We start from the raw sequence: 72089 nt of genomic DNA on the forward strand, positions 1-72089 counted from the left end.
AAGAGGGGATTTTTAAAACACAGCCTGTCACGTCACTTTTTGGAGGAGCATAATTGTGAATCGAGATTTATGAAAGTCACTCCTCTGGAACAAGTTCAGAATAAATCAACCAGTCATCTCCGACAAAAGGAGATGTACTGGATTTACTAATTGAAGACTTTGGTACCTGGGGGTTTAAATGAGATATTGGAGAAAATCTAGATTTATTAGGGAGGAAAATATGAATTTTGTATATCTATATATATATAGAAAAATATTTTTATAGATAAAATCAAAAAATTATATTTTTTTTTTTTTTTTTTTTTTTTTTTTTTTATTGTTTTTATTGGATTTATCATCGATAGAATAGTTGGGAGTCAATATATCTATTATATTTTTATTACATCAATTTTATAGAGCATTTTATATAATGATATATATCTATTATATTTATATTTATATTTATTGTATTAATTTTATAAAGCATTTTATATAATGATAACATATTCAATAATTTTTATAGGATATAACTAAAATATGATTGCTTAGATATATTTATATAATTAGATCTATTTATTTATTTTCCATATAGAGGGTCTATTTGAAAATACATTTTTTTTTTTTTTTTTTTATTTATGTATTCATATATAATAGTTTTAGGGTTTGAGTCTACAATTGTTTACAACTATATCATGACAGTATATTATGATAAGAAATTTTGAAATACAATAGAGATATTGATCTATTGATAATTATGATATGTGGTTTGATATATAACTTTACGGAGTAATATCAATTTTTGACCATGTGATTTGGTTTCAACAGAGATTATAATAGTGGTGAAAAGGTTTTGTTTTATAAATGAAATAGATGACGTGTTCATCATCACGTGGATTGTATACTGGATCACTCCACGTGGTTTCAAGATGGCGCCGGGACGCGGCGTCCGTCCGAGCCGGGTGTAGTGAGTAAGGTTTGATTAATTTATGTATATAAAGGTGTGTATTTTATTATGTATGTAATGCTTGAGAAAGACGGCTGTGTACCGTTGAAACGCGTCGCAATAAAAGTCATTTAATTTATGCCACGGAGTTCCTGATCTCGGAGCGCGGGGGTCTTTTTTCTTTTCACCGCTTTGGATATTGGAAGCCTGAAGGCTTTACACCCCGGGACGCTCTCCTGCAGTCACAGGATTGAAGACCAGGATCTTTCTGAAGGCGTACGTGGATATCGGGTGCCGGTGGCTCCTTTAATTAGGAGCGCACTGTGCACCAGGTGAGTTGTGACTCACCAATTTTTATATTTGTTATTTCCTTATATTCTTTGAGGCGCTGAGAATTTATTTTTTCTTTTTCTATATATTTCCCAGAGGAGCATTGATGGCCTTTTAAGTCTCCTCACACCTTTTAGGTGCTCTCCTTATTGAGAAGTGATACCCTTACCAACCTACATCTATAGGCCCTACACTAGCCAAGCCAGAAACCTACTGCACACTGGCAATCACCCCGAAACAGCTGTCTGTGCATGGTTATCTTTTTCTAGAGAAGATTTTGGCTTTGGCTCATAATTCCCAATCATTGTTACAAGGCTTGTTAAAAGCTCTGACTTTCAATTGTAGGAATTCCACCTTCCAATAGGTGGCGCTGTAGAGGCATTGCACCATTTTCCCACTTACAAGCAAGTTTTTATTAGGCAAACAGTCGTGGCAGCCCTGAGGACCTTTAGAAGTCCCTAGACTGCTATGGGACCTGGATGGTACCCCCATGATCTGGACATTCAAATGCAGCTGTCAGAACTGACAGCAAAATTTAAAGGTTTAACAGCTGGGATCAGAGTAATCTCTGATCACAGCTGTTGCCGATGGATGTCGGCTATCAAAGACAGTTGATATCCAACGTGCATGGAGTGGTTTTCGGCTCCCGACCCCGCGCCATACACAATATAGGCTGTGGATGAATATATATGTGCTAACTGCGTGCGGTATGTGCAGTTAGAACGAATATAGTCGTATGTGAGATGCAAAGGGGTTAAGGTAAATAAGAACACGTACTTGTTTTATCCAGCAGAGGACTTAGGGTACATGCACACAGGGTTTTTTTCCATCTGATTTTCAGACTGAAAACCCTGTCCAAAAATGGGACAGAAATAGGACCCATTAATTTGAATGGATGCATGCAGATGGGTTTTCTTTTGCTTGGACTGAGTAACTTGGAAATCGCCCGCGTGCATGGACCCTTAAACTGTTTAGTCTTGAAGAATATTGTATTTTTTCAAGTTATGTTCCACTGCCAAGAATCAGATGGGTACTCTGTGCTGATGCCAAATTACTGGCTCTGGGATCACTTAAAAGTGTATTTCATCTTCTCATTATGTCAAGTTAGAAGATTTTCACCAAACAACATTTTTAAAATTAGGATAAAAGCAAATTAAAGTCCGATACTGTACAGCCCCAGATGACTGTCAACAGCGAGGAAAGCAAAGTCTATTAAGTAGGGAATATATCTTCAGAAAATAACTAAGTGTTTAAATCACGTTTTTATATTAAATCTACTTTTTAATTTAGGAATATGGTTTTTTTTTTATTTTTCATAGCACTATCTATAAACAATAAATCCTGAAATCTTCCAGTTTTCACACTGACCACCAAGTCAGCAGTCATCTCATTATTAACACAGGCAGACAGTATGATCACAACTTACCTCCTTCCCTTCCCTGCACAATAAACTCTACACAGGTCACATGGCTTGCCCAGAAAACTATCCCATAAAAATCAAGGAGTCATCTCCAGACATCAGTTTCCATATAGTCCATATCCCTGCGTGCTATTGCGGCGATCGATGCACAAGGCACACCACTAAGGAGATGGTGGGATAGCTGTTTATGGTTGTCACGGTGGCGCTACCAACTCATTCCCTGAGGGACATGTGTGACACTTGGCCAAGGCCCTCACAGGTGTCTCCAGGCAACACTGGTGCAGTGGTTACCTGAATAAGTTGTGAAGTTGTGTCGTGGACTCATAGAGTTTTGTCATGGGTGACGCCATCGTTCCTTGCTCTGTGGGATATCCGATGGGAAATAAGGAACTCCACACACGGGTTAACTTGATAATACTCAGTTGCTAGGAACAGTCAATAACCGGAACTTTACTTGCAATTATTATCTTGACACAGCTTACAAGTTGTAGACAAATTCACACACCAGTGCAGGAAAACAATTCAAGAGGTCAGTGAGTGAACACAGAATGAAACCGGACCTACAGTCTAGTTATTTGTATGACTTCTCTCCTGGACACTCACAATCCACAGAAGGACAAGAACATTCCCCTGAACACACTTCTGTAGGATTCTAGGCACTGCACAGCAGACTCCTTGTTTCTCCTTCTTCTCTACTCTCATTCTTTCTTAGGATAGGGGTCCTGGGAATAGACCTTCCGAATACCTCTTTTCCGCTTCCCTACTTCACTACATGAGGGTTCAAGGCACCCCCATGTGGCCGGCACTCACTCCTTCTCTGGTTTTCAGGATCTCTGCTCCTCAGGTTCTCTCTCTCCTTTTCTTGCCTCCACATATATCAATCATACTCACGTGACATCACAAATTGTTACATTTTCAGACATAACCCAGATATTTATAAACATTGACCTCTTACATGCTGCAGCTCTGCAATACACATAACTAGTGACAAGACAATTTGCACAGAGCATCCACAGTGAAAACATGACATTTAATACAATTGTAAGACAGTTATGGAGGGGCCAGTTATAGGTATTTCGGGCCACTACACTATTAACTGCTCTGCTCAGGCAAGATGGCCGTTCCCATAATCATGTGTAGAAAATAGTGTAAAAATGTACAATCAGAAAATAAATAAAGATTAAAATTATTTGTGTCAATATCTGGTTTTAATAAAACAAAATATAGATAATAATAATTTGTATAGCGCCAACATATTCTGCAGCGCTTACATAGACAGGGGGAATACAGAAAGACAAAAGTACAAACATTACAGAACCACGGTTACATAGTAGTCAGTTGATGGAAACAATAGGGGTGCGGGTCCTGCTCCAACGAGTATACATACTACAAGTAATGGGGTGATACAGAAGGTAAAGGGCTGGAGATGTGCACGGTATGGCGGGCTGGAGATGTGCGCGGTATGGCGAGGTGGAGAGTGAGGGATGCTATACACATAGGCAATGATCACACATTTAGCCGTGTGACGGCAGAATCGGTGTGACTGCAAGGGCAGTTGATGGTGGCAAGGATTGCAATCAGTAGGTCAGGGAGACATATAGATCAGACATTTCCCTTAGAAGCGGTTGTCTGGTTGAGAAACCCTATTTTGAAATACTTCTGCCGAATTAAGAGACCTTCCAGTTCACTATAGTGTGCAGAGTCTATGAGATTCTGTATTGCTCACCCTTAACCCCTAAACGAGGAATGGACTTTCTTCTAAGGAATCCCCAGGTAGCTACCCCTAAAGTAGTGTTCGTTAGCAATGTCTGACACACAGAGAAGCAGGAGTTACCAAATCCTGGCGCCAACTTAAGGCCCTTTTACACGGGATGATTATCAACCTCGTCATTCAAGATCCCGCACTCCTGCAGAGTTTTGTCCGTTAATAATCCTGTGTAAAAGCATGCAGAAACTAAATGACTGGACAAGAGTCATCCAGTTGTTCGGCTTTAAGCATGCTTAAAATCGTGAACAACACATCGTTCAGCGTAAACTGCAGCCATTCAGTACTGACTGACCGCTGCTTACAGTGAATGGAGAGGGGCGGGTGAGAGCGGGGAGAGAACTCTCCTTCAGCCGCTCCTCCTCCCTGCTGGCCGCGTTGTATGTCGCAAAATGAGTAATGAGGCGGCGTGGGACTGGGGGCGAGGTTAAGTAAGTAAGTTTTTGAATAGCGAGCGGTTAGGAGGAAGGGGCGGAGTTATAGACAGGAAGAGAAGAGAGTGGGGAGCGGGAAAGTCAGTACGAGTGGAGCTAGCGAGAGAGAAGGAGTAAAAGAGAAGACGGATTAAAAGCAAAAGAAACTGTTAAAAGAGCGGTGGAGCGGATTGAGGAAGCGGCTGGTTAAAAGAGGAGGAAAGACCAGGAATATCGGGTGGAAGAAGAGGCCGGCGAAAGAGAAGAAGGAGCGGGACTATCGGGTGGAAGAAGTGTACAGCGGAGGAAGAGGATCGTTGAGAGCGCAAGCACAGAGGAAAAGGCATCGGAGGATTACAATTATGGAGGACTTACATGGGATGATAAGAGAAGCGGTGAAGAAGGACGGGACCCGTTGGCTCGAGGAGCTGCTGGCGACATGCAGGACACCCACGGAGCAGGCAACGACCACCGGGCAGGAGGAGCAACACCAAGCAGCGGGGGAGGACGTCGCTATCCAGGAAGAGGCTCCGCGGGGACGGCCGCGGCGAAGGAAGCAGCCTCCGGCAAGGCTCAGCCCGAGCCCAGCGAGAAAGAGAGGAGGACTAAGGGACAGCCGCGCCAGCGATTGCCCGAGAGGGTCCGGAAGCCCTAGCGGAGGAAGGGCGCCGGTACCTAGGCGCGCGGCGGGGAGACCGGCAGCACAGGCACTACGGTCAGCAATTTCCGGGGGTACGGAAAGCGGAGGACACTGTTCGGCAGCCAGGGCAGGCTCTGGACGTTTGCAGGAGCGCGCATCCAGGCGCAGGACTACAGCGGCAGCGAGAGGTGAGCTCAGGCAGAGCGGAGAGAGGCAGGGGAGCACGCGGTTAGGCCGCCCGTCCTCACAAGATGGCGGCACAGCACGTGGGGGGGAGGGCAGCGCTGGAGGTGCACAGCAGCTTAGCCATGTGCAGCAAGAGTATAGAAGGTAGGGGCAGCGAGAGGGGGAAAAGAAAAGTAGCTAGCAGGGCCACATACAACCCCCCATCACATAGCCCAGAGAGCTACAGCAGTGGGTCTGGCAGCAGCAGGGGGGGGGGGGGGAAGCAGTTTAGGGGAGCCCATAGGGGAACTAGCCAGTTCAGGAGAAGAAGGTCACATAGTCTTGGAAAGGGGGGCAAGGAGGCGACAGTACATTCCCGCCAGCAGGCCTATTAGTCGCACTCTGCAACAGCCCCCCCGACACGTATTAATCCCTCCGCAGAGTATGGCCGTAGCGGGGCCGCAGCAGTTGGGCCAGTCAACATACAATGACCCATATGAGCCACCAGGTTCTTACCGGCGATGTTATATTAACCCCCGATACATTGCCCCACCAGCTGAGTACTCAGACTACCCCCATTCACAAACCCAGGCCCCTCGCAGGAGTTCCAAGAGGCAGGGCCAGGGGGCTAGACAGAGGCAGAAGGCGCGAGCCAGGCAGGAGAGGCAGAGCGGTTAGAGCGTGAGCAAGCGCAGCAGCCAGGATTTGCACGCGGCAGCAGTGGTAGGGCGCGCGAGTCAAGTACCAGCAGCGGGCAAGAGGAACCACAGCGATTTGTGGAACAGCCACGGCGGTCGGACCCGCAGTCATCCCTCTATCGTGAGGACCGGGAACGTCGAAGTTGGCAGGACCACGCGCAGAGTCGGTCAAGACGGGACCAGCCTGGCATGTCGCAGTCTGAAAGTAGAGGAAGGGCTCTGTATCCAACATGTCAGCAGCCCACGCGCGAGTCGGTCAGGAGCCGCGGGAGCGGTACAGCGGGGACATCACCCTTGGCAACGCCGGAGGTCGGTCCAGCTGGTGAGTCCGAAATATATGATGTTTTAAAATGTGTGATGGATCCCGCAAAGGTTGCGGAGAAAAGTGATTTGGTAACGTTGTTGCGGTCGCTGCTGAGCAGGATTGAACCTAAAGAAGGGCTTTTAGTGTCCTGTGTGGCTCCAGGGGGTTCAGGCCCGCCTGTGGAAAATACCGGTGTTAGCTCAGCAGCCGGTGCAGATGTTGACCCGTCAGTTGGTTTGCAATATGGTGATTCTTTATATTGTGGTGTCGCCCCGCTGGGGGTTGGTTTGACGGATGACGTGGTGGAAAAAATTAAGAGTGGTGTTTATGTGGATATATGGTCCTTGCTTTCAGAGGACCACGTAATGGTTGATAAGGAACGGAGTTCAGAGCGTGGAACTGACAAAAAACCTAAAATTGCAAAGACCTTTGGTAACTGGCTGCAGGCATACATGGTAATGGTACACGTTACGTGCCAGCATCAGCCTGCGAAAGGTCCTGAGATGATGGTGTACTTAAACACCATCTATAGCGCTTATCGGCTACACGGGGGTGCGGCCTGGTGGCGCTACGACGAGGACTTCAGGCGTCGTATTTCGGGTAAAAGTCACATCAGTTGGGCCTCTAAGGCCACTGATGTGTGGATACAGTTGATTTTAGCGCAGCAGCCGGCTAAGGCGTCCTTTCCAGGGGCAGCCGCGGGGAGCACATCTCAGCAGCCCGCGGCCTCTCCTAGACCAAACGGCTCTTGTTGGTTATACAATGAGGGCCACTGCAGGTTTTACGCCACCTGCAAGTTCAGGCACGAGTGCTCTGTATGCAGGGGACAACATGCGGCGGTTCGCTGTTTCCGCAAGCAAAGAGCAACGCCCGCGGTGGGTGGTGCCGGCGGCCCAGCGAACGCCAGTGAAAAGCCGATACCTGGATCCGTGGTTAGACAGGTACCACAGGAAACAGGAAGCAAAAATCCTTAGAGCTGGATTTTTGGAGGGCTTCAGAATACCGTTCCTTGACCAGCCAATTACGACGCTATGCCCTAACTTAAAATCGGCAAGAGACGATATTGAGTTAGTAAAAGAGAAGGTTATGAAGGAGGTGGAGCTGGGCCGCATGGCTGGGCCATTTGATGTCCCTCCATTCGAAAACTTGCGGGTGTCCCCGTTGGGCCTGGTGCCCAAGAAGGAATCCGGAAAATTTCGACTCATCCATCATTTATCGTTCCCAAGCGGTGGATCGGTAAATGACGGCATTTCAAAGGAAGAGGCAGCAGTGGCTTACACTTCGTTCGACTGCGCGGTACGTTTAGTGAGGTCGGCGGGCAGGTTTGCCCAGTTAGCGAAAACTGACATAGAATCGGCGTTCCGGCTGCTGCCGGTCCACCCGGATTGCTTCCATTTGCTAGGGTGCAGAATCGAGGACAGGTTTTTCGTGGACATGTGTTTGCCGATGGGATGCTCCATTTCATGCTATTTTTTCGAGTTGTTTAGTTCGTTCTTAGAGTGGATGTTACGGTATGAGACGGGCATCACATCGGTAATACATTACCTGGATGATTTTTTGTTCGTCGGTTCAGAAACGTCAGGGGATTGCGGTTTTTTATTGACAAATTTCCAGAGACTCATGCGGTTAGCGGGAGTCCCGCTGTCGGCAGAAAAGACGACGGGCCCGGTCACGTGCTTAACTTTTTTGGGCATTGAAATTGATTCGGTAGACATGGTCTTCCGGCTACCAGAAGAAAAAGTGGCGAAGCTACGCCAAGTGGTTGGGGACGTGGCGCAATGCAAAAAAGCGACATTGCGGCAGATTCAGGTTCTGCTGGGTTTGTTGAATTTCGCTTGCAAGGTTATCCCAGTGGGTCGAGCCTTTTCAAGGAGATTATCATTGGCGACGGTGGGAGTTCGCGAACCGCATCATTTCGTACGGGTGACAGCAGGAATTAAAGCAGACCTGCACATATGGAGGGTTTTCCTCCATTCATTCAACGGGCAAGTGGTATGCCCTAAGGAGGATGTGGAAGGCCCGGTGATCAGTTTGTTCGCCGATGCGGCGGGATCGGGCGGTTTTGGCGTAATTTATAATAACCATTGGTGCAGGGAACCCTGGCCTAGGTTATGGAAAGAAAGAAGGTGGACAAAAAATATTACTTTGCTGGAATTTTTTCCGGTGGTAGTGGCAATTGAATTATGGGAATCAGAGTTACGGGATCGTAAAATCTGTTTCTGGTCTGACAATGCAGCGGTCGTGCAAACCATAAATAAGCAATCTTCTGCGTCCCCGACGGTTTTGGCTTTGTTGAGACACGTGGTATTGCGATGTTTGCAAAGTAATATATATTTGCGTGCGAAACATGTCCCAGGTTGTGACAACGGAGCGGCTGACGCACTCTCTCGTTCGCAGATGGAGCGGTTCAGGGAGCGGCACCCACGGGCGGATGCCGAGGGGGTACGCTGCCCGCCTTCCTTGTGGAATCTGGCCGAGGAGAGCTGCTGAGGCTGGTGGAGTCATCGGTTGCAGTGGCAACCTGGAGAAGTTATAACTCAGTCTGGGCAACATGGTTAAGATTGGTGGGAGGAATGGTGGTAGGGGGTGTAAGAGCGAGGGCGGCGACGCTGGACATGTTGGCGGAATTGCGGGATAAGAGGTTGTCCGTCGGTGTGGCGAAGAAACACCTTGCTGGGGTTGCTTTCCTCTTAAAATTACACGGTGTGGCAGATGTAACGAAAGAGTTTGTGTTCCAACAGATTATTCGGGGTTGGAAAAAAGAGAAGGTACTAGCGGACACACGGCGACCCATTACGTTAAAATTGTTAATAATGTTATTGTCGGTTTTGGAAAGAGTATGCTCGGATGCATTCGAGGCGTTATTGTTCAGATCAGCATTTTCACTCGCGTTTTTCGCGGCATTGCGCATCGGTGAGCTGGTGCCGGCAAGCAAAGTGAAACCCGGGGGTTTAGGACAAAATGATGTGATTGTCACGGAGTCATCTGTCAGAGTTTGCGTTAGGAAGTCAAAGACGGACTTGTATGGTAGAGGCGACTGGCTAACCATTAACAGTTCGGGCGACAGATGGTGCCCGGTGGGCCTGTTGAGACAGTTTATCGCCAGGCGCCCTGCAGTCAGCACATTTTTGGCCCATGCGTCGGGGGCACCGCTCACCCGTTTTCAGTTTTCGGCGGTTTTGCGTTCGGCTTTAAAAAAGTTGGGCCTGGATCCGACGGAATTTGGAACCCATTTCTTTAGGATTGGGGCGGCGACGACTGCGGAAGCACACGGTATGACAGAGGACGGTTTGAAAAAGTTGGGAAGATGGAAATCCCAAGCGTATAAGTCGTACGTTAGGCCAGATCGGATTGTGGAAGGAGCCTTGGTCATGGATTGAGTTGCAGTAATATAGTTTTGGTTTTTCGGGCAATTGGAACCCGGGAAAATTTTTGGGTATACCAGGGTTTTGTTTTCCTTTGTTGATTCTTTATTTCAGCGCGAACCATGGCATGTTTGGATTCTGGGACACTCGTTCATCTATTGGGCCGAGAGGAGAGCGGCAATGCGACCCATGGGAAGGAATCTGGGTCTGAGCGGAGCACTGGTTAATTGGATTGGAGTGCGGGGGCTTCAATGGCCCCGGTTGTTACAGTTGGTACTAAGGATAAGCAAGTGGACCCCCCGGAAAGTTATACTGGTCGTTCATGCCAGGGGGAACGACTTAGGCAACACAAAGATGAACGGTTTGTTGGTGCTCATGAAGCAGGACTTGCTTCGGTTCCGGGACTGTTTTAACGACTGCATCTTGGTCTGGTCAGATATAGTGGCTCGGAGATACTGGAGAGGTGCCAGGGATATGGACGCCATTGAGCGAGTAAGGAAATTAATAAACTTACGAATGTCCAGGTTCGTGCAATCACTGGGTGGAGTGGCAGTCCGCCACTGGGAGCTGGAGGATAAAGAAAAAGGAGCTTTGAGAATGGATGGCGTACACCTCAACGAGGTGGGATTGGACACTTTTTTGTCCGGACTGCAGGACGGGGTGGAGATGGCTTTGGAGAGGGTTGGCGGGGTGGGGCGGTATGCGCCGTAGGCATACGGCGCATGCCGTGTGGCCGGGAGCTTCCCATGCGGGCTACGGCGCAAAGGAAGGTTTTCAGGCCCATGGATACAGGGGCTTACGAACGTCCTATGGGCCGTTACGGTATTAAAATAGTTCAATTAGGCATGGGAGGTTTATAGTCAGAGAAAGTTAATAAAGTTAAATTAAATAAATAAAGTTAAAAGTATATGTTTGAAAATATTTAATAAAGCTGTGGCCAACCCACGTTTTCACCAAGAAGTTGTTGGTATGTTTTTGGTTATAGGTAAGTGAGCTAGAACTAAGGTAAGGTGCCCCCAGTCCTGAGGGACTTAGCCATACTCACTCCTGTGTAACAGCACGGGAGCGAGTATACAAGGGGACGAATGTCGGACATCGTTTACCCGAGACTCGTCTAGTGTAAAAGGGCCTTTAGGCAGGAATCGTAGTCAGATGCAGCAAGAGTGAAAGCAAGTGGAATTCAATTGCAAGTAAAGAATGGAGTAATTAACCAGAGCCAGCATGGGTTTGTAACAAACAATTCATGCCAGACATATCCAATTTCCTTCTATGACAGAATCACCGACTGGGTTGATCAGGAAGATGCCGTGGATAGAGTATATCTTGACCGTAGTAAAGCATTTGACAAAAGTATCTCATACCATTCTTATTGAAAAAATGACCAAACATGGGATTGACAAGGCAACTGTTAGGTGGATTCACAACTGGCTGAGTGATTGTACTTGTAGAGTGGTCATAAATGGCTGCACATCCAAGTGGAAGAATGTATCACGTGGGGTAAAACAAGTCTCTGTCCTAGGCCCAGTGTTGTTCAACATTTTTATAAATGATCTGTAGGAGAGAATTGATAGGAAACTGATCAAATTTGTAGACGAAACTAAGCTAGCAGGGAAAGCTAACACTAGGGAAGAGAGGGAGAGTATTCAAAAAGTCCTAGAAAAGCTTGCACAGTGGGCAGCAACTAACAGAATGGTATTTAACAAGAAGAAATGCAAAGACCTACATCTGGGCAAGGATAATACTAGGATGGTGAGCGGTCTGCAAATCATGTCCGATGAAGAACGGTTAAAGGATCTGGGAATGTTTAGTTTGGAAAAAAGAAGGCTGAGAGGAGACTTAATAGCGGTCTACAAATATCTGATGGGCTGTCACACTGCAGAGGGATCAGCCCTATTCTCATCTGTACAAGGAAAGACTAGAAGCAATGGGATGAAACTAAAAGGGAGGAGACACAGATTAGATATTAGACAGTGAGGGTGATCAATAAGTGGAATAGGTTACCACAGAAGGTGGTGAGTTCTCCTTCAATAGAAAGTGGTCAAACAAAGGCTGGACAGACATCTGTCTGGGTGATTTAGTGATCCTGCGTTAAGTAGGGGGTTGGACACGATGACCTTGGGGATCCCCTCTATGATTCTGTAATTGTTTGAACTCACTTAAAGAGTGTAAGAGGGGTCTGGACACCTTTCTTGAGTGTAACATTATTACATGTTATAGGAACTGATTACTTCAGAAGGGTTGTTGACCCAGGGATTTTTTTGATTGGCAGATTGGAAGGAATTGGATCAGCATTGAACTGGATGGACAGAGGTCTTTTTTGCAGCCTTACACCCTATGTTATATTTAGATTGCACAGTTCAATCAGATATAAGACATCATACAATCACACTCAGCTGCTCAGAAATGTAAAACATCATTTTGTAGAAATAGTTCATGCAACAAACGGAGGCCTATGTATAAGATCTATCAAGTCACAAGAAGGTCAAGACAAACAGAGAGCGTGTGTAGGAGCTGAGACGACTCGGTACATTCCTAGCTGAATGACTGCCAGCTTCCCTTGAGCAGCCAGCCAAGAAAGGAAGTCTGCTGCACCATTAGAGCCTTAAGGGGACTCACCTGGACTAAATAATTCATGCTATATCTTTTATCTTCATCAGTATTGAGCTACAGTAAAGTGCCCGATTTAGGGTTTAACTCTGTAATGCCAGTTCATTTTGTGTCCCAGGCTGCTGTGATGAATGTTATGAGGGTCACTTTTAATAAGAGCAGGATTTAGTGCCAAGGCACCCTGGTAACTATAGCATGTATTGTGAAGATACCGGGAAGATTTATTACACTTAATACGCCAGCATTCTAGTTTAACTATGTAAGTTCTGGGTGACCGGGGCTTGACCAGGGATCGAGAGTCAAACCTGGTGCCATCTGAATGTCATGGTGGAAGGTGGTCTCTTGAGGACCCACACCAGCCGTGTATGGAGCAGGTTCAACTCCCGATCCCTGAAACCTGCTCCACACACAGCTGGTTTCGGCTGTCCATGACAACTGGCATCCTCCCATAACAGCCACAATCACGGTTCACGCAATTCTGACAGTAGCACTTAAATTTCCCAATTAGCATTCAGGGACCTGAACATCCCCTCCCGAGATGAGATTGCAAGGTGCCATGCGAATGTCAGGGCAGCCGGTAGTCTCTTAAGGGCCCACAGGGCTGTAATGTATTTCTACCTATTAATACTATGCAGGAGCAGGCTCCATTCCTTCCCAGACATTGCTGGTGTCGGCTGTCTTTGACAGCTGATACCCACCCGTAACAGCCACAATCAGTGTTTATGTAATTGTGACAGTGGCACTTAAATTCCCCAATTTGCGTTCAGGGGTTCCGAATACCCCTCCCAAGATGAGAATGTGAGGTGCCTCCAGGTGTCATGGTAGCTGGGGAGATCTTGAAGGCCCCCAGGGCTGTCATGTATTTCTGCTAATTAATACAATGCGAGCAGAAATACTATGTACTGAAGTATTGCTGTACATGGTATAAGTGATCAAACAATCACAAGTTCAAGTCTCATTAGGAGTCTAAAAAATAAAAAAGTAAAAATAAGTGATTTTTTTTATAGTTGTAAACAATGTTTGTCAATGATGTCTATAAAGCCCTGCCACAAAGCCACAGGCAGGGCTTCATAAGCATATATGCATGGCTTCAGGCTACCATGCTAGCCCATCCAATCAACTTTTTTAACCTATTTTGGTATGGAGAGGTCATTATTATACCACATACTTTAATATGAAGTCATTACTAGATTGTAAAGCAGAAATTACTCCAAGCAAGTATACTGTGACATCATCCTAACACAAACTACAGTGGTGCCTTGGGTTAAGAGTTTAATTTGTGCTGTGACACAGCTCTTAACCCAAAACACTCGTAAGTCAAATCAATTTTCTCCATTGAAATGAATGAAAAAGCCATTAATCCGTTCCGGATCGTGACGCTCTCCCACTGATTTCAATGGAAATGGTGTTGCCCCATTAAAAGCAATAGGGCCCTGGCACCCCCGCAGTGATTTTTGGGGAAGGGCTTTAAATATAAGCCCTTCCCTGAAAATCATGCCTAGCTGTAGTAAAAAAATAAAAAATATATATACTTAACTGTCTGCTGGGGCTCATGTGCGTCTAGCCAACGCTTGTCCTCCCTGCACTGCTCTGAAGCTTTTCAGCAGGCGAGGATTAAAAATGCAGGGAGAACAAGTGGTGGCTAGACACGCCTGAGCCCCGGCAGCAGCGGACAAGTGAGCATATATTTTTTACTACAGCTAGGGAGGATTTTCAGGGAAGGGCTTATATTTAAAGTCCTTCCTCTAATACCACTGTGAGGTTGCCGGCAGGCCATTGCTTCCAATGGGGCCATCGGCAGCAGCAGCGGCCCCATTGAGAGCAAGGCTCTTAACCCAAGTTTTCCTCTTAAATCAGAGCAAAAATTCAGGAGAGAGCCTGCTCTCAAGTCAAAAAGCTTGTAAGCTGAGGCACTCTTAACCAAAGGTATCACTGTGTTATATTATGAGGTCATTATTACACCAACTATTATATTGTGTGGTCATCGTGACAACATTATAAAACAGTAATACTTTTTGTACCAACATCATTATTGTAAACACATTACTACAAAACGCTATAAAGGATCTACAGTATACGCACTAGAAGAATACAGTTTTCCCTTGTTTAGTGAGGTATCTGTCCAGAATGCTTCTAACACTTCATCATAAGTCTACAATGCCCACCTATAGCAGTGAGGGAATAGGCCTTTGGGCACTGGCGTAACTATAGGGGATGCGGTTGCACCCAGGCCCAGGACCCTTAGGGGGCTCATAAGACCTCTCTTCCCCAAATAGGGAGCCCAGTACTATGAATAAAGCATTATAGTTGGGGGCCCTGTTACAGGTTTTGCATTGGGGCCCAGAAGCTTCAAGTTACGCCTCTGCATTAAGGGGTTAAGAGAAGTTGGGGGGCCTCAGGATAAATTTTTGCACCCGGGCCCGTGAGCCTTTAGTTACACCCCTGCTTTGTGTGTATATGCCTAAGACCCAGGTTGTGATTGCTATGGATGCACTAACTATTGCTGTGATTTTGGACGTGTGCATTTACACATATACACGGATTCTCTATTAATATAATGGTGGGATAGAAAACTTTCTTCATTCAGCAAATGTAGTGGGATCAGTGGTGTCTGCACACGCACATACTATGTTACCATCCAACATCTCTGGATCCGTCCCAGCTCCTAATTGAGGTTTCATTGAGACTGTGCAATGTGCGTAACTGCACCTTCCATCAATGAGACTCTTGTATTCCGAATTTGGATCAAATGTACAGTCACTCTGTGCCATAAGAGGAGATGAATTCTCCAGCGGCCTCGCTGATAAATGCCTGGTGCACACATCATGATACAGTATATACTCCATTACCGCGGTTCCATTAGGTGTCTGTACAATTCCTCTTCTCACAGAACAACTTCCAGATGAAATGGATATTTTCCTTATCTTTCTTGTTAACAGCTGTGGATTTCCTGTATAGAAAACAGCCATTTCTCCGGTAGTCCTGGATCTCAGAGGCAAATAAATGGAAATGTCACCGGGACGGAGCCCTTCCACCCACTAAATGCATTAGTAATGAACTTCATGAATTTATCTAGAATAGCAATCATGAGATGTTTAGAAGCCGTTCCTTAAGCGACCTTTCACACAGGACAGAATTACGCTGCATGACGCGCCAAATCTGCAGGTCTAACTGCGGATATGGATGCAGAATTGCAGGCAGGTTTTCAACCATTTTCAATTCTGCTTCAATTCCTGCGGATTTTGATGCAATTTCTTGCGGGGCATCATGTTGCCTATTCCATCCCGCGTGAAAGGATACCTTACTAAGGCTCCCTTCACTCGGGCGACAAAACTGCGCGAGATTTGTGCATTGCGAGACACACAAATATGAACCCCATTTTTTTGAATGGGGTCATACACATGAGCGATGTTTTCCTGCATGGCACCACAATGAGATGCAGGAAACAAATCGCAGAGTGTTCTGTCTTGCTGTGTGTTTTCAATGTGGCCGGCGGCAGCATCGCCCCACATGCTAGGTGCATGCAATGCGATGCAAGATCTACCAATGAAAACAATAGGAGAAACTCCGCTATCCCCCACCACGGCTGATAGCTGCAGCGGGGGATTGCTTCTTCCTCGAAGTGGTGCAAGGCCGTTTTGCCATGAAAATGGAAACAATGAAACAATGTGTAAAAACATTGAAGAGAAATGGAAGGTGTTTCGGCTACAGATGTAGAAGATTTCCTGCGATGAGCATGGAGACGCTAAGAGCGGGTAAATTTGATGGACCATCAATCCGGGAACTCATGAAACAGCAGCATTTCCAAGATTCAGTGGACAACTTTGAGATGCGGCGCAGTCGTTGGTTTGTAGGGTTGTAAAGCATTTCCTTGGGAACTATAAGGCTGTAAACTCCGATGAACTAATGGAGAATACGCTCACTTCTGTTCCTGAACACTTGGGTGTAACATGAGCATCAGATGGCGGAACCTCCAGTCAATTCGGATGGATTTCCAGATTGTCTTGGTGATGTGAGTGATGAACAGAATGAAGGATTTCACCATGAAATAAGGACCGTGGAAGAACAGGACCATGAATGATGGGATATACATATGATGGCAGACTACTGGTGACCGTGGAAGAACAGGACTGCGGACAATGGGATACATACCGTATATGATGGCGGACTACTGGTGACCGTAGAAGAACAGGACTGCGGATGATGGGATACACATATGATGGCGGACTACTGGTGACCGTGGAAGAACAGGACTGCGGACGATGGGATACATACCGTATATGATGGCGGACTACTGGTGACTGTAGAAGATCAGGACTGCGATCGATGGGATACATACCGTATATGATGGCGGACTACTGGTGACCGTAGAAGAACAGGACTGCGGACGATGGGATACATACCGTATATGATGGCGGACTACTGGTGACCGTAGAAGAACAGGACTGCGGACGATGGGATACATACCGTATATGATGGCGGACTACTGGTGACCGTGGAAGAACAGAACTGCGGACGATGGGATACATACCGTATATGATGGCGGACTACTGGTGACTGTAGAAGATCAGGACTGCGGACGATGGGATACACATATGATGGCGGACTACTGGTGACCGTGGAAGAACAGGACTGCGGACGATGGGATACGCATATGATGGCGGACAACTGGTGAAACGTCCAGCGTGAATGTCCAGGAATATGCCATCGCAGGAAATCACAGAAATGTAGTTTCATCGACATGACTCGGTGAAGAAACATTTGTTTTATTTGTGTTCTAGGCTTCTTGGGATTCACCTTACTACTGTCAGCTTTTGATTGGCAGTCATTACATATACTATACAATATATATACATTTATGTGCACATATATCATATCTTAATAAGCAGACTTGATGGAGAAAAACTATCATTTTCAGAATCTGTGACCCCAAAATACACCCAAAAAGTTCTAACATCAGTCAGCAAAAATCATGTTCCCCAGTGTAATCATTGGGACGGCCATTGCCTGCTTAAGTGCCTAACAGTTGTCCTGTGTAAAGCCATCTTCAGGCCGGCTTCCCCTGGGTGTAAATGCATTTATGCTGCGTATTTGAGCGATGGGTGTTGCGTTTGCAGATGTTACAGTATTTTTTATGAACGCATGCCCTGCGTATTGGCACGTGCAAAAAAACACACAAGCATGCTCCCATTGATTTCAATGGGCAATTAAGTTTAGTCTAAATATGTCCCATTTTCCAGCGCATACATAACTCATGTGAATAAGCCCTTAGACTGAGGGCGCTTTAACATGTCTTGATCTGAGCCAAACGGCAATTTCTGCTCAATGAGAGTAGTACCAATAAACAAATGTCAGCGTTGCTATATTCAGTCTTTTTGCTGCTACATGCAATATTCATGATATAGGAATCCATTTAATTATGTCCCATTATTATTACACCCATTAGCGCTTTTGCCACGTATCCAGTAATTGTCCCCTGAGGAGCCCAATTTCTTTGGGTGAAATGTGTAGGAAGGTGACATATTTTTGTTCAGGGCCCGTCTAGACTCTCCAGATTAGAGATAGACCATGAAGGGGTCGTCCTTCTCAGGGCAGGGTCTCTGTAATTTATCTCACGGCTGACTAGCTGGTAGGGCTACATAGGGCTAGCTATTTCTTGTCATTTCTTCCGTATAGTGCTCCAACGGACATTTGTTTGAGGATGGTACCTGATCAGGAGCTTGCTATGGTCCATGCTGAATTTGGGAGTAATACTGCAACAAGCAACGTCAGTGGCTGCAGATCATCTGGGTGGTGGTAAGATGGTTCCAATTCAATCTAATTATTGGCTGTGATGACTTATTAGATTCTGTGCTCATTTCTTTAGTGTTTGTTTCTGTAAATTCACTGGTCTGCTGTGACCGTTTGTGCGTTATGGCAGTCAGGTACGTTGCTATTCTTCATCCTATTATTGTATTCCGTACTCATTTAAGTGACCATCGCACATGCCGATGCAGACTGGATGGACGAAGAATGACCGTTCCATTTACACAGGGTGATGTGCTGCTGACAACGATTTTTGTAGCAGTGCAAAATATGTTTGCTCATTTATTGGCTAATTGCTGCCCTATTTACCCTGATCAGGTGAATGAAACTTCGGTCACAAGCACTGGCCTGTGCAATAAGACCTTGAGTACTAAGCAACGTCCAGTTCAGAGGCATATGTAAATTAGTATTTTACTGTCTACTACATCGCTTTACCGCAGTTGTCCAATTTTCTCTAGCAGCACACGCCTGATGTTTTGCTTCCTTGTCTGTGGCAATTGCCCCTATTAGGGCCCATTAACATCAGTGTATTTTGGGTCCGTGCTTGTAACTGACTGCACACAGACCCATTAAAGCCAATAGGGCTATTCTCACATGCAATTGTTTACATGGACCGATGGTCAGTGGAAAATAAAATAGTAGAATGTCCAATTCTCATCCATGTTCGAGAATAGGACATGCAGTGTGCAAGCAAATCGGACAGATGGGTGCCTGGGTGCTGGACGATGCAAGTTGCGCCCAAATTCTTCAGCATTACTTAAATGGAAAAAACCTTAAGGCCTCATGTCCACTGGGAAATGTTAATTTTAACTCCGCAGCGTTTTTCCCGCACGTGGATCGGCACCCCATAGGGATGCTTTGACACCCGCAGGTAGTTAAATACCTGCGGATGTCATTTTTCCCCGTCAGGCGCGGATCCGCGTGCAGGAAAAAAAATGGACATGCTCCATTTTCGTGCGGGTCTCCCGCAGGCTTCTATTGAAGCCTATGGAAGCCGTCCGGATCCGCGGGAGACCTAAAATCAGAATAAACTCACCTGCTGCAGGCCGTGCGTGTCTTCCCTTCTTCGTGGCTGGATCTTCTTTCTTCGGCCCGGCGGATGTGCCCGGCACATGCGCGCGGCACGCAGCCGGCGTGCTGAGCACATCGGCCGGGCCCAAGAAAAAAGATCCGGCCACGAAGAAGGGAAGACACGCACGGCCTGCAGCAGGTGAGTTTATTCTAATTTCAGCCCTCATGTGCGCGGGGCAGGAAGGACCCGCTGCGGATTCTCCATGCGGCCTGATTTTCCCCGTGGACATGAGGCCTAAGTCTTGAGCTCCTCTTGTGTTTTCCACAGAAGTACAGAACAGGTATAAAGTGTAACAGTTTAGCAGTGGGAAAAAAATGTGTTCATACAGAAAACTCGAGAGAGAAGTCAGATTTCTCCTATCACAAAACTTTCCTTTGTGTCACAAAATGACATTATAAATCGCAGAATGGAACCTAGCGATCTGTGTTCCAACAAAGTCATGTCACAAGTGTATTGCAATGCCGCACTTCTTACATCTTACCAGCAGGGTCTAAAATATCCTGCTCTCTACTTCAATGTCATCTGCGGTAGACCCAAGCTACATTGTATCTCAGTGGGTTGCAGACCTTTGTTGTGTGGCTCTCCAGTGACTCCTGGGTTATAACCAGATGTACTAAGCAATTAGAGCAACAAATATTTGCAAAGTCCCCATTTCTTGTTTCTCCACATTTATTGTCTCGCCTTTATTTTTTTAATCTAATGTCGCACCCGACCGTCACTCAAATGTACATATGGCTCACAAGGCGCAAAAAGTCGGGGACCTCTGCTATATCTACTGTAAAAGTAAGTGTGAGATGTGTGTGCCACCTGCTGGTGATATGTTTAACTGCAACTAGCCCAACTTAGGTACTGAAAGGTAAAACGGAGTTACTGATTTGGATGAACTTGGATATTTTTGGATACCTCATGAAAATGGAAATGTACTAATCATAAATGGTTGTATAGTCTCAGTCAGTCTTTACATTTTTTTTTTTGCTTAGAATTACAGTTTCAGATGCCTAGTGCGGCGGCACACTGCTATTTATTGATACCGTAGTACTGAAATAAATACATGAAACAGATCCATGAATGACAATTTTATTGATGGTTTCCATTTAAAAACTTGCATTTTTTATAACCAGACTAAGGCCGCCTGCACATGAGCGGGTCGGATCCGGCAGCGAGAATTCTCGCCGCGGGACCCGACCTGAGAGCCTGCAGTGACGAGCGCGTACTCTCCCGCGCTTGGTGGCCCCAGCTCTTTCATGTGCCGGCTACGGCGCAGCCGGCGCATGCGCAGACCGGAGCCGGTGGCCGGGTGAGTGCGTGCCCCGCACAAAAATAGGACATGTCGCGGTTTGTTTGCCGCGGGAGATTTCGCGCGGCCAAACCGCGGCCGTCTGCATAGGAGTGCGTATTGTAATGCACTCCTATGCAAACTTTCAGCAGCGGAAATCCCGCGGGATTTCCGCCCGTGTGCAGGCGGCCTAAAAGGTACCTTAAAAACATATAGAAGTAGCAAAAATAATAATGGAGTTATACAGGATGTAGTCAAAAAGACTGATCCAGCCCGATATCTTAGTACTGGTGCCCTATCGAAACAGGAAGGCATGGATGCGCTACACAATGGTATGGTGCCCGGGACCCTGGAACATGGATTTCAATTTTGTGTTGTGGCCCCTGTAAGAGAGAGAGAGAGTAAAACCCAATTGCAAAGTTGAAGACTAGAATGTGAGAAGCAGAAATCTGCTTACTGCGTCCCTATAAGTCCCGTGGGACCGCTGCTATGATGGAAGTAAGGAGACCGTACAGCAAGTGGCTCCTTCTGCTACAATACATGCATGGAGCCGTTGTTGGACATGGGTTCGTTCCATGAGCTCTCAGCGTTGATCAGTACCTGAACCTCCTGCACATGATGGTGGACGTCTTCCTGGATGATCGGCCCTATTATAGCTTAGGGAGGCCACTTCGAGTATGATTTGCTTACTCCAGCCATAGCGGCGGTCTTGCAGAACTTAGAGAGTCGCAGAAAGCAGATTTCTGCTTCTAACATCCTATCCTTAAACTTTCCAGTTGGGTTTTACTCTCTATGTCCTACAGGGGCCACAACACAAAATTGAAGTCCATGTTCCGGGGCTCCCAGGGTCCCCGCTCCATACAATGTCTATTCCTGGCCCCTCCATAAATGTCTTACATGTCATGTCTTTTGTGTAGATGCGCTGTGCAGATTGTCTAGTCTCTTGTTATGTATATTGCACAGCTGCAGCAAGTGAGAGGTTAATGTTTGCATAAGAGTATCTCTGTGCAGCGTTTGGGAACTTCGGTGGAGTCCCGTCCAGTAAAAGTCTTTATGACCCTTTTTCTATAACAACTGCACTCCAATATCTCCTCCTACGTGCTGTAACACTGCCCCCTGCGGGCAATAACATGAATGCACATATATACGAGAGTTTGCATCTGGCTGGACTTGTTTAGAAGTAGGACTATATAAAATGTCCTTACGGCTCACTTATATGACCGTATTGTGTATTTCGGCCCGTGAATACGCCGTGTATTCGCAAACCGGAATGCGCTGATTCCCTCTGTTGTTATCGGCTTTTTTTTTTTTTTACACGCTTAAATATGCAGCGTATTTATGCGCATAAAAGAACCCACGAAAAGCTCATTCATTTCTTGCATAAATACATCGCGAATGCCCGGGTTTCCTGCGCACTCGCACGCATTGTTTTCAAAGGGCTATGTTGGTGCATAATTCGCACCGGATAAGACATGCTGCGGTTTTTTTTTACGTGACCAAAGGTTGCATGAAAAATACCCACATGTGAATGAACCTATAGAAATGACGTAATATGCGCGTAATATGGGGCGTTCATGTGAATGAGCCCCGAGTGTAGATGAAATGTTGACAGTGTGTAGTGCTTGTTACTGGTCTGAAGCCTGCAGCTCCCGCACCATTTTCCATGTTTTGTTCGTGGTTCATTATTATTTTGGGGGGGGATGCAGGGTTATTACAAACCATCTCCCCCATTAGAACTCCTCAGAACTCCCATTTAATGACGCTCTGATACAGAAATTTGAGATCAATGGAAACAGAAACTCAAAAAGTTTAGTTGCACAACACCAAAAAAGTTTGCCCCAACAGAAGTGTATAATATGGCCCCCTTTGTCACTCAACACACGTGGCGCCTGTAATAACGTCCCCGCTATACATGGCCCCCGCGGATCATGGCTGACTGATGCAATGGCCTCCGTGATGCGTACCCGCAGATTACGCGTAAGGGGGGAGGGGCATGTAGACTAATGCTCCCCCAGAGCAAACATCACAAGGTGTAAGGTCTGGGAAACATGGAGGCCAAGGAAGGAGTCAACTATTCAGCTCATTTTTGACTTCATTGCGATAATGACGGGGGGGGGGGGGGGGGGGCTTCGCAGAGTTTTGCACACAGTCGGTTGTGGGACATCCAATTCTCTGCTTGCTCTGAAGTTTTCACTGATATAAAAATTCTGTATCTGAGTGTAATTAAACGGGAGTTATGGGGGTTCCACATCAAGAAGATGATTTGTAATAACCGTGTATTAACCCCTTAGTGACTGAGCTTTTTTTTTTTCCATTTTCGTTTTTTCTTCCCCCCCTTTTAAAAAAATCACAATTCCTGTATTTATCCATCGACGTCGCTGTCTGAGGGCTTGTTTTTTGCGGGACCAATTGTATTAATTCTGTCATCGTTCGTTGCATCTTATTTCTACGGCGCACAAACTGCAACAAAAATGATATAATAACTTTATTCTATGGGTCAGTACGATTACTGCGATACCAAACTTATATAGTTTTTTTTTTTTTTGCTGTACTACTTTTTTTTTTCAAAAATATTTCAATTCTGTCAATAATTTTCTGCTACTATTTTCTGAGTGCAATCACTTTTTTATTTTTCTATCAACGTAGTTTTGCGAGGGCTCATTTTGTGCGGTATGTCTTGTAGTTTGTACCATTTGGTACCATTTTGGCATACATACAACCTTTTTGCTTGCTTTTTATTGCACGTTTTCTTGAAGACAGAGTGACCAAAAAAGCGCATTTCTGGCGTTCCATATATTTTTTTTCTGACAACGTTCATCGCGCACAGTAAAAAATACCTTACTTTGATAGGTCAGACTTTTACGGATGCAGCGATACCAAATATGTATTTGATTTATTTCGATTATTTTATTATAAATTTGGCAAAAGGGGTTTTAAAAACTTTTATTCCTTTTTTTTTCTTAATGATTCTTAAAACTTTATTGATCTTATTTTTACTTTTTTTTTTAAAAGTCCCATAGAGGACCACAACATGCGATGCTTTGATCGCTCCTGCAGTATGATGTAATGCAATGTAATTCCACGGAGTCGGGGGATTTAACCCCTTCACGACCAATGACGTACTGGTACGTCGCGGGGTATGCGTGGCAACCTCTCTTCATACAGTGCGGGCGTCAGCTGTTTATAACAGCTGACACCCGCGGGCAATAGCCGATCGCGGCGGCGCGGCCGCGAGCGGCTATTAACCATTAAAATACCGCTGTCAATTCTGAAAAATCCCCCGCGGTGAGATCGGGGGAGCCGTGCAGGTCTCTTAACAGACTGCCTATCAAGCCTGTCACGTACCGGACACAGGAGAGGGAGAGGCGGGACGATACCTATTGATCCCACCTCAGTCCTCGGTCACTCTAGCGGTATTGTAAACGTGGAGTCGTTAGAATACAGGCTTATTTGTACCTAGCTTTATACCTGCACGCATGCGGGACGAAAGCTCAAATCACCGCCTGATCCGTTCCAACGCACTCCAGAGCCCTACAATACCCATACACAGCTGCCACCACCAATGTTCACGGGCATTGGACCCGATCTATAAATATTTAACACAATCTTCGGAGTATTATGGTTCGTTGTTAAAACGGACAAGGCTTGAACTGATAAATTGTAGTTTTATTCTAGAAAAAGGTCTAGCAGTGCAATACATACAGAATGTACAAAGGTATACAAAGAAAAAGGTTGTTACATGGGAGAATAAGGAATACAGTATGAATACACACTCAGCAGATTTAACATAAAACAGGAGAGATTAAAAGAAAGTTACCAGATTTTGGGATACACGGCCCAAAGGGGTCTGGGCGGCGGAGAGCCAGAACATAGGGAAGTCCATATACCGCAGTATAGCTCCGTGGATCGACAAATGGGACCTGAGGGGGACCACATTTTAAAGGGTCCCGAGTACACACCTCCTCTCCGCCCCTTCGGAGGTCATACAGAGGAGGGAGGGTTGGTCTTGTAGGAACTCTGAGGAATCATATTTTTTTATGTTTGGTCATGTCTCGGCGGGAGAGCCTCCGATCGTGAGGATATGCCCGCCATATTTCTGTTTATGATTTTAGCTACGTGTGAGTACCAAACGGACAGGCGCAATCCCAACAAGGGATGGGGTTACGTAATTTGAAAGGGTTCCTGAGCACTTAACGCACCGCGAGTGGATGCGTTTTGGCCGTCTGGGACACACGATTTTGAAAATCTAAATCATATGCGGCTGGGACCTTCACACAACCAAATGTTCTTATTAAAGATTTCCTCAATATGGATTCTTTCGGCCCCGGCTAGTCTGGACGAGGAAATTAATACAAGAAGGGTCTTCCTAAACTTAATTAACACCTGAAGGGTCAGCATCCTCATGCTAATACCACCCAACACATACAGGTGGGAAAGAGAGAATGGGGGGTTATTTACATCACAGCACAGCTCTTGTCCAGGCAGGTGAGACAAGGCTTTTCCTATGTGCACATATTGACAGGCTGGGGAAAAAGCTGCTAAACCTGTAGCTCCTTTCCACCTATTCAGGGATTATCTAGTGGATAGCAAATGGATTGCTGAATATAAGGCAAGGTACTTAGGACAAAATGTCTGACGGCCTAACAACTGTAGGTCCAAAATCTGATACATCATCACAAAGCCATCCCCGTGGGGTGACTTTATAGGCTGCCTGTCAAAAAGCAGTATGACGTAATGCTATAGCATTACGTCATACTGCAGGAGCGATCAAAGCATTGCATATTAAAGTCCCCCAGGGGGACTTCAAAGCAATGTAAAAAAAAAAAATTAATAAAGTTTTTTTTAATTGAAAAAAAAAAAAAAGTTGCAAAAGTTTAAATCACCCCCCTTTTGCCATATCTATTATTAAAAAATCTAAATAATAAATTAAAAATATGTATTTGGTATCGCCGCGTCTGTAATAGCCCAAACTATCAAAGTAGTGCATTATTTTTCCCGCACGGTAAACGTCGTCCGAAAAAAAAAATAAAGAACGCCAGGAATGCACTTTTTTAGTTACCCTGTCTCCCAGAAAAAACGCAATAAAAAGCAATCAAAAAGTCGTATGTAGTCCGAATTGGTACTAACAGAAAGTACAGAACATGACGCAAAAAATGAGCCCTTGCTAAACTATGTTGACGGAAAAATAAAAAGTTAATGCGCGCACAAAATGACCGCAGAAAATAATTGAAAAAAATTAAATGTCTTTGAAAAAAAAAAAGAGGAGTATAGTAAGAAAAAACCTATACAAGTTTGGTATCGTAGTAATCGTACCGACCCATAGAATAAAGTTATCATGTCATTTTTTTTGCTGTTTGTGCACTGTAGAAACAAGACGCACTAAAATATGGCGAAATGTCGTTTTTTTTTTTCATTTTACTCCAGAATACTTAGACTTTTTAAAAAGTTTTTCAGTACATTATATGGTACTTTAAATAGCACCATTAAAAACTACAACTCATCCCACAAAAAACAAGCCCTCATACAGCGACGTCGATGGATAAATAAAGGAGTTTCGATTTTTTTTAAAGGGGGGAGGAAAAAACGAAAATGGAAAAAGAAAAAGGGCCGCGTCATTAAGGGGTTAAATGCTGCTGTGAGAATTGATGGCAGCATTTAAAGGGTTAACAGCCCCGATCAGCCGCACAGCTCGTCAGAGCTGTTATCCGCAGGTGTCAGCTGTAATAAACAGCCGATGCCCGTGATGTATGGAGCGAGATAGCCACGCGATCTCCCTCCATATATGTCCTGCAATGGCAGGACATAAGAGCATTATAGGGAGGTCACTAAGCAGTTTGCTTGCATAATCACAGGAAGAGGAATGGCGGTCCTACCAACAGTGGTCATCTGTTTTGGTAAAAGGATAATAAGGCTCTCAAGTTGCACCCATGTGTCACTGATTGTATAAAAGGTTTTCTAACACTTTGTGGTTTAGAAAAAGTGGTAGCAAAACTACATTACGTACCATCAGGCGTTGTTCTTTAGCGAGCACCACCTTCCTGCGCTGCCGCATTGCTCCACAGTATAGCAGTTGTAGTACATCTTTGTCCTATGTCACCAGCTACATCACGCTACTCACGTCAACTAACTTTAATAAGAACAGCTAAGTGAGTTTACATGTCAAAGAGGGAAAACAAAAGTTGCCTTGTCTGTATAGTTCAGTTTTTCCCAACTGGGTTGCCACAACACCAACAACATTGGTCATTCAGTCCACCGGGGAAAAAAAAATCACATGGGCCGGTCATGTCCTGGGCCTTCCACGGGCATCCCCCTAAGACTCCAGTTTACGAGGTGGCCAGCTGAGGCTATAACATAAAAAAAAATGAAATAAAAAAACTTTACTCGCCTTATTTGCTCTTCTCCTGGCCTGATCCTGCCTGACTTCCGGTTGCACAGTCATGTGCTATGTGACAGTGCAACCCAGAAGTTAGGAAAGACTGAAGAGGAAGGAAGGACCACCGGAGCGGAGCAGCAGCTTAGACAGCAAAGGAGAGAAGTATATATTTTTTTCAAATATATATTAGAGGGACCAGGGATGCACTATTACTGAGGGGGCAACAAGGGGAAGTGTTCTTACTGATGGAGGGCTACAAGGAGCAGCATTATTACTTACAAGGGTAACAATTAATAATGTGGAAATAGGGAGATTATTACTGATAAGGGAACAACTGCTGTCTGTCATGTTGTTCTGCTAGGAGCTATAGTTCTATGAGGTTCCAGGAGAACACTTCCATGGGTGTGGGATAATTGAGCTGGCTGGGTATGGAGTTCTCCAGGCAGCCAATCCCCACTGGTCATATTTCCCAGTCCCTCTGCTAGAAGATGCTGGTTTCCCAACACCCTGGTGTTTGCTCCATGCATGGTGTTTGTGTGTTTGTGTCTGTGTACAGTGATCTATTCATAGGGTCTATGCAGGTGGCTGGACGAGAAATATGAACAGACCTATTATGCCTTGCGTCCAAATCCCTGGCGTGTATGAATTGTGTCCTGTGCTGCTGTGGATCATTTACCATCTCTGGGCGACGTAGGTCCCTAGGTTCCAGTGTGGGGCCGTCCCTATTGGGATGATTGTCCTACATGCAGACAACTAGGACCCTTGAAGTGGACTTGCGGGCTAAAGTGTCTCTGACAAAATACAAACTAATACCTCATACATTCTGTAGTTATTCCATCTGGCTATGTGTGCAGGTTTGCTGGTGAGTGTTTTGAGCATTGGTCAGTCGTTTGGTTTATGTCTGTCCGTGAGTCCCTGTTCACAGTTCAGTACCTGTTGGTGCTTGGTGTGTGTGTGGAGTTATTTGTGGAAGATATCAGGTTCCAGAGCCAGTGCATCCTGGGTGGATGTGACGGTGGCATTATTAATGACGGCGCAACAAGGGGGAGGCAAGATTTTTAACTTGCCCATTGTAAATAATGGCCACATTTTTTTGAAATATTGCTGAAATATAGAGCATACTGCGATCTTCACATTTATGAGAGGAAAATCGCACATGTAAATAGACCCATTGGGTACTATTTTCGTGCGGATTATGTGATACTCGCACAAGAAACTCGCCAGTGTAAATAAGCCCTATGAGAGTTGCATCTAAGACAAATTGGGGTCAGTTGATAAGGACAGTTTCCCTTCCTACATCGGTACCAATACACGTCCCTCATCCTCACAAGCTACATGCAGAGAGTTTCCTTGGCCATCAGCCTGACTGAAAGTGTTGTTTCCGGCTTGCTGGCAAGTCGAGCTGTATTGCTGCAGCAGCTGCCGTCTACCTGTGATACGTTATACGTACTTCCGGATTATTTATACTTCCAGGCCCATACTCAGCGCACGGTCAGGCCACCATTACACCAGTTCACCTACAGCTCATGCCTAAATTCATTCCGCGCCGCTAATGGAGCAGCAGTCTGTGGAGTTCCAAGTAAAAAATGACTTGTCTGGCACTTAGGATAGAAATCTTCATAGAAAGCTGTTAGGAACTGATAACAGAGCCAGATAAAGCTATAATTACCACTCCCATGTTTCAAATGCCAAATACCGTACATTAATAATGATAGCTATAAGCATTTATTGCATTGTTGCCTGCGATCTGCTTTAAATGGATTTTAATAAAATATTTTATCCTTGGTGCTGGAAAAGCCATTTTTACAGAGTTTAATCTTACCATACTCTATAAAAAACAGAAGGGATTCCCTAATTAGGTCTCATTCGTAGAGGTCTAGTTCTTCTAGTCATTAATTTCCAGTGGACCATACACTGCTCAACTCCCTGCCCAGAAGCTGCATCTCCTTATACAGCATTGCAGGTGCTAAACGAATGTCCTTCTCGCAGCAAATAAAAGTTATTCTATCAATTATGAAAAGTTACAAAACTTTCCAATTTACTATTTTAAATCCTAACAGTTTACAAGATCTCTGCTTGCAGTTCTCCAGAACTGTGTGGAACGAGCCGTGCAGCCGTGTGTCCATCATAGGACAGAGTGTTCGCTCCTGAAAATAGACAACGGATGCAGTTGTAACACAAAAGTATAAGGCTGGACATACACATAAGACCGGCTGACAACGTTATGTGCATGAAGGCCTCCCAACTCTCCTCTGACATCAGATGCCAGGAGAAAGAAGCTGCACATTTACAAGTCACTGGTCAGACCACACATGGAATATTGTGGACAGTTTTGGGCTCCGGTACTCAAGGAGGACATATCAGAACTTGAGCGGGTACAAAGGGGGCAACTAGAGTAATAAACAAATGGGTGGACTACCATACCCAGAGAGGATAGCAAAATTGGGATTATTTACTTTAAAAAAAAAAGATGGCTGAGAGGCGATCTAATAACTATAATATATCGGGGACAATACAAGGATCTCTCCCATCATCTATTATACCCAGGACTGTGACTGTAACAAGGGGGCGCCCTCTAGGTCTAGAAGAAAGAAGGTTTCTACACCGAGACAGAAGGGGGTTCTTTACTGTAAGAGCAGTGAGACTATGGAACTCTCTGCCTGAGGGGGTGGTGATGGTGAACACACTAAAAGAGTTCAAGAGGGGCCTGGACAATTTTTCTTGAATGATACAACATTGTTATAATCATTATTAACTTCAGATGGGTCGGTGATCCGGGGATTATTCTGACTGCCAGATTGGTGTCAGAAAGAATTTTTTTAATAATATAATAATAATAATAAGCTTTATTTGTATAGCGCCAACTTATTCCGCAGCGCTACCCTTTAAATAGGGAAAATTGACTTCTACCTCATTGGGGTTGTTTTGCCTTCCTCTGGATCAACATTAGGGGCAGAGGCATAACTTGAAGCTTCTGGGCCCAATGCAAAACTTGTAACAGGGCCCCAACTACATTGCTTTATTCATAGTACTGGGCTCCCTATATGGAGAAGAGAGGAATTATGGGCCCGGGAGCAACCGCATCCCCTATAGTTACGCCCTTGATTGGGGGGTAATGGGCTGAATCGGATAGACATATCTATTTTTTTAGCCTCACATACTATGTAAATTGTATTCCAGTATGCCCAATCTCTAGTTATCTTGGGTGTATGACTGAATGTGAATTCTCTAACACTTTTTAGATGCTAATATGACCTAAAAATTTCCCAATCATTTCCACGATTACACATAAAAACAAACTCTTTAAAAAAAAATAAAAAATTGTCCAAGCATTCCACAATTTGGACATATGGTATCATGTAACACTTGGGGTAGTACAAAGGGTGAACCGTATATACAATGGAAAAAAAAACTGCTATTCTTAAGGTTAACAGGAACTGGAATATTAATGACCTATCCTCAGGACAGGTTATCAATATCAAAATCAGTGGGAAGCCAACTCTTGGACCCCCTTCGATCAGCTGTTTGAAGGGGCTGTGATGCTCATGTGAGTGCTGCACCCTTTTCACTGTATACCAGGCACAATGCCATACATTCTGCAGTGCCGCTTTTTTGGATGTATTAAGAGAAGCATAGAGTCTAGATCACGTGAGGTAATTATCCCCTCTACTCTTCCTTAGTCAGACCTCATCTGGAATACTGTGTCCAGTTCTGGGCACCACACTGTAAAAAAGATATAGACAAACTGGAGAAAAATCAGAGAAGAGTTACCAAGATGGTGAGCGGTCTGCAAATCATGTCCTATGAGGAACGGTTAAAGGATCTGGGAATGTTTAACTTGCAGAAAAGGCTGAGAGGAGACTTAATAGTGGTCTACAAATATCTGAAGGGCTGTCACAGTGCAGAGGGATCAGCCTTATTCTCATCTGCACAAGGAAAGACTATAAACAATGGGATGAAACTGAAAGGGAGGAGACACAAATTAGATATTGATATTAGAAAAAACTTTCTGACAGTGAGGGTGACCAATGAGTGGAACAGGTTACCACGGGAGGTAGTGAGTTCTCCTCCAATGGAAGTGTTCAAACAAAGGCTGGACAAATATCTGTCTGGGATGATTTAGTGAATCCTGCACTGAGCAGTGGGTTGGACCCGATGACCCTGGAGGTCCCTTCCAACTATACCATTCGAGGATTATCTGATATGGATGGCCTATTCTAGGAATAGGTCATCAATAGTTTAGTCACAGAAAACCCCTTTTGGGTACGTTCACACAGGGTGTAAATGCAGAATTTCATTGTAGAGCTTTACGCTAGATCTACCTGTCCGAGAGTAGATGTAGTATAACCTCTGCATGGTTGTAAACGAGGGAATTGATTGACTTTGATGCCAGGAACTTCCCCGCTGAAGATCGCCGGATTAAAATTTGCTTTATAGATAGAGAAAAATTCTATAGAGAACAGAAAACAGTTTCTTCAATTATACAAGTACAGGAAAATCTTCATTACACACAACAAGGCCCTGATATAGCATAAGACACCGCAATGTATCCAACTACTAATGAATAACGACCAAAGATACGATAAACCTCAGCGGGCAAGGAAGGTTATTACTTTTGCTAAGAGCAGTTCTTGCAAGAACCCTACAGTAGGCAACAATGTATTGTGTTATTGTAAGCGTCGCTACAAAAGGATTTGCATTTACAGATCGTGCTGCCGATAACTATCATTTTTACAATGACATGATTGTCGCCTTTTTTACTTTCCTTCACACAAGCTAATTATGAACAATCCAACTTCAAGCAAGTACCAATCCCTGAATACTGCAAGAAGGAGCAGGCCTGCACAACATACAGTCCATGGGTGGTTACCCGCCGTTCGCGGACTGTTACATGACTATGGTGTTAAGAGGCTAGTCACCAGCGTCTTGACATCACAGTCAGTTCATGCCAGCTGCTGCTAGTGGTCAAGCCTAAACTTTACTGCTAGCGATTAGTATGCTATGACTGTACAGGGTAAAGGATCTTTAGTTAATGACAGCGTATGGCCGGTCACATGACTGTCAAGAAAGGTCCTGTAGCCCCCAGGAGCGGCTGTGCAGCAGGATCTTTCAACCTGTCCTACACGGAATCTTATGCTTTAACTCTACATATCTTACAATATCCTTATAAATAAAAGACATGGCCACCATTGTTGGATAAAAAAAGGCTACGGTGTTTATTTAATGGGGTTACCAAACAATGGGGATAAATTAATCAGCAAATAACCACAACACATACATGTAAACTCTGTCATACATACACGAGTCTCCCACCACCAAATTCTTCCCAAGTTTTCCTGTCCACCCGCCTGAGGTAAGCGACAACCCTAGGGACGGAGGGCAGGTCGCCACTTTCTTCTTGCTGATGACAACCGGATAGCTCAGCGTCTCCCCTATATCGACCACTACTTCCTCCTGCTTGCTTCTCTGGGCCAAACCACCTGATTTTGCCTTACAACTAGAGATGAGCAAGTATACTCGCTAAGGCACATTACTCGAGCGAGTAGTGCCTTAGCCGAGTATCTCCCCGCTCACCTCTAAAGATTCGGGGGCCGGCACAGGTGACAGGCGAGTTGCGGCGGTGAGCAGGGGGGAGAGAGGGAGAGAGAGATCTCCCCTCCGTTCCTCCCCGCTCTCCCCCGCCGCTCCTCGAATCTTTAGAGACGAGCGGGAGGATACTCGGCTAAGGCACTACTCGCTCGAGTAGTTAGCCTTAGCGAGTATACTCGCTCACTTCTACTTACAACCAAGGTATGCTCCCGCCATTTTCATTCAGCCAGTCCGCTATTAGTGCTAGCCTTTCCATCATCGGGCAGGATTCATATTCCTTTATGACCTTTGACTCTGAAACAACCTCCACATACTTGGTTAACCAACATCCTTCTATTAGAGGGTAATACCACCATCAGCCCTTATTAACCTATTGCTCCCCAGATGCTATGAGGCTTTCTTTCCTGACTGCCCTTCTAACCTTACATCATTTGGAGCCATGCAGTCAGTGCATTGTAGGGTAAAACGTTTTATGTGATTCTGCTTGAGCTTTTTCTTAGGCTCTTAAGCATATATAGTACCGCAATACACATCATGTGTCGGTTCTCATGAGCGTAAGCGTATTTGTGCCGTGTAAAAAAACAGAATATTTAAGCAACTGGAAATAGCTTACACCCCCTCCATTGGGTTTTTGAGAAACTATATATATGTACATTGAGAAATTACCGCAATCAGCACGGTTGGACTTCTATAGATGCAAAAAGAAAAAACCACTATGAGGCTCAATGAATTTACATCTATGAATGTTAATTGTGTGATGACAGTTTTTACAGATAAATTCTGGAATGTGGAGTTCTGGAATAATGATGGCAGCAGATAACAATGAAGGGTCGAATCGCTGGGGGGGGGGGTATTTGGACTGAAGATGCCTCCAGAGACTGGAGATTGTGTAGGAATACGTCTGTGCTCTGGATCCAGACTGATAGATTATATTATATCACATCCTTATTTCTATGTGGTATGTTGTTTTCCTTTTGGGAGTGAAGGTTTGAGTTATCTAGCCCGGCAAGGAATGTGTCTTACAAGGGGCCAGCCTGTCTGTATTTAACGCCAGAAGACAGAGAAAATATATCTATGATGATGTCACTGACAAAACGTTACTTCATACCACGTCCGTTTATTTAGACATGTTCAACATCTGAAACTTTGAGGCAAAATTATATAAAAGCCGTACAAAAGTCATGTGTCTAAAATAAATAATCCAGTTTAAAAGTTATTTCACTTTACATGAGAATGTATGTATAAATGGTATCTATCGGACAGGTCGCGGTTAAGGCGCCCGAGTTGCAGGTTCCTTGATGACGCAACAACTGATAAATGGAGACAAAGGCAGTATTTTTTTTTAAAATAAACTTTATTAACATGATTTGTGGTTTTGCGTCACTCCAAAGGAAGGTGTATGTTACGTAAACCTTATGGGTTTAACAGGAGTTCACATTTACGATACATATGTATATCAGAACGGCAGACACTTTGTGGATCGGACTTCGCTTGTTGTGTTCTCCTAAACTGGGCGTACTCTACTCCGAGTTCCATGGCATAATAAAAATATCACGGAATTGCACGTCGTAGATGAAAAAGTACATCTCGACAACCGCACAGAATACTGATCACCAATCCCATCTAACATACATTCTGATTGGTGCCTTGTCACCGCTTTACAAAATATCTACATATAACATCACTTACTAACTTAGTTCTGCATAAGCAAACAGCTGTATTGTTCTCCATGATTACAGCTCACGTCCCACTGTGAACTACTAGAGAGACACGGGCTATAAGAATATTATCAGCGCTGCTGACTGTGATAAACAGCCTGCACTGCTGATAACTAGAAGTGAGCGAGGAACGACTGGTGCACGAAAACTGCACAATGTCCGTGTATTTAGACCCAATGATTCTCGCTCAAAAGACGGCATTGAGTGAATTTTGAATGAGAATCGTTGTGTCTAAATGGGCCTTTAGCCACAATGGCTCATGGGGGTCTGTGCACATGATGTCAGCAGAGCTTCCTCGGATTTCACAGTGGCATCAAGGACCATAGTCCCGGTTGGGAAAACAGGCCACTTTTACAAAAGTGAGTAGCTTGGAAATGTATTCGGTGTAATATTAATGGCGGTTTGGGGTCTTAGACTATTCTTTTTACAGGCTGTACTTAAGAGTCCTGCTGTGTTGCCCAAGCTACTGGCCTATGTGCCGTAGGATCCTATGGCACCGGCTTCAATACTGAATAGCACAACAGAACATTGTACACTTAAAGGGGTTGTCTCGCAAAATCAAGTGGGGTTATACACTTCTGTATGGCCATATTAATGCACTTTGTAATATACATCGTGCATTAAATATGAGCCATACAGAAGTTATTCACTTACCTGCTCCGTTGCTGGCGTCCCCGTCTCCATGGCTCCCTCTAATTTCGGTGTCTTCTTGCTTTTTTAGACGCGCTTGCGCTATGCGGTCTTCTCCCTTCGGCTCCGCTCGGCAGCATTGGCGTTTTGGCTCCGCCCCCTTGTACGCGTCACCGCGTAGCTCCGCCCCATGACGTGCCCGGTTCCAGCCTCCTGATTGGGTGGAATCGGCATGTGACGGGGCGGAGCTACGCGATGCCGCGTACAAGGGGGCGGAGCCAAAACGCCAATGCTGCCGAGCGGAGCCGAAGGGAGAAGACCGCACAGCGCAAGCGCGTCTAAAAAAGCAAGAAGACATCAGAATTAGACGGAGCCATGGAGAGGGGGACGCCAGCAACGGGGCAGGTAAGTGAATAACTTCTGTATGGCTCATATTTAATGCACGATGTATATTACAAAGTGCATTAATATGGCCATACAGAAGTACTTAACCCCACTTGATTTCGCGAGGCAACCCCTTTAAGAGCAATCTACAGCACCGACTTGGCTGCTGAAAGTTAAAGGGTTGTACCAGAATTAACTTTTATCACCTATCTATAGGATAGGTGATAGACATCTGATTGATGGGGTCTCACTACTGAGGTCCCACTGATTCGGAGGGAGAAAGTGCCCTCCTCTCACTATGGATCACTGCAATGAGGAGGAGAATGAATGGGGCGCTGGCTGCTTATGCAGGGAGCCACTCCATTCATTTTCAAAGCGGCAGCTGGATATAACTGAGTGCTTGTACTCGACTATTTCTATCAGCCCCATTAAGGTGAGCGCTGTAGTGCTGTGCATGTCCTATCACTCCATTTAGTCTGATGTCACTGAGGCTTCTCAGCAGCGAGACCCGCATGAGAAGACTTATCCTTTTATCACCCAGCCTATGGATATATGGAAAGTGAATTCTGGTAAACCCCTCCAATACAAATGATTCAGAAAACTGATTATTAGAATGTAGAGATGAGCGAGCGTACTCGGATAAGCACTACTCGCTCAAGTAATGTGCTTTATCCGAGTATCGCTGTGCTCGGGTCTAAAGATTCGGGTGCTGGCACGGAGCGGGGAGCTGCAGGGGAGAGCGGGGAGGAACGGAGGGGAGATCTTTCTCTCCTTCTCTCCCGCCCGCTCTCCCCTGCTCCCCGCTGCGACTCACCTGTCAGCCGCAGCGGCACCCGAATCTTCAGACCCGAGCCCAGCGATACTCGGATAAAGCCAATTACTCGAGCGAGTAGTGCTTATCCGAGTACGCTCGCTCATCTCTATTAGAATGTCCTGCACTATAATATAGTTATAGGTTTTTTTTGTGAAACTGGGAGGTACATTTTATTTTGTATTTAAAGATAGAAATTCACATAAAAGTAAAAAAGTGTGCAAGAAGAAAAAAAAAACTGTATTAAAAGAAGAATGATAGTCATGTTGTATGGTCATTGTGGCACAAGAAATACATCTGAAATCCAGCAGTACCGACATGTCAGCAACAGTGAAATATTGTATTCATAGTGCGATGTTGGGGATGCATTCCTCTGATCCTGTACAACTTGTGATTATTGAGGGAAGCTTTAATTCTGAACTGTACCAACATTTGTGATTATTACAAAAAAAAAAAAAAAATCATCGCTCTGATCAAGTTGTGAGAGCTCATCTGCCCTGGCCACAGTAATGTGCACCTCTATACATTTATTGCACTTTGCAGGTGCTGCTTACCATGTTTTTTTGCATTGTACATATGGAGGCATGGGTTCTTCCATGGGACCCTTCCCATTTAACCAAAGTTCATTTTGAAGGCCTAAGCCCAGTCTGTTAGTGTAGGGTCCCATCTGAAGAGTTAGCCTTGTCGTTGGCAGATGTGTTCCCACAATATGATCAAAATGTGCACCAAGAACCTCAAATATACAGTACTCTACAGATGTTTTAGGCGGGTGCGGAAAAGTGCTACAAAGTAAAAAAAAGCTTTCAGAAATAGAAGTGCTAATAGTTTATTTTGGTAAAAAAAAAATGCAGTGAATGAACAAGGGAAAAAGCTAGACCACATCAATATTTGGTGTGATCACCCTTTGCTTTCTAAACCACGTCAATTCTTCTAGGTTCACTTGCAAAGTCAGGGATTTTGTAGGATTGTAGTCAGATGTATGATTAACCAATTATACCAAACAGGATAATTATCATTTTCACATGTGGATTGAAATGCAGTGATTAACTGAAACAGAAGCAGCTGTGTAGGAGGCTTAGACTTAGGTGAGGGAAAGCCAAACTCTGCTACAGCAATGAGGTTGTGGAAGACAGTGGAATGTCACAGGCCAAACATCTTGGCAAGACTGAGCAGAGCAACAAGACACAAGTTGTTACACTGCATCAGTATGGTCTCTCCTAGGCAAAGATTTCAAAGCAGACTGGGGTTTTGAGATCTGCTGTTTAAGGCCGCCTGCACACGGGCGGAAATCCCGCGGCGGGATCTCCGCCACTGAAAGCCTGCATAGGAGTGCATTACAATACGCACTCCTATGCAGACGGCCGCGGTTTGGCCGCGCGAAATCTCACGCGGCAAACAAACCGCGGCATGTCCTATTTTTGTGCGGGGCTCGCAGAGCCTCGCACAGAAACGTCACTCACCCGGCCGCCGGCTCCGGTCTGCGCATGCGCCGGCTGCCTGGCAGCCGGCACATGAAAGAGCCGGGGCCGATGGGCGCGGGTGAGTACGCGCTCGTCTCTGCAGGCGCTCGGGTCCCGCAGCGAGAATTCTCGCCGCTGGATCCGACCCGTTCGTCTGCAGGCGGCCTAAGTCTTTTGAAGAATCACAAAGAAATATGCCTGATTGAGGACTGTATTGTGGTCAGCCGAGTAAACTTAGTGTAGCAGAAGACAAACACATCATGCTTACTTCTCTTCAAAATTCAAAGATATGGAGCAGTGCCATCAACTCAGAACTGCCAGAAACCAGTGGAACCCAGGCAGGGCCACTTTAACACCTTGGTGCACCCAGTGAGTACAGAAATGGTTTGGTCAGTAAACCTGTTATTCAAGTGTGCTGCTGGCTGCATTTTATTGGAGGGATGGGCAGATTGGTAGTGGGACCCCTCACTCCCTCTTCCCAATCCATTACAGAACTTCTTGCTTCCCAGTCAGCTCGGCTGTCTCAACTAAGCTTGTTACTGGGACATAAAAGACTGCAATCGCAAGGGATGTCTCTGATGAAGTTTTCTAAACCTGCATAAGAACACCACGTGACAGTTTTACGGAACGTCGCCAGGTCTTCTTGCAAGGTGACATCACCTGTCAGATGCTGCCAAAATGCTAAAATGGTGGTCCGGCTGCAGGGGGACCCAATACTACATAAAATAAATAACTTTGAAAACCCTTCCAAGTCAGGGTTCCCCAACTCCAGTCCTCGGACTGCCAACAGGTCACCTTTTTTAGGATTTCCTCAGTATTGCACAGGTGATGTAATTATTGTCAACGCCTCAGACATTCCCACAGGTGTTCTTACTATAGGATATCCTGAAAACATGACCTGTTGGTGGTCCCTGAGGACTGGAGTTGGGGACCTCTGCTTTAAGTCATTTGCATGCATCTTTACAGCTTGAGAAGTCAAGAAGACTTGAACCTCTAATACGTAAACCTGAAAAATCATCAAACCGTATTTTGTTTTATAGTTTTCAGATTATGGGATGGATTGACTAACACTCAAGTGCATGTTGCCCACTGCAGTTCCCTGCCCGGAGCACCACTACACAGATGTCACATCTAGTCCGGACCACCAGAGAAGTAGAAGATTTCAACGGGAGTGAAGCCGGCGCTCCCACTTCCTGTAATGACCATTAATGACTACGTCCAGGCCGCTGCAGTGACATTGGGCTGGGCGATTACCCCTCACTTCACATCTACTACTACCCAGAGAGGACATCAGTTCAAATAACCCGAAATACCCCTTTAATGAGTATAATGGCTTAGATACTTACAATTCAAGCACAAAGGGTAGGAAACTAGAAGAAAATCCATTCCATCAGTTAGAGATGGTATTCTCAAACTGTAGAAATCTATTCATGCCCCTGTCCATGTTTGGCACAAAGTACATGTCCTCTCCAGCTGGTCCTAACATGACTGTGCAATGCACGCCAACGACTGCAGCGAAGCTCAATCCAGTGTCCGGTAGGAGCGCGGGGTGTGAGGTTAAGTCATCTAATGTATAGTAATATATGCAAGAAACTGACCGTCTTCTGAACATATACAACGTCCATTATCTTCTTAGTGCATGCAATCACTCACATAGGGTTGCTGCATGCACAGTTTGGCTCCTGTGCTGCTGCCTCCATGGGGTCTACCTCCTCATATTGGGTGGGTGCAGTGTATAATTAGCTACAACGTGAGGCACAAAGAATGATCATCTACAAAATCAGAGCATTCATGAAATCAGATCACTGCACACAATCGGTCTCCTGGCCTCAGTACTCATCCTCCACCAGGCACACTGCTGGCGGAGGGGTACAGATGCAAAAACCCATACATATTCTTCTATGGCCATTCCTGTTTATAATGAATCCCAGTAACCGCCTCCTGGTGACTGAGAACTGAATACATGCATGTACTAAAGATCAGGACAGGCTCTCCTCGTGCCTAGAGCAGGACAGCACTTGTTCGGGCAGTATTTGCTGCCTGGCACTGTGCCACTTGTTGCTAGGTAGATCAGCACAACTGAATCACCTGTGCAATACCTGTGGCTGGACGATACGGATTGCACATACAGCTCCTGGTGTGTGTATACTACTAGGTGCAGATTTATTATATTTATGGATTGGGATTGGATTAGATTAGACACAAGCATACATCTATATATTGGGGGCTACTCTAAAGGGTTAAAGATAGATGAAGTGAGGAATAGTAAAATGCGCCAAAAGTTGTGCCAAATTGTCATGTGGTGCCGAGCATGCTCCCTCAATGAGTTGATTGGCAGATCCCAGAGATTTAAAAAAAAAAAAAAAGGAATTTTTGTTGTGCCACAGGGAGAACACAATGGGAGGACAGAAGCCAAAAGTGCTGCCAGAGCGACGAATGTCTGCAGGGAGCACAGAGATTGCGGGTCAGGCTGTTTAAGGAGCTGCTGTTGGACTGGCAGAGTGACTGCTAGGATCCATAGAGGAGCTGCAGGGAGAGCGCGGGACCAAGACCAGAGGGGGAGCTGCAGGGAGAGCGCGGGACCAAGACCAGAGGGGGAGCTGCAGGGAGAGCGCGGGACCAAGACCAGAGGGGGAGCTGCAGGGAGAGCGCGGGACCAAGACCAGAGGGGGAGCTGCAGGGAGAGCGCGGGACCAAGACCAGAGGGGGAGCTGCAGGGAGAGCGCGGGACCAAGACCAGAGGGGGAGCTGCAGGGAGAGCGCGGGACCAAGACCAGAGGGGGAGCTGCAGGGAGAGCGCGGGACCAAGACCAGAGGGGGAGCTGCAGGGAGAGCGCGGGACCAAGACCAGAGGGGGAGCTGCAGGGAGAGCGCGGGACCAAGACCAGAGGGGGAGCTGCAGGGAGAGCGCGGGACCAAGACCAGAGGGGGAGCTGCAGGGAGAGCGCGGGACCAAGACCAGAGGGGGAGCTGCAGGGAGAGCGCGGGACCAAGACCAGAGGAGGAGCTGCAGGGAGAGCGCGGGACCAAGACCAGAGGAGGAGCTGCAGGGAGAGCGCGGGACCAAGACCAGAGGAGGAGCTGCAGGGAGAGCGCGGGACCAAGACCAGAGGAGGAGCTGCAGGGAGAGCGCGGGACCAAGACCAGAGGAGGAGCTGCAGGGAGAGCGCGGGACCAAGACCAGAGGGGGAGCTGCAGGGAGAGCGCGGGACCAAGACCAGAGGGGGAGCTGCAGGGAGAGCGCGGGACCAAGACCAGAGGGGGAGCTGCAGGGAGAGCGCGGGACCAAGACCAGAGGGGGAGCTGCAGGGAGAGCGCGGGACCAAGACCAGAGGGGGAGCTGCAGGGAGAGCGCGGGACCAAGACCAGAGGGGGAGCTGCAGGGAAAGCGCGGGACCATGCTATAGAGGACATAAGACAGTTCACTGGCAACAACTTGTGAGGCCGGCCTCAGTAAAACCACTCAATGTGTACATGACTAGAGGTCAAACAGCTAACCAGCAGTCAAACCGGCTGTTATAACTGCCGTGCTTTAATGAAAGTGGACTAAAGATCGTTATAGCGCTGCGGAATAAGTTGGCGCTACACAAATAAAGATTATTATTATTATGTTCTATTGATCAGAGTTGAGCCTGCAATCTTAGAGATACTTAGAGCAGGCTCACATAGCGGTAAGAAGCTGTGTGCGAGTACACAATGACTTGTACTCGTTGTGTGACACCAATCTTCATACATTACCTTGGCAGGTATGTGCGCTTAATACACAAGATACAACATGCAGCGTGCGAATAAAGAAAAATAGAGAAAGCAGTGGGCTCTTGTGTAACACCAATACGCCCTTGGGAGATTAGGTTTTACCTCAATTTCGCAGATTTTTATTTATTTTTTGGTAGGAAGTTCAGTGTTAACCCTTTATAAACAAACTGCATGCGTTTCTACTTAATTTATCACCGAACGGCAGTATTGATAGTTTCATCTGTATTGTGTATTTTGTGCATAGAACATTAGTAACTCCAGGATTTAGTTACCACTAAAGGGAACCAGTCACCTGTCAGCATGCTCGAAAAAGACTCCTTTGGAGTCGAAACGTTGCATGTAAACTATGAAGGAATACGGAAACGTTTTATTTGCACCTTCTACACTCTCACCGCTACCTATTTTAAAGGTTTCGAGGGTCTGACAGTTTCCGCAGCGATTATCGCTCCCGTGTCATTACACAGGAAATACATCGCTCACTACGTGGAGATGAAACGGGGACAGAGATTTCTTCGGGCTGCCTGCCTCTATTCAAAGTAAACAGGCAGTTTATAGATGGACTACCTGTTTACACAGCCCAACAGTAGTTCTAAAAGTAAGGGGTAGCCATATCATGTTCTCTCAAGAAGTCAATTCTTCAGTCAGCATAATTCCTGGGTGACTGACCCTATCATACAAGCTCTTTACAGAGTGGAAAGAAACTCCTATTACAGTTACTGATGATCACACAGCTCCTGTCAAACAGTTATAATAAAGGAGAGCACAGCTCATCCTCCTGGCTGTAAACTCATGCCCTGGAGCTTATTGAGGTGAATGTACACATTAGGTCTAGTTAGTGTCCTACCTGCAGGCAGAGATTGTACAGGGTCTTAATTACATAAGTTCATTAAAAAAAATTCCAAACAGATAAAACAGGTTGTATAAAACTGCCCTTAAAGGGGTTGTCTCGCGGCAGCAAGTGGGGTTATACACTTCTGTATGGCCATATTAATGCACTTTGTAATATACATCGTGCATTAAATATGAGCCTTACAGAAGTTATTCACTTACCTGCTCCGTTGCTAGCGTCCTCGTCTCCATGGTTCCGTCTAAATTCGCTGGCGGCTTGCTTTTTTAGACGCGCTTGCGCAGTCCGGTCTTCTGCTCTGAGCACGAGCCGCTTCAGTGTGCTCGCCGCTACAGCTCGCATGCGCAGACGAGCTGTATCTTCTCGGGAGCGCGCTGGAGCGGCCATTCTGCTACCATCCTCTCTTAGAGGAAGGTGCAGAGCCGCCCAGGTAAGTGACGGGTGACGGACTGACGGGGGTTACGCGTGACGGACTGCCGCTGTGGCCCCGGGGGCCTAGCGCGGGGGAGCCGGGGGCCTAGCGCGGGTTACCTGCTGCCTGGCGGTGGGTGACTGGTCGGCCGCGTTCAATCCCGGGTCCGGTCGGCAGCTGCGGGGCGTCTGGTTATCAGGGAGACACAGCTGGTAGCGTCTCGGGAGCGCGCACGTCGGCCTACAGCAAGCGACGGGAAAAGAGCCGGCGGCCATCTTGGGGAAACTTTTTATAAGTTGCTGAAACGCTGGAACTGTAAGTACAAACCAGCTAAAAAAGTCATTTACAGGGGGGCTTAGTAATGTATGCTTAATAAGGGGGACTGGGCAAAAAAAAAAATTTCACTGCTTCCTCGAGACAACCCCTTTAAGATGGTTGGTGAACAACACGATTATTTGGGATAAAGTGTAGGTGCATGTGTGCATTCTGATCTGGTAGACTTCGAGGTCCTTTAAAAAAATCACTCACAGCAACTCTGGAGTTATTGGAGAAATGACAGCGCAAACATGAAGGTTTTGTAAATGGATTTTTATTATTAGTTGACCAGAGTGGGGCACGTCCACAGGGGGCCTAAAAAGACAAAGAATAGGTAATTAAAATGGGACAGTCATTAAGCAGAGGACCACACAACTATTCTATAAGTGTGCTTTGCAGTTGTTTGCAACCTCTGAGTTGGTACGATTACCACTAGGTAAGGTTTGTATACAATTTATTTTTTGTGCTGTACTATTATTTGGGAGATGGAGCGACCACAAAAAAACGCAATGCTGACTTTTTTTTTTCCTGATGACATTTCCCATGCAGGGTAAATAACGCTTTACTTTGATAGATCGGACTTTTACGAACACAGCGATACCAAACATATTTTTGCTATATTCAGATTCTATAGTAAATATGGCAATTAGCAAAAAGGTTGCTGCTTTGATCGCTCCTGCATAGCATTACATTATACCGCGATCTGACTGGCATTCTGTCAAGCTACGCCACAGGCACGACTTGATAGGCACTCTGCAATGGCAGCTCTTCGGCCCATCAGAAGGCCCCCAGCAGCCATGACAATCTGCGATATCATCGCGGGTGGAGGTGGGGGGGGGTCATACAGGACTCCCAAACATTGATCAGGGAATTTAAATGCCGCCGTTAACTCTGACCGGTTTAACAGCTCCAATAAGCAGCGCGGCTTGCCAGAGCTGTTGCTGGCGGGTGTTGGATGTAAGAAATAGCCGGCACCCGCATTGTGTGGAGCGGGATCGACCCGCGATCCCCCTTCATACATACCATGAACATGCAGGATGTAACTGTATGCCCTGCAGCATTAAGGCGTTAATATCAGAAGTAAAACATTATACACCCACTTACTACAATAGCGTGTTGGCAATATAAATAGTGGTTAATACCGGGATTGGATCTGGTTAGGTTTCTGCTGCAACATGATAAAAGCTGGAGTTTTTTCCCCACCAAACCTCCAGCACAGCCTGAAAGCCTGATCACAAGTGGTTGTGGCAGCTCCTAGTGACAACGTTGGGCTGGGTTCCCATACATCAGTTGTGTCCAGTCAGTACATTTATTCCAGAGCCGAACATAATGGAAGCCATTTTGGTGTACTGGTTTTAGCATCCAAAGCCAAACATAAAATCGCTGCATGCAACATTTTTCTGTTGGGAGCAATGAGGCATTCGGCACGAACACCGATGCCATGCATGATCCCATAGTGAATCATGTGCTTGGGATCAGTTCTATTGTCCATTTTTCTCCAGGAAGTCTCCGGTAGGCCGGGCTCACATGAACCTACGGTAAAACGCTGCTTTTCACTAAGGCGTGGAACGGCATATTATCACTTGTTTCACCTGCGCATCACGGCGCATCCCACTCACTGGCTGTTTTTTTTTTTTCTTTAAACTTTCCTTATATTGTCTCTTTGCATCGTTGCGTATAAAAACATCAGACATACGCAATGTAAGTGCGCATGTACAGCATTTTCGAACGCACCCACTGAGAATAGGGCTCTATCGTGTGTAATACGCGGACAAACAGAAAGGGCTGCGTTCTTTTTCATGTGCATATTATATGCAATGAATATTCGCAAGTGGAACAGCGAAACCAATGTATTTGAATTGCCACAATTTACCGCTTATTATACGCGCACGTAATACAGTGAGCCCGGCCTTACAGTGTTAAGATGAAAGCACATCGATCACCACAGCCGCAGGAACACAGTGTAATGAAGATACAGTATATTACACTCCTGTCTGCACATGGATGGAGCTATGTGAGGACTTTTTGCGTGACGAGCTGTCGTTTTCATTTGTACTATTTTGGGGTGCATACAGCTTTGTTGATGACTTTTATTGCATTTTATGGAAGTCAAAAACAAAATAAACATTTTGCATTTGTTTTATGTTTTTTATCTTTTTTTTTGCAGTGCTGATAAGAGTTTGCTCAATTTACTGTATGGCTCGTTAAGGTCACGATGATACCAGATGTGGGTTTTTAGGGAAGTGGGGGTGGATTTATAGCAAAAGTTTTTTTTTTTTTAACTAGGTTTACATCCCCGTAGGGGACTTACACCATAACTGCTATGATCACTATGATAAGTTATTGCAGGACTTCTGTGCTGCAATGCCTTATTGCTTACAATAGTGATCATAGGCAATGGCAACATGTATCTGTCATCCTGTTATCATGGCAAGCCATCGGCCCTCTGCAATAACATTGTGGGGGTCCAACTATCTGGATTTTGCTCCAGTTACTCACCTTCATATTCATAGTCACATGCCCTAAGAGCAGCTCGGTTCCATCTACCAGATACAGCCGCTATGAACTGTGAGAAGTCGCTGCAGTGCTCACATCACTTCAGGCAGCTGATCAGTGAAGGTCCCAAGAGGCAGACCACCATCAATCTGATATTGACGGCCTAGCTTAAGGGGAATATCTTAGTTCTGCCGAACCCTTCACAGCACAAGGTATATGCTGTTGTGCAAAGCTGTAAGAGCTACAGTACTGCAGACTCCATGGGAATCACTGCTGCGAAGAGCAAACTAAACTGGCATTTCAACAAGTCTATATTAACAATAAAGCATCTTCTAGTTACCTTAGTTCATCCTCCTTATTAGTCTGTTGATCTGGTCTTCCCTGTTTCCCGCATCGCCACCTTCCACGAAGTGTATGGTTTTCTTCTTCATACCACCCCTGGGGGAGGACAGCTTGAAGGGCCAGAGGAAGTTGTTTGCAAATTTGAAGTTTTTGCCAACTGTGTAGATCTCATGGATCAGATCTTCCACACAAATGATGCCACGCTTGCCTAACAAGAAGAAAAACCCCTTAGAGAGAGAAACCTCGGTGTAGAGCAAGCAGTTATAAGGTTACTGTAGTGAATATGGTCCTTAATACTGTCATTGTAGCTTGTAGGGCGATTTCATTAACAACTTTTTGGAAGAAAGGTTTTTTGAGCCAAAGACCGAAATGGATATATAAAATTTTTTTTGTTTTTATTTTATGTATGCATCTATATAGTAAGGATTTCTTCCTGCAGAATCCACTTCGGGCTACAGCTGAAAAAAATGCATTAAAAAAAACCAAAACCTCCTCCACTGATCTCGAGAATGGGCGTCTCGTGTCCCCCTCACTGTGGGGTAGCTACACCCACAGCAATGGAATTGAATGGAGCGGTGGCCAAGCATGTACAGATGCCGATCCATTCATTTCAATGGGGATGACGTAAATAGCCAAGTACAAGTGCTCAGCAACCGCCAGCAGGTCACTGAAGATGAATGTGTGACCTCCGCTACATTCAAGCTCTACTTCACTGCGGGAGATGCAGTAAGCCTGCAGTGAGGCAAAGGAAGATAGGAGAGGGAGGACATGGGACCCCCATTCTCAGGATCCCAAGACCACCACAGATCAGACTCATCCCCTATCCTACAGATAGATAATCATATTCTGGTACAACCCTTTTAAGAAGTCCACATATAAGCAGTTGGAGCCATTGTACACTCAAGTGATTCTTGTTGATTACTGCAGATGGAGCCTGTTACAATAATCACTTGGGTGTACAATGGCTCCAACTGCTTATATGTGGACTTCTTAAAAGGGTTGTCCCTCGACATACATTCCATCCTAAAAGGTCCATTTACACAGGAGGATTACTCAAAATTCATTCAAAAGAACGAAGTTGAGCGATAATCTTCTTACGTAAACGGTAAAAAAAAAATAAAAAAAAAATCATTTACTATTTGTTCACTTGTTTTCGCTGACTTTCAGTCAGCATAAAAATACATTGCAGGCTTCCTGCTGCGTGTAAACGCTCCCCGCTTCACATAGACTGTGAAGCACTAGGCGAGAAGCCAGCGATGAACTCTACACGAGCGCCAACGACCTTAGCGAGGAGGTCAGCGCTTGTCCCATTTAGACTGCACATTACTCAGAATGAAAAAGGGAAGTGGATGCCAGCATAATAAAAATGACGCTCCCCACCAATCAGAAGGCACAGCTCATCAGTACAACCTACCAAGTTTCTTCTCAATAAGAGAGTTATCGGTCATCGGCATACGCTGCTTCCTGATTTTCAGGTAACCACGTTTGTAGATCAACTCCTTGACTGACTTCAGGTTGGGATAACTGCAAAATATATGATTGTCATATTAAACGCGCACATGACACATAAGGACAAATGTACAAATCTAAATCCTTCCTACAGAACCAACACTCCAGTATACACTATCCTACCACAAGTATTTGGACACCTGAACAAGATTCAAAAATAACATTTCTTTAAATATGCTAATCCTTAGTGGCGCCTCGTTTGCCCCTAATGATATCAGATACTCTGTGGTATACCCTCTACTAATCTCTAATACACTTCAGCTGGTATTTCCCTCCATTCATCCTGCAAATGTCTTCAGAATTCTCTCAAAGGTGATGGACGCTGTTCATATTTACTGATCTGATGTTTGTCCCAGAGATGTTCAGTAGGGTTCAGGTTGGGACTCTGTGCAGGTCATCCAATCGTGGAGCAACCAACATAAAACAACGTGGTATTTGTGACGAGGCGCGTTGTGTTGTTGGAAGTATTGTTGAACATTCTCAGAGTATTACCACATTGTGGTCTAGAATGTCAGGGTACATCTCAGTGTTCATGGTTCTTGCCACTACAACTGACGGACAAAGACCATGCCACGTAACACATCTCCAGACCATAACGGAACCTCTGCTGTACTTAACCCTGGATGAAAATACCAGAGCGCTATTAAATGTAATTTCGTTTATTACAACAGAACAGAATTGAGCTCTTAAAGGTAGGATATACTTGGCAAATGGTCATCTTCATAGGGCGCTTATTGTTTTTATGTCAAAAGCAGACGTACTATTAACGCCTGTCCTGGAAGGTGTAGAATTTGCAGGATCAGCCATTGGCACAGTACACAGAGGCAAAAGGCGTGCCCCAGGTATGTCCATCCGATGTGAAGGTGGAGTAGCACGAGTGGTCACTCCATAGAGCGTTCTTCCTTGATCTACTGTCCAACGATGGCGCTTCTTTTGCTACTGTGGACGGGCCGATGCACTTTGTGATGAACTGCTTGTATGCAGCTGTATAACAGGTATATACAATATTTACGGTTTTAATCACAAAGTATGGCTGACACCTCAAAGGCTCTGCATCTTAGGGTTTAGGACACGTAACCTACTAATAAGACATGATCCATTCTACTAAATGGGAGTGTCCAAATACTTTTCATAGGATAATGTATTTTATCAACAGTTTATAATCTGCCTTAAAGGAAACCAGTCATGCTGAAGATGTAGCATGTATGCTATAGATGGAGGAACTAAGCAGACTCAGCGTATCCACTATAACCCCTTACAGCTCTATTAGGCCTCATGTCCACGGGGAAAATCAGGCCCGCTCCGGATTCTCCATGGAGTATCTGCAGCGGGTCCCTCCTGCCCCGCGGACATGAGGGCTGAAAATGAGAATAAACTTACCTCCCGCCCGCTCCGGATCTCCTTTTCGCCGCGGCGTCATCTTCTCTCCGTCACGGCCGGATCTTCTTTCTTCGGCTCGGCGGATGCGCAGGATGACGTCGGTGACGTGCCCTGCGCATGCGCCGGCCCGAAGAAAAAAGATCCGGCCACGACGTAGAGAAGATGGCGCCGCGGCGTGAGTAAATCCCGATTTTTGTCTCCCGCGGATCCGGACGGCTTCCATAGGCTTCAATAGAAGCCCGCGGGAGCCGTCCCCGCGGAGGACCCGCACGAAACTGGAGCATGGTCCAGATTTTTTCTTTTTTTTTAAATCACTTTTATTGACCATCCGTGGGTATTTATCTACCCGCGGGTGGTCAATGCATCCCTATGGGATGCGGATCCGCGGGCAGGAGAAGAGTTAAAATCCGCTGCGGATTTTAATTCTTCTTTTGCCCGTGGACATGAGGCCTTACACACTGCCTGCAGAATGGCCTGCATTTTCGGCATGAAAGGTTGCCTTTAAACATCTACATTGGCAAACAGCAGCCATTCCGTCACCACTGAGACGGGCGAGGAAGCACAACTATGGCAGACTCCTAACTATGAGCCTTGCTTATTGTTTGACAGCACTTATTAACTGAATCGCATAATAGGCCAATAGCATGCGTTGTCCATGGAGTAGACTTGTACTGTAAGGACAGCTCAAGTTTCCCAAGACAGGAAAAGTTCACTCAATGCTGCTTTCTACTCTGGCTCAGAGGTACATCCAAATTGGGGACTCTCGTCTACGATGTCATATTCCTTAAAGGGGTTGTCCAGTTGTAAATTATCGATAGCCTATCCTAAAACTAAGCCATCAATAGAAGATAGTCGAAGCTCTGCAGTTCTGGATTGCCGCTGATCAGCTGTTTACCAGACTGGTGTGGTCATGCAATGAACCGATATCTGCAGGAAGCAGACAGCTCTATTCCCACTGCAGGCCAGGTCCGCTATTACAGGCACAGTTTCTACTGAAATTAATGGGAACTTTGCCTGGTCACTGCAGTGGGAACAGAGCAGTCTGCTTCCTGCAAAAATCACCTCCGTGCACAAGCACACTGGCCAGGCAAAGAGCTGATCATTGATGGTCCCAAGCAGCAGACCCCTACTGATCTAGTATTAACAAGCCATCTTGAAGATGGGCTATCAGCAGTTTACAACTGGACAACCCCTTTAATACAGTATAAGGGCTAGGTGATGTGTTCATGTGATAGCCACTTCAAGAGTTTTCCAATGAGTGGACACTTCAGGGATTAAACTGTAGATCCCCGTCTTATCGCCCATTTACAGAGGACAATCATAGCTCAGAGTTGGTCAAATACCCGTGCTCCCGCAAGTATTTGAAAATAGTCGTCCCGTGTAAATGCATGGAGAGACTGAACGAATGGAAGAGAATTGTTCAGTTTCTACACGCAGAAACCTGGCCTAGCCGTTCAGTGTATACTACTCAGTTCTGAACTGCCTGCCTGCTTACAGCAAATGGAGGCGAGCAATGAGCGCACCTTGGCCACGCCCCCTCAATGCTGGCTGCGCTCTGAGCGATGCCAATAATACTCGCTCCTGTGTAACAGAACGGGCCGAGCATCACTGGGACGCATAGTTTACCCGACAGTTTGTCCTGTGAAAATGGGCCTTAAGTTGAACATTAGATATTTGCCAAAAGCCAACATGAGGATCACTCACCCCCAGGCAATGTAGGGCTCCACCAGTCTAAGCATATTGATAGAAGTCTTGTTGAGTTTCACAAAGGTGCCGTTGAAAATCTGACGGAGACGGAGGAGCTGCAATACCTTGCGGACCTTTGGGCTAACACCATTGATACTGGAGGAAAAACAAAAATAGCAAATATGTGAACTTATTTACAATAACAAAGGCTCTTATACAAGTGGTACGACTCAAGACGAAACCCAAGGACAAATGTCTATCCTGCCGGCTGTGGGACGAGCTCACTGCACCAATAAGTCCGTTTCTACAGTTTATCATGCTGTGCTCATAAAATAAAGGTGTATCCTCTATCAATATGTAATCTGTTTGTCAATGAGCAAAAGATACCGTAGACTCACACAATTTAAAAAACGTCCATAAGATTTAAGGCTCATGCCCACGGCTGGGTCGGATTCCACCTGTGAAATCTCTCAGTGGAATCAGACCCAACCCCCCCCCAGAGACCCTATTCTCCCCTCTCCAGATCCACCACTGGGGTATGACGTGGATCCACACAATACTTTCACTGTGCCCACAGCAGAGTATCGCGGGACAGACGGTTTCCATTGACTGCAATGGAAACCATCCCTGCCATTTTCCGCATAGAATAGAACATGCTGCGATTCTCCCTCGGCAAGCAGAACATCACAGCTGATTTCCACTCGAGGGCAGGGAAGAATCGTTTTACACAGCAGACATTGCTGTGGAATTTGCAGCGGGTGTCTGACCACGATTTCCACGGCGATTACCTGTCTGTGGGCATTCGGCCTTAGGGTGGTTCCACAGAGGGTGATAAAATTGTGCAATTTTAGCAAGAGCAAGTAAAATCGCAGAATTAAGAAACCAATGATTTTCACTACTTCCCTTCACATCTGCGATGTTTTCACTCGTGTGATGTTGCTCTTTCTGCGATGCACAATTTTTTATTTTTATCTCCCATGTTTCCCTATGGAGCCTTTTTTTATCGCATTGCAACACACGAACCTGCGATTTTCGTGTGACGCAATGTATTTTTACCATTAGAAAGTCCTATTAACTTTTGCAATTAAGTAAATAAAATAAATTTAAAAAAAAAAATCGCGCAATTTTATCACAAGTGACAGCAACGCGAGATTATTCTCAAGAAAAAGCATCGCTGATGCTCAAAATTCGCAGGAACAAAGATGCAATTTTCTCACAGCAAAAATCGCGATCACCCGTGTGAAACTAGCCTAAGGGTCCTTTTACACGGGACGATTGACGAGCACTTTAGCACCCAACAGTCGCCCCAGCGATAATCACTCTTCTGCTTTCAGACAGGAACGAGGATTGCTCAGTGAAAGGAAGCCGAGCGGGCCACAGAGCTCTTCCACCCCCAATCCAATATAACCGCCCCAATCACTATAGCGCAGTTTCTGAAAATCCCTGCAATGAACATGCGTTGCAGCGGCTCACATGCCATTCATGACCGCGCCGCTGCAATGCTGCCATTCACGACTGCAGTGGTCAAGCGAACCATAAATGTCACATAACCACGACAGCCGCTCCCAGGGCGGCCCATCAATTTGCTGAATAGTGTTTATTTAAGCCCATTTCCTACAAATATATTTTGACCTTTTCAGTTTTGTAAGTGCCATGTATCCTCTAGACCAGTGTTCCCCAACTCCGGCCCTCAGGGACCACCAACAGGTCATGTTTTTAGGATTTCCTCAGTGTTACACCGGTGATGTAATTATTGTTGGTGCCTCAGACATTGCCACAGGTGTTCTTACTATAGGATATCCTGAAAACATGACCTGTTGGTGGTCCCTGAGGACTGGAGTTGGGGACCCCTGCTCTAGATGGGCGAAATGCTTTGGTTGGACACCCCTTACGTTCCATGGTCCGCCTTATAACATTAGGACCACGGGCCGCGCGCCATTATCACTTCAGAGGTTGTATAACCAACATTAGCGCTTCGTCGCATCCATATAACTCCATTTTCTTACCCGCGAATCCTGATGACGAAGGCCAGTTTGGGCTCGGCAGGGACATAGTAGTTTCCAGCTTTACGGGCCATCCTGGCCAGACGGATTTCCCGTCGGTACATCTGCCGGTACTCCTTGTAGTAGCCTTCCGCCCTCTTGTAGATGATCTTCCTCTTTTCTTTACGGGCCTGCAGAGCGCGGCAACAGTGTAAGAGGCGTCTACAGCCAACCACAGCAGGCGCTCAGAGCGGACACCAACTTACCCGTTTTTCTTTCATGATGTTCTTGGCCCGTTTCAGCTTGGCGGCCGCGAAGGCCTTTCGCCTTTTCAAAAGGCTTTCTGGAACGGATGGCAACTTCTTTGCTCTGCAAAAAGAAAAAAAAAACAAAAACAAAAACACAAGTTAGTATCTTTAATATAACCTGCGCCCATCGCAAGTTCTACCGCTCGGAGGATTACAGGGGGTTGGGTCACGTTATCCCGGGTGCGGTATGATCAGCGGGTCAAAACTGCCAGGACCCCACACACCGGCATCCCAAAGGTCGCCCCCATGACAGACGCAGATATCACACATGCGCCATTCTTTCCCCCGGAGTCTGCTGAGCGCTCACACTCTGCAATGTCTGGCACTGCCGTATAAACAAGCGGCGTAGCTGCGGCTTCATTCAAGCCGTCACGGTCAGGACCCCCGTTCTCAAGCTCATCGAGTTGTGGATAACTTGGCGCTGCCCCTTTAATGGTCCCCACCTTTATATAACACCAACACAATCAGGAAGCAGAACATTTCCTACCCCATCACAAGAGCTTGCAATCAGCACCTATATAGGTGATTACAGCCCCCCGTATATGCACTGTACACAGCCACATCCTCACACACATGCAGGCTCAGCAGGCCGCGGCACTAGCCGGCTGCCTCACACATCGCGGCCATCTACAGCCACAACCCTCTCCACCCCGCCAATATGGACACAGAGGAGCCTCCGTCGCCTGTGGCGTCTAGCCGGCTGACCAAACCGCATGATAGCGCCGCATAAGCGCAGGATTACAACGGATTTCACGGAGACCATGATCTACATACTCTGTCCCCGCCATCTTCACCACCGGAAAAGAGGATAACGCGCATGCGCGGTGAAGACTTAAACGCGCCGCGAAGTGACGTCATATCTCTGCGCGGCAGGATGCGCGCCGGAGTGACGTATCCGGCGGAAGTGACTGTGCGGCTGCGCAGAGGGAAGGGGGGTGAGAGCGTGGCGTGTCAGGTGGAAGCCCTGCGGGGAGCTGTAGATGGACACAGTTTAATGTCTCCCTCTGGTTCAAATAACCAGAACTTCCATTCTCGTAGCTTTCTATGGTGGACGAAGCGCAGACATTGGGCTGTGTGAGGACTGTGGCTGACCAGGGATTGCAGTGTAGTCCTGCAGCCTACTGCTAACATGTCACGTGGGTTGCTCTGCAATTTAGATGTTTCCATGACAACGACCCATAGACACTAAGTTTGGGCCCTTTCACAACAAGTCGTGTCCCAATGCGCTGTGTATTCGGCCGCGCTCACACGGTTGCTGATTACCGCCGTCGAACGCTCCATTGCCTTTGCAGGCCCGCACTCGGATGCAACGATTTCTCTTTTTTTCTTTTTTTGAGCGCAGTCTACTCGAGTTTGTAGCGTTTTTGCGCACCTCATCATCCATTACAAAAATAGGGAGCATTAAAAACTGCTGTCAAGCGCGGTCCGAAAACGGCGGTAAAATAGTGGCGTTGTGCCGATGCAGTGCGTGAGGGGCCTTACTTATGAGATTAGGAAATCAACAAGCTGCGCAGCCAAAGTCGCCACGTAGCCCTTGCCTAATGGTGCCTTTAGGCCTCCTGCACATGGGGTGCGTATTTGCTGTGGAACCCGTGATTGGCGCCCGCACTGCGAATCTGCAGCATATACCTCCCGTTACTTCCTATAGAGATCCGCTGCGTCCTACACGGCGAAAATCAATGGCGATTTCTGCTCACATAGGAAAAATCGCAGCATTCTTCATTTTAATGCGGGCTTGGCGCAGGCTGCTTCCGTTGAAGTCAGTGGAGGCCGTCCGGCCCATCTGTAATGACCGTTGTGGATTCTGTGTCATCGCCTAGCGACAGCGCGGGGGAAACTTTTTTTTTTCTTAACCTGTACTGCGCATGTGCGACGGCGAGCCGCTGGGTCCATCCGCAGTACAAAAAAAGACAACGACAAAACAGGTATGCGCAGACGCCGCTGCTGGCAGAGCCGGATTCTGCATGCGGTATCTGGCTTGCCGTGTGCAGGGGGCCCTACGCAGGACGACTGTCGGACGTGCAAGCAAAAACCGTTGACCCAACGACTACACAAAGGAGCGAATCGTTAAGTGAACGGAGGCAGAGCACAGCGGAGATCTCTGCCGGCCATTCGCAGTGAACAGGCAGATTGAGCGACTCCTGTTTACACTGAGCAAGAAATTGCTCACTAGTTTTGGCTGCTTTCACACGGCCGTGAAAATCGCACAAGATTTGAGCGCTGCTAGACGCACAAATTTTGCATGAATATTGAGCCCATTCTTTTGAATGCAGTCGTGTATACAAGCAATGTTTTCCCGCACCGCAGCATGCCCCATCTCTTCGTGTCCCTCGGAATGCACTGCCCATTGATTTCAATGGGACCTTTAATGCCTCCAAAGGCTCTCGCATGCCGTGCGATGTGAGGTTTCCCAGAATTTCACAGATTCAATGTATTTTTGACTGAAAATCACCTCGCATCTGCGGGTAAATCACAGGAGCGCGATACTGCTCTCGAACATTTGTAGGTAGCCTTAGGCTACCTTCACACAGGTAAGCACGATATGGAGCTGGGAATCCCACCCCCATATCGCACTCCCCACTATTTGAATTCCCCAAGGATCTTCCGGCACCGTTGTTACAGCCATGGCAGAGGATCGTGGAGTTCTCCCAATGCTTACTGTGGGCAGTGCTGCTCCATTGAAAACAATGGGATTGCGATGCGAGGTCCTGCAGCAGGAGAGAACATGTTGCGATTTGTTTCCCGCATCGCAGTACCATGCAGGAAAACCTCGCTTTCCCACCTCCCTAATTGTTTTTACCCTTCAAATCCGCAGTGCATCCATAATTGTATTTGCAGATCGTCCGCACCCATTGACTTCTATTGTGCCCGTCCGCACGGAATCCGCACTGTAATGGAGCGTGCTGCGATTTGTTTTCAGCACCAAACATTCCGCAAATCAAATCTGCGTTCTTTAATTCAGGCGCGGATGCCGATGCTTCCCTAACCGCACTTTGAATTGCGAATCTTCCATGCGTGTGACCCGTGTGGATTCCGCAAATGAACTCCACCCGTTGATATTGGGCCTAGCAGTTAAAGATAGAAAAATTGCAACCTGTCCAATTTTTAAATGATTCTTCCAAATCTTTTCCCCCCTCTCTATGTGCAATATTGATACAAATTGCAAGATTTTAAACGCCAAAACGCATCATACATGCCTGAAAATCGCATAAAAATTGTTTGTAAAGGAGTGTGATATAGGTCCGTCACTGACCTACATCGCACTTGCCCGTGTAAATACAGCTTATGGCTGGAAGCACACTTCCGTATTTTACGTGCGTAGTACAGAGGTGCATCTCGGCCTCACCATGGTTCTCCTGACACTGATTCTGAACATCATGGGAATGTATGATGCTTTCAGTCAGGAGATCTGGCCGCGCTTCTGTATTACTGATGTAGAATGGTGGTCAAAATCCAGGAGTGTGCTCCCGACCTCAGGAAGATGGGTGCCTTACGTCGTACGCCAGCTGATTCCTCCAGTAACTACTGCACATGTGAGAGCATTGTACGCGTGCTCTGTGACAAGTCTAATGGATGTCTTCCCGTGCTTTAATATTCTGTATATTTTATAAGTTAATACAGTAACTGCTGTTTTGACCCTTTAAAGACCAAGCGTGGGCCGCAATTAGGGTTAACCTATTACTACTGTGGCCGCAATTAGGGTTAACCATTAACCTATTACTACTGGGGCCGTAATAGGGGTCACCTATTACTACTGGGGCCGTAATAGGGGTCACCTATTACTACTGGGGCCGTAATAGGGGTCACCTATTACTACTGGGGCCGTAATAGGGGTCACCTATTACTACTGGGGCCGTAATAGGGGTCACCTATTACTACTGGGGCCGCAATAGGGGTCACCTGTTACTACTGGGGCCGCAATAGGGGTCACCTGTTACTACTGGGGCCGCAATAGGGGTCACCTGTTACTACTGGGGCCGCAATAGGGGTCACCTGTTACTACTGGGGCCGCAATAGGGGTCACCTGTTACTACTGGGGCCGCAATAGGGGTCACCTGTTACTACTGGGGCCGCAATAGGGGTCGCCTGTTACTACTGGGGCCGCAATAGGGGTCACCTGTTACTACTGGGGCCGCAATAGGGGGTCACCTGTTACTACTGGGGCCGCAATAGGGGTCACCTGTTACTACTGGGGCCGCAATAGGGGTCACCTATTACTACTGGGGTCAATACAGGGGTCACATATTACTACTGGGGCTGCAATAGGGGTCACCTATTACCTATAGTATTTTTTTTAAAGGCCCTGCCCTTTTTAGGGCTCTTACTCACTTGCGTTTTTTTTTTAATGCTATGATATCGCTGCGTTTTCTAACACGATTTTCAATGGGACTTTCTAATGTTAAAAATGCATCCCACATGTGAGAGCATTGTACGCGTGCTCTGTGACAAGTCTAATGGATGTCTTCCCATGCTTTAATATTCTGTATATTTTATAAGGTAATACATTAACTGCTGTTTTGACCCTTTAAAGACCAAGTGTGGTAAATTTGAGGCGCTTGGTCCAGAGATTTAATTCCGTCCGATAGCAAAAGTATAGTGTGGCATTAAAGCTCTGGCTGTTGGTGACAGCCAAGGACCAGGAGGAGGAGGAAGAGGCAGAAGTGGGTTTTAACCACTTCAGCTTTCTCTCTTGTAGACTACATAGGACTCAATGAGCGCTATGTAGTGAATAGAGAAAATGGAAGTGTTGCTTACACTGTTTGACCTGGTGATTACATGACCGGCAGGTGCCCCCCTGCTATGGCAATGCTGAGGGTTTTAACAGACTCCGATCAACTTTGTTAGTGACTACTGTCACTACAGGGGGATGCTTTCCTTTGGATCAGAGGCTATAATGGCTGAATTACAGTGGAAAAGTGTGAAATTACTGCTTACACCAACCAAAACCGTCACCATATGCACCCTGTAATTCAAAACTACAAATTCTATATCAAAACGTCTGAAACAAAATGAGGAACCCATTCCTTTATTTTAGTGTAAGTATGCTAATTTTAAAAATAAACTACTATAAATTTAAAAAATTGTTGTATTAGCTTTTTACCCCGATAGTAACAGAATATGCAAGGCTGTAAAAAGACATATGTCCATCCAGTTCAACCTATTTCCTCACTAATCTTGATCCAGAAAAAGGCAAAAAAAACCCATTGAGGTAGAAGCCAATTCTCCCCATTTAAGAGAAAAAAAATTGTTTCCTGACTCCAATCTGGAAATCGGAATAATCTCCGAATCACCGACCCTTTTGAAGTTATTAATGATTATAACATATAATATAGTATCGCTCAGGAAAGACGTGCAGGCCTTGAACTTTTATTGAATTTGCAATCACTACGTTCTAGGGCTTAGAGTTCCATAGTCTCACTGCTCTTACAGTAAAGAACCCCCTTCTAGGTCGGCATATAAACCCTTCCTCTAGACCAGCGGTTCCCTCACTGTGCTCCACGGAGCCTTTGGGACTCCACAAATGACAGTTGGGTGCTCCGACCGAGGGTCCATGGTGGCGAACCTGAGGCACGCGTGCTCACGGCGGCTCACCACTGTAGTGATTACTGGCGCCGTGTGCTGCAACTCCCCGCCAGTAAACCCACAGTGCCGCTGATCCCGGTGCACACTGTGACGTCAGTGTGCAGCTGGAATCCTCCTCCCAAGTCCTCTCCTCCTTAGTTCCGCAGGAGAGGACAGGGGAAGAACCATTCCGGGTTCACACACTGACATCAGTATGCGCTCGGGATCAGTGCCAAGAAGAGGAGGAGTGGTGCTGACTACAAGGAGAAGGTAAGTATATGGGTTGGGGGGCTATTATTACTGGGGCTACAGTGGGGTTAATATCACTGAGGGGTATAGTACTATTACTGTGGTCACTAAGGAGTTATTATTGAGTTGGTTAATATTACTGAGAAGATTAATATTATTACTGTGGAGTTATGTTTATTGGGGCTAAAATTACTGAGGGGGTTAATACTACTGGGGCCGCAAGACGAGTCACCTATTACTACTGGGGCCGCAATAGGGGTCACCTATCACTACTTAGGCCGCAATAGGGGTCACCTATTACTACTGGGGCCGCAATAGGGGGTCACCTATCACTACTGGGGCCGCAGTAGAGGTCACCTATTACTACTGGGGCCGCAGTAGAGGTCACCTATTACTACTGGGGCCGCAGTAGAGGTCACCTATTGCTACTGGGGCCGCAGTAGAGGTCACCTATTGCTACTGGGGCCGCAGTAGAGGTCACAGTAGAGGTCACCTATTACTACTGGGGCCGCAGTAGAGGTCACCTATTACTACTGGGGCGGCAGTAGAGGTCACCTATTACTACTGAGCCCGCAGTAGAGGTCACCTATTACTACTGGGCCCGCAGTAGAGGTCACCTATTACTACTGGGCCCGCAGTAGAGGTCACCTATTACTACTGGGCCCGCAGTAGAGGTCACCTATTACTACTGGGCCCGCAGTAGAGGTCACCTATTACTACTGGGCCCGCAGTAGAGGTCACCTATTACTACTGGGCCCGCAGTAGAGGTCACCTATTACTACTGGGGCCGCAGTAGAGGTCACCTATTACTACTGGGACCGCAGTAGAGGTCACCTATTACTACTGGGGCCGCAGTAGAGGTCACCTATTACTACTGGGGCCGCAGTAGAGGTCACCTATTACTACTGGGGCCGCAGTAGAGGTCACCTATTACTACTGGGGCCGCAGTAGAGGTCACCTATTACTACGGGGGCCGCAGTAGAGGTCACCTATTACTACCGGGGCCGCAGTAGAGGTCACCTATTACTACCGGGGCCGCAGTAGAGGTCGCCTATTACTACCGGGGCCGCAGTAGAGGTCGCCTATTACTACCGGGGCCGCAGTAGAGGTCGCCTATTACTACCGGGGCCGCAGTAGAGGTCGCCTATTACTACCGGGGCCGCAGTAGAGGTCGCCTATTACTACCGGGGCCGCAGTAGAGGTCGCCTATTACTACCGGGGCCGCAGTAGAGGTCGCCTATTACTACCGGGGCCGCAGTAGAGGTCGCCTATTACTACCGGGGCCGCAGTAGAGGTCGCCTATTACTACCGGGGCCGCAGTAGAGGTCGCCTATTACTACCGGGGCCGCAGTAGAGGTCGCCTATTACTACCGGGGCCGCAGTAGAGGTCGCCTATTACTACCGGGGCCGCAGTAGAGGTCGCCTATTACTACCGGGGCCGCAGTAGAGGTCGCCTATTACTACCGGGGCCGCAGTAGAGGTCGCCTATTACTACCGGGGCCGCAGTAGAGGTCGCCTACTACTACCGGGGCCGCAGTAGAGGTCGCCTATTACTACCGGGGCCGCAGTAGAGGTCGCCTATTACTACCGGGGCCGCAGTAGAGGTCGCCTATTACTACCGGGGCCGCAGTAGAGGTCGCCTATTACTACCGGGGCCGCAGTAGAGGTCGCCTATTACTACCGGGGCCGCAGTAGAGGTCGCCTATTACTACCGAGGCCGCAGTAGAGGTCGCCTACTACTACCGGGGCCGCAGTGGAGGTCGCCTACTACTACCGGGGCCGCAGTGGAGGTCGCCTACTACTACCGGGGCCGCAGTCGAGGTCGCCTACTACTACCGGGGCCGCAGTCGAGGTCGCCTACTACTACCGGGGCCGCAGTCGAGGTCGCCTACTACTACCGGGGCCGCAGTCGAGGTCGCCTAACACTACCGGGGCCGCAGTCGAGGTCGCCTACTACTACTGGGGCCGCAGTCGGGGTCGCCTACTACTACTGGGGCCGCAGTCGGGGTCGCCTACTACTACTGGGGCCGCAGTCGGGGTCGCCTACGACTACTGGGGCCGCAGTCGGGGTCGCCTACTACTACTGGGGCCGCAGTCGGGGTCGCCTACTACTACTGGGGCCGCAGTCGGGGTCGCCTACTACTACTGGGGCCGCAGTCGGGGTCGCCTACTACTACTGGGGCCGCAGTCGGGGTCGCCTACTACTACTGGGGCCGCAGTCGGGGTCGCCTACTACTACTGGGGCCGCAGTCGGGGTCGCCTACTACTACTGGGGCCGCAGTCGGGGTCGCCTACTACTACTGGGGCCGCAGTCGGGGTCGCCTACTACTACTGGGGCCGCAGTCGGGGTCGCCTACTACTACTGGGGCCGCAGTCGGGGTCGCCTACTACTACTGGGGCCGCAGTCGGGGTCGCCTACTACTACTGGGGCCGCAGTCGGGGTCGCCTACTCCTACTGGGGCCGCAGTCGGGGTCGCCTACTGCTACTGGGGCCGCAGTCGGGGTCGCCTACTGCTACTGGGGCCGCAGTAGGGGTCGCCTACTACTACTGGGGCCACAGTCGAGGTCGCCTACTACTATTGGGGCCGCAGTAGGGGTCGCCTATTACTACTGGGGCCGATATAGTGGTCATGAGCCTCGTGTGGTGCAGAGTGTAAGCTCTCGCCTACGACCTGAAGGTTGCAAGTTCGATCCCCGGATGATTCAGGTAGTCGGCTCAAGGTTGACTCAGCCTTCCATCCTTCCGAGGTCGGTAAAATGAGAACCCAGCTTGGTGGGGGGTAATAAGTAATAATTACCTGAAAACGCTGCGTAATAAGTTGGTGCTATACAAATACCTATTACTACTGGGGCCAATATAGGGGGTCACTTATTACTTCTGTGGCCGCAATAGGGGTCACCTATTGCTAGTAGGGCCAATATAGGGGTCACCTATTACTATTGGGGCCAATATAGGGGGTTAATATTACTGGGGCTAATATTGCTACTGAGGAGGTTAATACTATTGGGGACAATATTGCTATTAATCTGGTTAATATTACTGGGGCTAATATTGCTACTGAGGGGGTTAGTACTACTGGGGCCGCAAAAGGGGTCACCTATTACTACTGAGGCCGCAATAGGGGTCACCTGTTACTTCTGAGGCCGCAATAGGGGTCACCTATTATAACTGGGGCCAATGCAGGGGTCACATATTACTACTGTGGCCGCCATAGGGATCACATTACTTCTGGGGCCGCCATCGGGGTCACCTATTACTACTGAGGCCGCAATAGGTGTCACCTATTACTACTGGGGTCAATGCAGGGGTCACCTATTACTACTGTGGCCGCCATCGGGGTCACCTATTACTACTGGGGCTGCAATAGGGGTCACCTATTACCTATAGTATTTTTTTTAAAAGACCCTGCCCTTTTTAGGGCTCTTACTCACTTGCGTTCTTTTAATGCTACGATATCGCTGTTTTTTTTTAACACGATTTTCAATGGGACTTTCTAATATTAAAAATGCATTGCACAACAACCGCGAAGCACCAACTTGCGTTGCGTTTTCAACATTAGAAAGTCCCATTGAGAATCGCGTTTAAAAACAAAATGTGGCGATATTGCAGCTTTAAAAAAATGCAAGTGGGTAAGAGCCCTTAGAACGATGGAGGTAAAAATCATATGTTGTGATAAACCACGCCCCTAACCCCTCCCCCAATTACACCCTCCATGGGGCTCCACGAGAATTTTTGCCTCAAAAAGGGCTCCATGGCTGAAAAAGTTTGGGAACCACTGCTCTGGACGTAGAGGGTGCCCCCTGGTTACAGTCCTGGGTATAAATAGATTGTTCATATAACATGATTTGCTACAACTCTGCCCGGGGACAGTCTTCTCATCATAGACCTACCCGCCGTGTGTTGTCCGTTATACATGGACTTTGCGCATTCAGGGTCATCGCATGTCCTGCACCCTAATTCTTGTATAATTGCATGTGTTTCACAAGCAGCTGTGAATTGTCCTAACTCCTTTTGCCCCGGGGCAGACCTCCGTAATATTCATCCACAGTATGCTGCTTCTGAAGGTAGCCAACGCTGGAAACTGTAAATTGCTTTCCACAGGACACAGGAATTAGGTGATTAATCAATCAGTTAACCAAGTGCTAAGTGCATTACCACTCATTTGTATCCCTACAGCCGTCGTTTACACGTTCTAATTTATTTATTGGATTAGGGCCCTTTTACACCAAATTATCGTTCAATTAATTATTGGGTTATGTGAAACCGAGCGATAATCGTTCAGTCTAAATACAGCAAATAGTTAAACAACTAATGATTACGGCCCTTTTACACGAGCACTGACAGTCACTGCTAGGGTCATCAGCCTTTACACCGACAGACGTCACCACCTTGGTGAAGCGGGGAGCGTTTACACCGAACGACAAGCCTGCGATCCGGTAATGGTTTGCCTAAAAAGTCAGTTTAAAAATCTGCAATCGAATAGTAAGCGATTTCTGTGCACGATTATCACTTAAATTCGTTAAATCCGATCAATAATCATCCCGTGTAAATAGCCCATAATTCTTTCACTTACCGTTCGTGTATTTTATTCACACATAAGAACCAAACGATCATAATCGGCTGATGTAAACAGGCAGTGGTGGAGCTACGAACGACTGCCTGTTTACTTTGAATGGAGGTGGGTGGCTAGAAGTGATCTCTGGCGCGGTCCGCCTCCATTCACTGAGCAATTATCACTCCAGTGGGGAAGCACAGGTTCGATGATCTTTGGGACGACCGTCGAGTGCTGCAGTGCCTGATGATAATAATAATCATTATATAGCGCCAACATATTCCGCAGCGCTTATAAAACGGGGATACAGAATGACAAAAATACAAAAACCACGATTACATAGCAATCGATTGAAGGAGATAGTAGGGGTGAGGGTCCTGCTCCAACGAGCTTACATACTACAGATAATGGGATGATACAGAAGGTAAAGGGGCTGCAGATGTGCAAGATATGGCGAGGTGGAGAGTGAGGGATGCTATACACATAGACAATGGTCAGACTTAAGCCATGTGGTGGCTGAATCGGCGTGACTGCAGGCCGCGATTGATTACGGCTGGCGGGGATTGCAGTCAGTAGGACAGGGAGCATGTTATCAGGAATAAGGAAATAGTGACTGGCAGCATTCAGCAATGTAGAAAAATACAAGATTTATTTCCCCATTACAAAAATTACGGCAACGTTTCGGTCGTAATAGACCTTCCTCAAGCCAATGCCTCCCTGAAGAGGTACGTTTTTAGGGCACGCTGAAGTTTTGCTTGTCAGGAATTCTCCGGATAATTTTGGGTAGCGCGTTCCAGAGGACTGATGTTGCTTTGGAGAAGTCTTGGAGATGGGAATGAGAGGCTCAAATTAAATCTTAATCTGATTTCGTTAGCGGAGCGGAAGGCCCAAGCTGGGTGGTGGATTGAGATGATGGAGGCAATGCAGGGCGGCGCGGTGCTGTGGAGGGCTTAAGGATGAAGGTAGTGAGTTTGAATTGAAGTCTATATGTGACAGGCAGCCAGTGCAGTGACCGGCACAGGGCAGAGGCATCCGAGGAGCGGCTGGACAGCAAGATGAGCCTGGCTGCCGCATTCAGGATGGATTGGAGAGGGTAAAGTCTGGTGCAGGGGAGGCCGATCAGCAACGAGTTACAATAATGGAGCTGAGAGTGGATGAGGACAACAGTGTTTTTAGCGTGTCCACAGTGAGAAAAGAGCGGATTCTTGCGATGTTTTGGAGGTGCAGCTGAGATGTTCAGGTGAGAGATTGGATTTAAGTGATAAAGGAAAGATCAGAGTCAAATATAACCCCAAGGCAGCGGGTGTGCTGGGAGTTATGGTGCCACACACTGAGATGGAGATGTCAGGATGAGGTCGGTTAGCAGAGGGCGGAAACGCCAGGAGGTCAGTTTTTGAGAGGTTCAGTTTTAGGTATAGAGAGGACATAGTGTTAGAGACAGCAGATAGACAGTTGGTGGCGTTCTGGAGGAATGTTGCTGTGATGTCACGGGAAGAGGTATATAGCTGAGTGTCATCAGCGTAGAGGTGGTACTGAAAGCCAAAACCCTTAATGGTTTATCCAATAGGGGCTGTGTAGATGGAGAAGAGGAGGGGGCCAAGAACCAGGCCCTGGGGGACCCCAACAGCAAGGGGATGTGGAGGGGGCCAAGGACTGAACCCTGGGGGACCCCAAGAGGAAGAGGAGGGGAGGTAAAACCTGAAAAGGAGACACTGAATGATTGGTCAGATAGTTGGAGGAGAACCAGGAGAGAGCAGTGTCCTTTAGGCCAATGGGGCGAAGCATACTGAGGAAGTGTTTGTGGTCAACAGTGTCAAATGCTGAGGAGATATGGAGGAGGATCAGTAGGGAGTAGTCACCCCTCGATTTGGGCATTAGGAGGTCGTTTGACACTTTAGTCATTGTTGAGTGTAGAGGGCTGTAGAGTCAAGAAGAGAGTGTTCTGTTAAATAGCTTATAAGGCGGGAGTAAACCAGGCGTTCTAATAGTTTGGAGGTGAAGGGGAGATTTGAGATAGTTGGCAGCATTGGTCAAGTCAAGAGTCGGTTTCTTTAGCAGTGGGGATATGCGAAGAGCTTACAGGTGCCTCTATGTAGGCATTGGAAGGCATCTTGAGGATTTGTGCCGAGCGAGTGTTTTCCGGGGTGTGACGTATTTTTTCACTAAAAACTACGCTCACGGTCGTGTGAATGGACGAGAAAACACGAATTATCTCTGGACATGATCGTGGAAAATCGTCCATTTGTGCGAATTTACGGCGTAGACAAGAAAACGTAAAAACGCATACGGTCGTGTGAAAGAGCCCTTAGTCTTGTACAGTTATACTGATTGACGTTACTGGTTTTCTGCCACTAGATGGCGCCCATTAGTAACCTGTGAATGCTGGATGCTTGAAGACATCCTGCTTACTGTGCGCACAAAAGGGTCCTCTTATAGGTGAAGCTAAAAATTAACACCGATTGACAATACAGTGAGTCTTAAGGGTTTGTGCATTGATATCAGTGATGCACAACCACTTTTGGTCTAATGGCCAGATTGGTAGATTACAGCACTCCCAAGGGGCCACAAAAAATAAAAAGAACCAAAAGAGGTTTTCCCGTTTACTTTTTTTTTCTACAGTCAACCCCCCCTTCCCCAATCCATTCCTAAATAATAATGTATTAAATCACACACTGTGGCACTGGAGCAACAACTAGGTACTCTGGCACCATGCCATGTAATCCATGACATTACCGGGTCTTCTGGCCCCAGTGAAGTCCCATATACAGTTCATATGGGCTAGTAATGAAGATGTCCAAGCCTGCATATGGGACGCCACTAATGATGATCCGTTTCAGGGCCTGTCATTTGTCGTAGCAGTCATGCGGGTAAACAGGACATGAGTGCTGCAGCCAAGATAAACACTGGACGCTGTGCAATACTGGAACTTGCACTTATCTGGAGAATGGCGGTCCAAAGAGACAAGGAAGCACAGTGCCCACACATTAGCGTGACAATATTATTGTACCTTGACGCCACCGGACGGTAGGGGTGTGTGCCAGGGCTTAGATAGAGGGATGGCCCTGTCGCACCCCTAGCTACTGAATGGCTCGTTGTCAATGTGCAGTCCCATCCCCCCAGCTGTCTTACCTCCCCGCCGCAGCTGTAAAAACTGCGGGACGAGATGTAGTGGGTCCCTCCGCTGAAGCGACTCTGGCTACCGCCATGACTCCACTCATGCCACTCTGGTCGCTGATGCTGTTCCAGACATCTGACTGTGGCCGCTGCTCCGCTTATTGGACTCTGCCCGCTGCCACTGCTGTGCCCATCCTCTGCCCGCCACCGCTGCTCCGCTCATTACTTACCAGCCCGCCGCTGCTGCAAAGACTGTGGGCCGCAATGTAGTCGGTCCCTCCGCTGAAGCAACCTGGCCCCCACCGCTGCTCCGCTCATGGGATTATGTCTGCCGCCGCTGATCGGACTCTGACCGCCGCCACTGGTAGTGTTGCCGCTCCTGCTGCGTTCATCCTGTGGTCTCCGGAGCTGCTCCGCTCATCTGGCTGTGGGCGCCGGCGCTGTTGCGCTCAGCCAATGCTGTCACTCGTCAAGCCGGCTTTGCTGCAAAAGCCGCCCGCCACTGTGACTGTTTTCTCCCCAGCGGCTCACATACCATTGCAGCACTGGTCAGGGACGGGGACACAGACTCCAGGGCTGGGGGAGACAGGTCAGTGCTGGGGGTACGGGGACACAGAAGGCACAGCACACACAGCAGCATGGACCCCACATTGTTACTGTCTCCTCAGCTTGCATTTGACTGCCAATCGGAAGCTAGCTTGCCTGGGGGCGTTACCTCCTGCTAACCCAGCTCAGCCCCTAGCTTCCGGTGGTGTTAAGCTACAATAATACCGAGCGTAACTGTCTCCATTGTAGTTTATAAGACTTATGGAAACAGCCAAGCATTTCAGATCCCCATAAACTACAATGACGAAATCCGCGCACAACTATCTCTGCTTCTATCCACTACTAAGAACAGAGGAGACCCAAAAATAGGAGTTTGAGAAGGGGCCGGAGGGCCGTACAGGATGGCGCTGCAGGCTGCACTGCTGGTTTATATGGAGGAATAATCTGATGTTTTTCAGAATGTTGGTCGTTTACGGGATCGCCTGTCTTTCCTCCTCTCTGCACCGCTAACGACTAGCAGATGCCAGTTAACATGAGGGAATATCATGCAGACAAGACCAGAATTTTTAGGTCATCATAAAAGATTCAGTCAACGACAGATGAGTGCATTCCCACAGGTTGTGCAATCGCTGCACGTGTTTATACTGGACTGTGATTGGGAACAATTGCTTGACGTGACAATTATTACCACAATGACCGCTCCATGTAAAAGGCCTCTAAAGCTGGCGGTACACACTCATTGTCGAAAAATCCAATCCCTAGAAGGAGGGGTCGGAACGGAATGAAACTTTCTCTGTGTGATTGTAACATGGATATAAGTAAGTGATTACAATACCAGCAATAATGGACCATTTATTGTGAAGAACTGACCCCTTGTAGGGAGGCTCTAGTACCCTGTTGTACCTCCTCTAGCTTGGATACAAGATGTGATATGGGCAGGCATGGAGGCTTTAGTACCCTGCTGTACCACCTCTAGCTTGGATACAAGAGGTGATATGGGCGGGCATGGAGACTCTAGTACTCTGTTGTACCACCTCTAGCTTAGATACAAGAGGTGATATAGGTGGGCATGGAGAATCTAGTACTCTGTTGTTCCACCTCTAGCTTGGATACAAGATGTGATATGGACGGGCATGGAGGCTCTAGTACCCTGTAGTACCGCCTCTATCTTGGATACAAGATGTGATACGGGCGGACATGGAGGCATACAGGTTCGGTATGGTATCCTGCGGCATAATACTCCACATTTGCTGTAACTGAGCCTCTAGATCGTGCAAACTTGTAGACTGACAACGTTGGTGCCACAAATGGTCACTTACGTGTTCTATTGGCGATAAATCTGGTAATCGGGAAGCCATGGAAGTGTGACAATGTTGTGGGGACATTTCTGTGACCCTCTTGTGTGTGCGGCCGAGCATTATCCTGCTGGAAGACTCTTGGAAGCCGCCATGAGAGGAACACATGTGGCTGCAGGATGTCCTGAACATATCGCTGAGCGGTCATTGTCCCTTGTACCACTACTAGGGGTGACTGACTATCATATGTGATGGGCCCCCAGACCATCACACCAGCAGGCGGGCAGTGTGCCGCTCCACAGCAAAAGCAGAATTAAGGCTTCACCCCGAGGTCTCCAGACACGAATACTGCCAACTTCAGTGCGCAAACTAAACCTGAATTCATCACTGAAGACAACCCAAATCCACTGCAGTCCAGTCCAGTTTGTTTGTTTTTTTACGACACCACTCCAAATGGAGGTGGCTGTGGGTATCAAAGGCACCTTTAGACAAAATGTCATTCAGCCAAGTGCCTGGAAATGGTTCCGACAGACACGGGTGTAATGATGGTGCCATTCTTTTCTGGATGATGGACAACTAAACAGCTGAAGCTGCTTGTCCTTGTCAGCCGACTAAACAATTCTCTCTACCGATAATCTGTCGAGGACAACTAGAGCCCGGTTGCCTTGTGTGCCCTCATGCATCCACTAGTCTTAACATCAGCTAACAGTCTGGTCAGAACGGCCAGTGCTGGACCTTTCAACGACACGACCATCCAGCTCCTCACATCCCAATAATGTTCCTCTCTCAGACTCGGGGTGAAACGGGGTGAAATCTCCTCTCTGCGTTGGAGAGTCGTCTAGTGCTCAACCAGCTCTACACAAGCGGAAGAAGAGGCCACTACACACAAGGAGCCTCCGAGAGCCTTTTATAGGCCAAGGGTGGGACCACTTTTAGGGCCTCAGGTGGCAAGGCCGTCCATCTAATCACACAACAACTGTCATAATTTACAGATCTGCCTGAGATGGAACTGATGCCGGGTTTTGCAGCAAAACAACAACTTCTAGGTGCTTGATTTTTGTTTTGACAAAGAGTGTACCGTATATCAGGCAGAAAGTGGAAAGTTGTAACTAAATAATCTTGAAAATAAGTTGTATATTGTGATTCAAGCGGTGAAAAATAATATACAGCCGGGTGCTCCGTGCAGAGAACAGCTGGATGCAGAAGACAAGCGGGGACACCTCGCTTGTCTTCTGCATCTTCGGCTTGCAGTGCAAGGTGATCGCGCAACGTTTGAGCGATCATCTTGTGCTGTAAATTACACAACGATTATCGCTCAAAAGTCACCCACACGACATCTTTTGAGCGATAGTCGTTGTGTCTAAATGGGCCTTTATATATATATATATATATATATATATATTTATATGTATGTGTGTATCTTCCATTCTGTTCCCTTGTGTCCGCCAATTTACAAGGAACTAAAGTGGCGGAGGATACATACAGTTAAAAATGGCACCACTGTCAGATGGCCCGTACCCAGGCAGGCTGCTGCATATATGCCCTGTTTGCCCCATTTTTTAAAGTGGCCTTGTATGTATGTTGCTAAAATTGCCAGTTTTAATTAATCTGCACCTTTTGTCAGAACTGTTAGGCCTCCTGCAGACGGCTGGGTCAGATCCTGCTGCAAGAATTCTTGCAGCGGGATGTGGTCCTGTGCCCCTGCGGCTTACCTGCTCCCGGCGTCCTCATTCTCTGCTATGCGCCGGCTGCCAGCCAGCGGGCGCATGCCCTGAGAGGAGCTGGCCTGTCACTACTGACGTTTTTGTGCGGGCCTCTGCGAGACCCGCACAGAAATAGAGCATGCTGTGATTTGTTTTTCGTGTGTGATTTCAAATCGTGGCCGTCTGCCTAGGATTGCATTTTCTAATACTATCCTATGGCAGCAGCCACAGGCTGAAATTCTGCGGGAAATCCCGCTGCGGAATTTCCGCCCGTATGCAGGGGGCCTTACATTTTTCTTGGTCATTAGGAGTAAAGAATAAAAAATACATGTGAGCAACGCAGGAATACAGTATCGCGTGTAAATGTTCCCATCTTTCAGTTTTTCAGCAGAACAGCTGATAAGCAGGACCGCACGCTGTGTTCTGCCCGGGGAGTGTTGATAACAGCTGATTACATTGTCTCAACGCGGCAGGACAAAGAGAATGTATTCAGCAAACAGCGGGCAGTCTGTTCCCTGAATACAACTTCGGCAGCTCACACGCTACTAATTAGTACTAATATTCATTAGTACCAATTAGTAGGTTATGCAAAATGATCGCTCAAAGGCCATCTTTTGAGCGATCATCTTTGTGTTTAAAGGGGCCTTTACTCTATTGTTCAACCTTGGTGAATGTGATGAGAAATTGCCACTTTTGCAGCCTGGCAGTTTTTTAGCATTGCATAGAGACACATAAGACAGTACCTGTAGTAGCATGCTAGGTATATGTATTTCACAATCGGCTATTGATCTCACTGCTCTCCACATGGCACAGTTCAACATCCAGATTATACCAGGCAAGAGTGACGTATAATTGCATTTCACTGACGGCAGCTGTTAAATTGTCACCTGCACACTACAATTTATAAGGAGGTACCGGCAGTCGTGTTACATCAAGTGTGTAGTGTCCAAAAACACTATGGGATTTTAGCCAAGGAAATGCCTATAGCCATAGCAACCATTGTGATTGCTACATGGCCCAGTTACACATAAGACGTATTGCATACCTAACATGACTACGTATTAATGTATCACTGAAGGCTGCAGATAACTTTCCTGTTACCAGTAATCTCCTTAATGGGAGGGTAGATCAAACTATTTATTGAGGGCCACCTTTCTTTATTGTAATTGTGTAAATGGGAAGATGGAACAATGATAAGGGGTACATTTGCTCCTTAGGAAGAGCACATAGTAGGTGTAAGAATACTTATAATGCTGTGCACGGTCTTCTGGGAAATTTATGCAAATGAGAAGATGGATTAATGCCTCTACAGCGCCACCTGTTAGAAGGTAGCATTCTTGCAAGTCAATGTCTGACCTTTGTAGAAGAAAGCGATAACCATGAACCATGTACAGACGGACTGTTTCACATGCCGTAAGCTGCTGCCAGACCCCTCCGGTTGTCGCTTATCTCTTTGAGAACTAAGGGATCGGGCACGTTGAAATCTAACGGCAAATGCTTCTTGCATCTGCCATCCAAGGAGAGTTGAGAGGCCTTCATGTACATTAGATGGTTGGCTGTTTTTGTCACAATCTACTAGGTTTGGCCGCCATTGACTGAATGTGTATGGCCAACTTTCTTGTCCTACGGTCTGGAGATCATCTCCTCCTGCACCCAGAAAACTGTCCAAGATAATTGGGTTATTAGTTGAGATGGTAACTAGTGGATTTTGAAGATTTAGGTGCTAATTTCTGGAACCTATAAAACTAGCATGGAGTATTCTTTACGAGTATCTGTCTGTGTGCTATGCAGTGACATGACCATGAAGCAGGACCTGAACATGACTTGTCCCCATTGAACAAGCGCGCTTCAGGCCTAAAATAACATGGAAAATGACCAATCTTAAAATGGGTTTATTCACAGCTACTTGTTTTTCATGCAACTGATAGCCAGTTTGACTAAGTTGAGTTTAGGCTGGAACCTCCAAGCTTGGAACTTGATCTTCTAAGCTTGGAACTTGAACATCTAAGCTTGGAACTTGAATTCAACCTTTATTGAAGTTAATAGCAGTAAACACTAATATATGGTTTTATTTGTGGAGAAGGTTTCAGAAAAAGAGAAGATTGGCCTTCAGGAGTCTTGAGTAGGAAGCGCTGAGTGGTATGTCCAAGTACACTAGGCTGATAATTGGTAGTAAAAGCTTCTTGGAAATAGAGTATGTGCATCAGATTATAAAAAAATAACCTCGACACCAGATATGACTCAATATTTAAAAGCGGAGTTGGACATGTTTTACAGACCATCATTT

General features: G+C 46.7%; 1 protein-coding gene across 1 annotated transcript; it reads right to left on the bottom strand.

Moving 5' to 3' along the window:
* Nucleotides 1-43335: 43335 nt before the first annotated feature.
* Nucleotides 43336-53656, bottom strand: RPL7 (ribosomal protein L7). The gene is made up of 7 exons (XM_066578586.1): nt 53555-53656; nt 52739-52841; nt 52497-52663; nt 50509-50646; nt 47330-47439; nt 45914-46123; nt 43336-43392 (listed from the first exon to the last, which is right to left on the bottom strand). Exons 1-6 carry the CDS (start codon nt 53566-53568, stop codon nt 45915-45917), a joined length of 741 nt encoding a protein of 246 aa, XP_066434683.1. The 5' UTR covers nt 53569-53656; the 3' UTR covers nt 43336-43392; nt 45914.
* Nucleotides 53657-72089: the final 18433 nt, after the last annotated feature.

The sequence above is a fragment of the Eleutherodactylus coqui genome, chromosome 9 (assembly GCF_035609145.1).
Source record: "Eleutherodactylus coqui strain aEleCoq1 chromosome 9, aEleCoq1.hap1, whole genome shotgun sequence".
NCBI classification, from domain to species: Eukaryota; Metazoa; Chordata; class Amphibia; order Anura; family Eleutherodactylidae; genus Eleutherodactylus; species Eleutherodactylus coqui.

Coding starts and splice junctions, on each gene's coding strand:
- RPL7 (XM_066578586.1), bottom strand. Junction 50,647..52,496: donor TTCGTCATCAGGATTCGCGG/GTAAGAAAATGG, acceptor TTTTTCCTCCAG/TATCAATGGTGTTAGCCCAA. Junction 47,440..50,508: donor GAGCCCTACATTGCCTGGGG/GTGAGTGATCCT, acceptor TATATTTTGCAG/TTATCCCAACCTGAAGTCAG.